The 68,092-nt window shown below is 64.3% G+C and overlaps 4 protein-coding genes across 9 annotated transcripts; 1 reads left to right on the forward strand and 3 right to left on the reverse strand.

Moving 5' to 3' along the window:
- Positions 1-968: 968 nt before the first annotated feature.
- LOC115602946 (helicase SRCAP-like) lies at positions 969-10,808 on the reverse strand. Its single transcript, XM_030474397.1, has 7 exons — positions 10,611-10,808; positions 8,366-8,438; positions 8,116-8,279; positions 6,410-6,595; positions 2,876-3,061; positions 1,204-1,344; positions 969-977 (listed from the first exon to the last, which is right to left on the reverse strand). The coding sequence occupies exons 1-7, from the start codon at positions 10,806-10,808 to the stop codon at positions 969-971; spliced, it is 957 nt and encodes a 318-aa protein (XP_030330257.1).
- Positions 10,809-11,318: 510 nt separating this feature from the next.
- Positions 11,319-21,126, reverse strand: PPP4C (protein phosphatase 4 catalytic subunit). Of its 4 annotated transcripts, XM_030474427.1 has the most exons (9): positions 21,012-21,112; positions 19,199-19,298; positions 18,873-18,924; positions 17,818-17,868; positions 17,633-17,734; positions 16,333-16,506; positions 15,288-15,414; positions 13,127-13,316; positions 11,319-11,771 (listed from the first exon to the last, which is right to left on the reverse strand). In XM_030474427.1, exons 2-9 carry the CDS (start codon positions 19,294-19,296, stop codon positions 11,642-11,644), a joined length of 924 nt encoding a protein of 307 aa, XP_030330287.1. In that variant the 5' UTR covers positions 19,297-19,298; positions 21,012-21,112; the 3' UTR covers positions 11,319-11,641. The 4 variants fall into 4 exon arrangements, with proteins under 4 accessions (XP_030330287.1, XP_030330289.1, XP_030330288.1 ...); XM_030474429.1 differs by lacking the exon at positions 17,633-17,734 and having other exon boundaries at positions 21,012-21,109; XM_030474428.1 differs by lacking the exons at positions 11,319-11,771; positions 13,127-13,316 and adding an exon at positions 13,435-13,775 and having other exon boundaries at positions 21,012-21,126.
- A 724-nt stretch (positions 21,127-21,850) lies between these two features.
- On the reverse strand, positions 21,851-32,231 carry ALDOA (aldolase, fructose-bisphosphate A). 3 transcript variants are annotated; one of them, XM_030474426.1, is made up of 9 exons: positions 31,870-32,231; positions 29,417-29,535; positions 28,628-28,839; positions 28,078-28,132; positions 26,440-26,600; positions 26,013-26,096; positions 25,660-25,834; positions 23,965-24,164; positions 21,851-22,068 (listed from the first exon to the last, which is right to left on the reverse strand). In XM_030474426.1, exons 2-9 carry the CDS (start codon positions 29,526-29,528, stop codon positions 21,973-21,975), a joined length of 1,095 nt encoding a protein of 364 aa, XP_030330286.1. In that variant the 5' UTR covers positions 29,529-29,535; positions 31,870-32,231; the 3' UTR covers positions 21,851-21,972. The 3 variants fall into 3 exon arrangements, with proteins under 3 accessions (XP_030330286.1, XP_030330285.1, XP_030330283.1); XM_030474425.1 differs by lacking the exon at positions 31,870-32,231 and adding an exon at positions 31,403-31,456; XM_030474423.1 differs by lacking the exon at positions 31,870-32,231 and adding an exon at positions 30,277-30,914.
- Positions 32,232-33,110: 879 nt separating this feature from the next.
- Positions 33,111-41,427, forward strand: TLCD3B (TLC domain containing 3B). The gene is made up of 5 exons (XM_030474431.1): positions 33,111-33,291; positions 34,163-34,246; positions 38,038-38,257; positions 39,061-39,156; positions 40,240-41,427. Exons 2-5 carry the CDS (start codon positions 34,188-34,190, stop codon positions 40,567-40,569), a joined length of 705 nt encoding a protein of 234 aa, XP_030330291.1. The 5' UTR covers positions 33,111-33,291; positions 34,163-34,187; the 3' UTR covers positions 40,570-41,427.
- Positions 41,428-68,092: the final 26,665 nt, after the last annotated feature.

A 68,092-nucleotide genomic window follows, 5' to 3' on the forward strand; every position in this document is an offset into this window, starting at 1 on the left:
CCAACAGCACCCAGTGGGCACCCAGTGCCACTGCAGGCCATCTATGGCCCCCCAGAGGTCACCAACGGCAACCCAACAGCACCCAATGGGCACCCAACAGCACCCAACGGGCACGCAATGGGCACCCACAGGTCATCAATGGGCACCCAGTGGTCACCAATTGGGCACCCAACAGCCACCCAATTGAGCAAGGGCCGCTCAGTGATGACCATGGGGCCACCCAATGGGCACCCAGCAATGACCATGGGGCCACCCAATGGGCACCCAGTGACGACAATAGGGCACCACCAGCCACCCAATGGGCACCCAGCAGTGACCATACGGCACTACCAGCACCCAATGGGCAGCCAGCAATGACCACACGACCACCCAGTGGGCACCCAGTGATCACCATGGGGCCACCCAATGGGCACCCAGTGATGACCATGGGACACCATCAGCCACCCAATGGGCACCCAATGATGACCTTCAGACCACCCAATGAGCACCCAGCGATGACCATGGGGCCACCCAATGGGCACCCAGTGATGACCATAGGGCACCACCAGCCACCTGATGGGCACCCAGCGATGACCACGGGGCACCACCAGCCACCCAATGGGCACCCAGCAATGACCATGGGGCCACCCAATGGGCACCCAGTGATGACCATAGGGCACCACCAGCCACCCAATGGGCACCCAGCGATGGCCATAGGGCACTACCAGCACCCAATGGGCACCCAGCAATGACCACAGGGCCACCCAATGGGCACCCAGCGATGACCACGGGGCCACCCAACGAGCACCCAGCGATAACCATGAGGCCATCCAATGGGCACCCAACAATGACCACGGGGCTACCCAATGGGCACCCAACAATGACCACGGGGCCACCCAATGGGCACCCAACAACGACCAGGGGGCCACCCAATGGGCACTCAGCGATGACCATACCCCACCAAGCACCCAGTGGGCACCCAACAGCCACTATACGGGCTTGGAAGCCACCAAGCACCACCATTGGTCTTCAGAGCCCTTGGTGCCCACCAGCACCCATGGGTGCCCTGGGGGTGGCGGCCACCCAAGGAACCTCCAAACCCCTTGATGAGCCCATAAACCACACGGAGACTCCCAACAACCACCCAGAGAGGGGTGAGGCACGGGGTGGGGGGCACCCATGGGTGATGGGGGGGGCACCCATGGGTGGGGGGGGGGGTCCCACCTTCTCCACGTTGCTCCAGAACTGCTTGACCTCCTTGGCGATGGCGGCGGCCACGCGGCGCAGCTTGGCCTGCTCCTCCCGCTTGGCGCGTTCCTCCTTCTGCCGCTGCTCCTCGTGGTGCCGCATCACCATCCGCACCACCTGCGCCGGCACCCATGGGTGCTGTCAGTGCCGGCCGGCTCCTCCGGCTGCGGATGGGCCCCAGAGGCCCTCCCAACCCCGCCTGAGCTACCACCATGGGCTCTACAATGGGTGGAACCTTCTCCAAGGGCTCTTGGAACCCCCCTGAGATGCCTTCAAGGGGGTTGGATGGCACCCAAAGACCCTCAGAACCCCCCTGAGATGCCTCCAAGGGGGTTGAACGGCACCCAAAGACCCTCAGAACCCCCCTGAGATGCCTTCAAGGGGGTTGGATGGCACCCAAAGATCCTCGGAACCCCCCTTGAGATGTCTCCAAGGGGGTTGAACGGCACCCAAAGATCCTCGGAACCCCCCTTGAGATGTCTCCAAGGGGGTTGAACGGCACCCAAAGACCCTCGGAACCCCCCTAAGATGGCTCCAGCCCTTCTCCATGACACTGAATCTGCCCCAAACGCTCCCCAAACCCCCCTGAGGTGCCACCATGGGCTCTGCAATGAGTGGAACCTCCTCCAAAGTCCCTCCAAACCCCCTTGAGATGCCTCCAGAGGTTCTCCAATGGGTGGAACCTTCCCAAGTGCCCTCCAACCCCCACTGAGATGCCTCCAAGGGGGTTGAACGTCACCCAAACCCCCTCCAAACTCCCTTGAGATGCCTCCAGAGGTTCTCCAGGGGGTTGACCAGCCCTTGACTCTCTTCCAAACCCCCCTGAGATGCCTCCAGCCCTTCTCCATGACATTCAATCCACCCCAAACCCCCTCCAAACCCCCCTGAGATGCCTCCAGGGAGCTCCAATGCCCCCCAACCCCCCTCCAAACCCCCTTGAGATGCCTCCAGGGAGCTCCAATGCCCCCCAACCCCCCTCCAAACCCCCCTGAGATGCCTCCAGGGAGCTCCAATGCCCCCCAAACCCCCTCCAAACCCCCTTGAGATGCCTCCAGGGAGCTCCAATGCCCCCCAACCCCCCTCCAAACCCCCTTGAGATGCCTCCAGTGAGCTCCAATGCCCCCCAAACCCCATCCAAACCCCCCTGAGATGCCTCCAGCCCTTTTCCATAAGCTTTAATCCACCCCAAACCCCCTCCAAATGCCCCTGACATGCCTCCAGGGAGGTCCAATGTCCCCCAAACCCCCTCCAAACCCCCCCAAGATGCCTCCGGGGAGCTCCAATGTCCCCCAAGGTCCCTCCAAACCCCCCTGAGATACCTCCAGGGAGCTCCAATGTCCCCCAAGGTCCCTCCAAAGCCCCCTGAGATGCCTCCAGGGAGCTCCAATATCCCCCAAACCCCCTCCGAACCCCCCCTGAGATACCACCAGACGTTCTCCAGGGGGTTGAACCTTCTCCAAGTGGGGCTGGGTGTCCCCAAAACCCCCCCCAAACCCCCCTGAGATGCCTCCAGGGACGTTCAATGCCCCCCAAACCCCATCCAAACCCCCCTGAGATGCCTCCAGGGACGTTCAATGCCCCCCCACCCCCCCCCGGAACGCCCCCCGCGATGCCCCCGGCCCTTCCCCGCCCCCCAGCCCCCCCTGACCTTGCGGGCGACCCCCCTCTTCCAGCGGCGCTCCTGGGCGAAGTCGGCGGCGAGCCACTGCATCTCCTCGCACAGGTAGTCCCAGTGCACCTTGGGCCGCGGCGGCTCCGGCACCTTGGGCAGGCGCCGCAGCGACCAGAAGCCCTCGCGCTTCATCTCGGCCACGCGGTGCTCCACTTCCGCCTCCTGGGGGCGCCAGCGCTGCGCTCAGCACCCAAAACAGCCCGAAACACCCCAAAACCAGCCCAAAACGCCCCAAAACAGCCCAAAAACCACCCCGAAATACCCCAAAACCAGCCCAAACTCCACTTCCGCCTCCTGGGGGCGCCAGCGCTGCGCTCAGCACCCAAAACCAGCCCAAAACAGCCCAAAACCAGCCCGAAATACCCCAAAACCCAGCCCAAACTCCACTTCCGCCTCCTGGGGTTGCCAGCGCTGTGATCAGCACCCAAAAACAGCCCGAAACAGCCCAAAACCAGCCCAAAACCCAGCCCAAACTCCACTTCCGCCTCCTGGGGGCGCCAGCGCTGCGCTCAGCACCCAAAAACAGCCCAAAACACCCCAAAACCAGCCCAAAACGCCCCAAAACAGCCCAAAAACGCAGCCCAAACTCCACTTCCGCCTCCTGGGGGCGCCAGCGCTGCGATCAGCACCCAAAACCAGCCCAAAACAGCCCAAAACCAGCCCGAAATACCCAAAAACCCAGCCCAAACTCCACTTCCGCCTCCTGGGGTTGCCAGCGCTGTGATCAGCACCCAAAACAGCCCGAAACAGCCCAAAACCAGCCCAAAACCCAGCCCAAACTCCACTTCCACCTCCTGGGGGCGCCAGCGCTGCGCTCAGCACCCAAAACAGCCCAAAACACCCCAAAACCAGCCCAAAACACCCCAAAACAGCCCAAAAACCCCCCCGAAATACCCCAAAACCCAGCCCAAACTCCACTTCCGCCTCCTGGGGGTGCCAGCGCTGTGCTCAGCACCCCAAAACACCCAAAACAGCACAAAAACCAGCCCGAAACACCCCGAAACACCCCAAAACCCAGCCCAAACTCCACTTCCGCCTCCTGGGGGCGCCAGCGCTGCGCTCAGCACCCAAAACCAGCCCGAAACAGCCCAAAACAGCCCAAAACCAGCCCGAAATACCCAAAAACCCAGCCCAAACTCCACTTCCGCCTCCTGGGGGCGCCAGCGCTGCGCTCAGCACCCAAAAACACCCAAAACAGCCCCAAAACCAGCCCAAAACGCCCCGAAACAGCCCAAAAACCCAGCCCAAACTCCACTTCCACCTCCTGGGGGCGCCAGCGCTGCGCTCAGCACCCAAAACAGCCCAAAACAGCCCAAAAACCAGCCCAAAACGCCCCAAAACAGCCCAAAAACCCCCCCGAAATACCCCAAAACCCAGCCCAAACTCCACTTCCGCCTCCTGGGGGCGCCACCGCTGCGCTCAGCACCCAAAACCAGCCCGAAACAGCCCCAAAACCAGCCCAAAACCCAGCCCAAACTCCACTTCCGCCTCCTGGGGGCGCCAGCGCTGCGCTCAGCACCCAAAACACCCAAAACAGCCCAAAACCAGCCCGAAACACCCCAAAACAGCCCAAAAACCAGCCCAAAAACCCACCCCCAACTCCACTTCCACCTCCTGGGGGTGTCACTGCTGCACTCAGCACCCCAAGACACCCCAAAACACCCCAGAAACCAGCCCAAAACACCAAAAAGCACCCAAAACACCCCCAAAACACTCCAAAACACTTCAAAGCCACCCCAAAACCACCCCAAAAACCACCCCAAAACACCCCAAACTCCAGCTTGGGCTCCTGCGGGTGCCACCGCTGTGCTCAGCACCCCAAAACACCCCAAAACCACCCCAAAAACCATGCCTAACTCCACCTCTGCCTCCTGTGGGTGCCACCGCTGTGCTCAGCACCCCAAAAACACCCCAAAATACCCCAAACACCACCCCGAAACACCCCAAAATCCACCTCCACCTCCTGGAGGCTCCACTGCTGTGCTCAGCACCCCAAATCACCCCCAAAACCACCCCCAACCCCCCCAGAACACCCCAAACTGTACCCAAACCCCCTCAGGACCCCCCAAACCCATCCCAGGACCCCCCAAAACTGCCCCAGGACACCCTCAAAATCACCCCAAACCCCACAGGGACCCCCCAAGCCCCCCCCAAGCCCTATGGGGTGGATCAGAAATTCTCCAGGGGCTAATATAGGGTTGGGCCACCCCGGAATGACCCCAAAAACCCTCCCAGCCCCCCCATAAAACCTGCCCTATACGAACAGAGATTCTCTGGTGGCTGCTATAGGGTTGGGGGAACCCCAGTGGTGCCTAAAGCCCCCCCTTGTCCCCACCCTATATGAGCACAGAGATTCTCTAGTGGCTGATACGGGGTTGTGCGAGCCCCCATAGCCCCCCAAACCCCCTAATCCATGGGGTATGTGAGCACAGAGATTCTCTAGTGGCTGATATGGGGTCGTGCGAGCGCCCACAGCCCCCCAAAAACCCCTAATCCATGGGCTATATGAGCACAGAGATTCTCCAGTGGCTAATACAAGGTTGTGCAAACCCCCATAGCCCCCAAATCCATGCGCTATATGAGCCCAGAGATTCTCTAGTGGCTGATATGGGGTTGTGCGAGCCCCCAAAACCCCCAAATCCATGGGCTATATAAGCACAGAGATTCTCTAGTGGCTAATATGGCGTTGTGCGAGCCATATGGGGTTGTGCGAGCCCCAATAGCCCCCCAAAACCCCCTAATCCATGGGGTATGTGAGCACAGAGATTCTCTAGTGGCTAATATGGGGTTGTGCAAACCCCCATAGCCCCCAAATCCACAGGCTATATGACCACAGAGATTCTCTAGTGGCTGATATGGGGTTGTGCAAGCCCCCATAGCCCCCTCAAACCCCCTAATCCATGGTCTATATGACCACAGAGATTCTCCACTGGCTAATATAAGGTTGTGTGAGCCCCCCATAATCCCCTAATCCATGGGCTATATGAGCACAAAGATTCTCTGGTGGCTAATACGGGGTTGTGCAAGCCCCCATAGCCCCCCAAACCCCCTAATCCATGGTCTATATGAGCACAGAGATTCTCCAGTGGCTAATATGGGGTTGTGCGAGCCCCCATAGCCCCCCAAACCCCCTAATCCATGGCCTATATGAGCACAGAGATTCTCTAGTGGCTAATACGACGTTGTGCAAGTGCCCAAAACCCCCTAATCCATGCGCTATATGAGCACAGAGACTCTCCAGTGGCTAATATGGGGTTGTGCAAGCCCCCATAGCCCCCAAATCCATGGGCTATATGAGCACAGAGAGTCTCCAGTGGCTAATATAGGGCTGGGTGAGCCCTAATTGCCCCCAAAACTCCTCCAACCCCGTCCAAAACCCATCCTATATAAGCACGGAGATTCTCTAATGGCTGATACAGGGTTGTGCACCCCCCCCTTGCCCCCAAACCCCCCCCCAACCCGAGCCTCGAGATTCCCCGCTGGCTGCTATAGGGCTGTGCCCCAACTCACGTGCTTGGCCTGCTCGGCGATCTCGGCGTGGGTCTTATCCCAGAGGCTGGGGGGGTCCGGGGGGCCGGGGGGGCCATCGGGCCGGGGGGGGCCGGCGGGGGAGGAGGCCGGGGGGGACACGCTGCCGGGGGAGCCCGACGAGGCCGGGGACACGGGGCTGCTGCCCGTCATTCTGCCCGCGGGGACCTGCGCGACACCGCTCAGGGGGGGCACAAAGGGGGGGCACAAAGGGGGTGCTGGGGGGGCCCGGGTGGGCTTGGGGGGGGGGAAGGGGTTGGAGATGAGGTTTGGGGGGGGGGTTATGGGGCTGAGAGTGGGTTTGGGGGGATATAATAGGGGGAGGGGTGCTTATGGGGGGGCCCGGGGGGGGGGGGGCATGAGAGGTTTGGGGGGGATATAATGGGGTGAGGAGTGGGTTTGGGGGGGTCTATGGGGCTGAGAGTGAGTTTGGGGGGGATATAACAGGGTGAGGGGTGGGTTGGGGGGGTCCCATGAGAGGTTTGGGGGGGTCTATGGGGCTGAGAGTGGGTTTGGGGGGGATATAACAGGGTGAGGGGTGGGTTCGGGGGGTCTATGGGGCTGAGAGTGGGTTTCGGGGGGCTATAATGGGGTGATGAATGGTTTGGGGGGGGCCAAAATGAGTTTTGGGGGGTCCTGAACAATCTGGGGGGGCACGGGGCTCACTTTGGGGGCGCAGGGCTTGTGGGGCTCACTTTGGGGGCGCAGGGTCTGTGGGGCTCCCTTTGGGGGCGCAGGGTCTGTGGGGGTGCCTTTGGGGGCGCAGGCGCTGTGGGGCTCACTTTGGGGGTGCAGGGCCTGTAAGACTCACTTTGGGGGTGCAGGGTCTGGGGGGCTCACTTTGGGGGTGCAGGGTCTGGGGGGGTCCCTTTGGGGGCACAGGGCCTGTGGGGCTCACTTTGGGGGCGCAGGGTCTGTGGGGGGCTCACTTTGGGGGCGCAGGGTCTGTGGGGGGCTCACTTTGGGGGCACAGGGCCTGTGGGGGTCCCTTTGGGGGTGCAGGCTCTGTGGGGCTCACTTTGGGGGCGCAGGGCCTGTGGGGCTCACTTTGGGGGTGCAGGGTCTGGGGGGGTCCCTTTGGGGGCACAAGGCCTGTGGGGCTCCCTTTGGAGGTGCACGGTCTGTGGGGGTCCCTTTGGGGGTGCACGGTCTGTGGGATTCCCTTTGGGGGTGCAGAGTCCGTGGGGCTCACTTTGGGGGTGCAGGGCCTGAGGGGCTCCCTTTGAGGGTGCAGGGTTTGTGGGGGTGCCTTTGGGGGCGCAGGCGCTGTGGGGCTCACTTTGGGGGCGCAGGGCCTGTGGGGCTCACTTTGGGGGCGCAGGGCCTGTGCGGCTCACTTTGGGGGCGCAGGATCTGTGGGGGTCCCTTTGGGGGTGCAGGGTCTGTGGGGCTCACTTTGGGGGTGTGGGGTCTGTGAGGGTCCCTTTGGGGGTGCAGGGTCTGTGGGACTCCCTTTGGGGGTGCAAGGTCTGTGGGGCTCACTTTGGGGGTGCGGGGTCTGTGGGGGTCCCTTTGGGGGTGCGGGGCCTGTGGGGCTCACTTTGGGGGTGCAGGGTCTGTGGGGCTCACTTTGGGGGCGCAGGGTCTGTGGGGGTCACTTTGGGGGCGCAAGGTCTGGGGGGGTCCCTTTGGGGGTGCGGCCCCCCCAGGCCCACACTTTGGGGGTGTTTGGGGTTCCCCCCCCTCACCTGGGGGTGCAGCGGCGGGTGCGGGGGGGGCAGGCCGCGGGGGGGGGCCCCCGGGCCGTGCTGGGCTGGGGGGGCCTCATCCTGCGCCGGCGGCCGCGGCCGGGCCGAGCCCTGGTCCAGCTCCTGGGCGCCCGGGCGGCCCAGCCTGCGCTCCCCAGAGCCGCCTGCGGAGGGACATGGGGGTCAGGGTGGGGGGCACCCATGGGTGCTGCACCCCCCCCCCCCATAGCACCCATGGGTGCTGCCCCACCTGTGTGCGCGGGGCCCTCCTCCTCCTCCTCACACTCCACTTCCACGGTGTCGGTGGCGCGGGGGGGGCGCTCCTGGGGGGGGGGGGAAGGATGAGGAGGGGGGTGGGGGGTGACCCCCACCCATGGGTGCTGCCCCCCCCCCCAAGCTTGAATGAGACCCCCCCACCTTTGAGTTGTGCTTGGGGGGGGCTGCCCCATAGCGGGGACTACAAGCACCTTGGGGGGGGGGTGTCACATTGGGTGCCCCATGGGGAGCTCTCACCCCACATTGGGCTCTGCTGCCCCACAGCGGGGTCCCTCGCCCCACAGCACAGTCATGGGGGGGGTGGGTCCCTTCCCCACTGAAAGGACCCCATGGGTGCCCTATAGGGGGGACCTCTGCTCCATGGCGGGACCCAATGGGTGCCCCATGGCGGGGGCATCCTCTGCCCCACACCAGGACCCAATGGGTGCCCCATGGTGGGGGCATCCTCTGCCCTACAGCAGGGCCCAATGGGTGCCCCCATTTACCCCACACCAGGGTTATCTGCCCCACAGCAAGACCCACTGGGTGCCCCTCAGCAGGACCCCAATGGGTGCCCACAGGGAAAGGGTTCCCTGCCCCACATCAGGACCCAGCGGGTGCGCAGCGGGAAGGCTGCCTGCCCCACTGAAGGGACCCAATGGGTGCCCCACAGCAGGGGTCCCCTGCCCCACTGAAGGGGCCCAATGGCTGCCCCATCAGGAAGGGTCCCCTACCCCACAGCAGGGCCCAATGGGTGCCGCATGGGGGGGCGATCCCGTGCCCCACAGCAGGACCCAATGGGTGCACCATGGGGGGGGGGATCCCCTGCCCCACACCAGGGCCCAGTGGGTGCCCCATGGGGGGGATCCCCTGCCCCATAGCAGGACTCAATGGGTGCCCCACACTGGGGGTCCCCTGCCCCACTGAAGGGACCCAAAGGGTGGTCCATGAGGGGGGTCCCTTGCTCCACACCGAGATCATATGGGTGCCCCATGCGGGGGTTCCCCTGCCCCACTGAAGGCACCAATGGGTGCCCCATGGGGGGGATCCCCTGCTCCACACCAGGACCCAATGGGTGCCCTATGGGGGTCCCCTGCCCCATAGCAGGACCCAATGGAGCGTGCTCTGCCCCACTGAAGGGGCCCAATGGGTGCCCCACAGCAGGGCCCAATGGGTGCACCATGGGGGGGGGGGATCCGCTGCCCCACAGCAAGGCCCAATGGGTGCCCTATTGGGGGGGGGATCCCCTGCCCCACAGCAGGGCCCAATGGGGGGTGCCCTGACCCACTGAAGGCCCCAATAGGTGCCCCATGCAGTGTATCCCCTGCCCCACAGCAGGACCCAATGGGAGCCCCATAGCAGGGGTCCCTTGCCCCACACCGAGACCCAATGGGTGCCCCATAAGGGGGGTGCCGTGCTCCATTGAAGGGACGCAAAGGGTGCTCCATGAGGGGGATCCCCTGCCCCACACCAGGCCCCAACGGGGGGTGCCCCCCCACTGAAGGCCCCAATGGGTGCCCCATGCAGTGGATCCCCAGCCCCACAGCAGGGCCCAATGGAGAGTGCTCTGCCCCACTGAAGGGACCCAATAGCTGCCCCATGGGGGGATGCCCCCACAGCAGGGCCCAATGGGTGCCCCATGGGGGGGATCCCCTGCCCCACACCAGGGCCTAATGGGGGGTCCCCTGCCCCACTGAAGGCCCCAGTGGGTGCCCCATGGGAGGGATCCCATGCTCCACAACAGGTCCCAAAAGGGGGTGCCCTGCCCCACTGAAGGGACCCAATGGGTGCCCCATGGAGGGGGGGATCCCCTGCCACACAGCAGGGCTCAATGGGTGCCGCGTCGCGAAGGGTTCCCTGCCCCACACTGGGACCCAATGGGTGCTCCATGGGGGGGACCCCCTGCCCCACAGGAGCGGTCCCTTGCCCCACTGAAGGGACCCAATGGCTGCCCCATGCGGGGGGACCCCCAGCCCCACACCCACCCCCAACATCTGCCCCACGCGGAGGCCCCCGAGCCCCCCCCCCCCCGTTACCGCTCCCGCTGCCTCAGGCCGCTGCCGCCGGGGGGGGGAGGGGGGGAGCCGCCTCCCGCTCCGCCTCCCTCCGCTGCCGCAAAATGGCGCCCGCTCCCCCCCCCCCCCGCCACCCCCCCTCGGTCCGGTGCCGGTGCCCCCGCGCCCCCCCCCCGCCCCCCGGTGCCGGTCTCGGTGCCCCCCCCCCGCGCCCCCGGGGCTCACGGGAAATGCAGTTCCGAGGCTCGGGCCCGGCGGCAAAATGGCGGCGGCGCGCGGCCGGCCTGAGGGGACGGGGCGGGCGGGCGGGCGGGCGGGAGGAGGGGGCGTGGCCAAGGCAGATCTCGCGAGACTTCCAGCCCGCCGCCGCTGCGGCCGCGGCAGGATCTCGCGAGAGTTCACACACTCTTCCCCCCCCCCCATACTGGGTCCAATGGGGTTCGCGCTCCTCCCCGTCGACCCGCCCACTGGCCGGGCGCGCGCGTCTCGCGAGAGCTGGCGGCGGGAGCGCGGGAGGCAGAGACAAGATGGTGGAGGGGGAGAGGCCAAGCGGAGGGGGCGGGGCCTTGGGGAGGGGGCGTGGCTTCACGGAGCGGGCGTGGCTTCGCGGAAGGGGCGTGGCTTGGATGATGCGACGCGGCTTCAGTGAGAGGGCGTGGCTTCGCCTTGGGGGCGTGGCCCAGGGAAGGCCGCGTGATGTCGGTGGCCCCGCCCCCAACGCTCCGGATTGGAGGAACGGGGGATGACGCACTACCCCCCCCGCCCCGCAGCCCCAACACCAATCCCCCCGCGGCGCCGTGGTTACGTCACGGCTGGCGCACGTGGCGGCTGCGCGGGATGGCGGCGGCCATGGCGGCTGAGAGGAGGCCGCCATGATGGTTTGCCCACGTGACTCCCCCCCACCCCCCCACCATCCTTTTCCGACACTTTGGAGCCTTTTGGACGTTTTTTTATCTAAAAGGAGCAGAAACGGCCTCAAAAAACCCGTTTGCGGCGAAACGGGGGGGGGACGGGGAGGTGGAGGGGAGGGGTCACCTCAAAGGTCATGGTGGGGGGGGTGGAGGGGTCCCGAAAGGTCACAGCGGGTCAGGAGGGCACAAGGGCACGTGGGGGCAGGCGGTGACCCCGGTTGACCTCATTGACCTCAGGTGACCCCTGTTGACCCCATTGGACCTGGGTGACCGCAGTGTGCCCATTGGGTCCGGTGGAGCCTGGGTGACCTCAGGTGACCCCAGGTGACCCCGGCTGACCCCGTGTCACAGGAAGTAGTCGGCCACGGGCTTCTTGGCGGGGATCCCGCGCGTCTCCTGCGGCGCCGCCTCGAAGATGATGAATTCCTTCTGCAGGTGCTCGTCCAGCTCCAGGATGGCCGCCACGTTCCCGCACCTGCCACGCACACACCCCATAGCGACCCACAGGGACCCCACAGGGACCCATAGAGACCCAGAGATACACACTGACAACCCATAGGGACCCTATAGATACATAGTGACACCATAGACAGACCCACAGCGACCCATAGAGACCCAGAGATACACTGTGACACCCCAGAGAGACCCATAGAGAGACCCAGAGACACCCCAGAGATCCTATAGACACACAGTGACACCCCATAGAGACCCATAGCACCCCCTAGAGACCCACAGACACCCCATAGAGCTCCACAGATATACAGTGACACCCCATGACGCCATATGGATACACAGTGACACCCTAGAGACACCCCCTAGACACCACACAAACCCGACAGACACCCCATAGACCCCAATAGACACCCCACAGACCCCCAGAGACACCCCATAGACACCCCACAGACCCCCAGACACCCCTCAGACCTCCAGAGACACCCATAGACACCCCATAGAGCCCCAGACACCCCACAGACACCCCACAGACCCCCATAGACATCCCACAGACCCCCACGGACACCCCATAGACACCCCACAGACCCCTAGACTCCCCACAGACACCCCATAGATCCCCACAGACATCCCACAGACCCCCATAGACCCCCATAGACACCCCACAGACCCCCAGAGACACCCCACAGACCCCCAGACTCCCCATAGACCCCCATAGACACACACAGACCCCCACAGACACCTCACAGACACCCCATAGCCCCTCATAGCCCCCACTGACCCCAGTGACACCCACAAACCCCCTATAAACCCCCCCAGAGACCCCATAGACACCCCATAGACCCCCACAGACATGTCACAGACACCCCACAGACCCCCATAGAGCCCCATAAACACCCCACAGACACCCCATAGACATCCCACAGACACCCCATAGCCCCTCATAGCCCCCACTGACCCCAGTGACACCCACAAACCCCCTATAAACCCCCCCAGAGACCCCACAGACCCCCATAAACACCCCACAGACCCCCATAGACACCCCATAGACCCCCCCAGACACCTCATAGACACCCCACAGACCCCCATAGTCCCCCATAAACACCCCACAGACACCCCATAGCCCCTCATAGCCCCCACTGACCCCAGTGACACCCACAAACCCCCTATAAACCCCCGCAGAGACCCCCCAGACCCCCATAGACCCCCATAAACACCCCACAGACCCCCATAAACACCCCATAGCCACCCCCAGCCCCCTCCGATCCTACAGACCCCACACCCCACAGGACACCCGTAGCTCCACGGTGCTTTACGGCGGCTCTAGGGCACCACGGGGGGTGTCTATGGGGCGCTCTCGCCCCCCGGCGCGCCCCACACCTGTAGCAGTAGTTGGGGGCGGACCAGACGGTGAGCACGGTCTCGCTGAAGTGCCACTTGTAGCCCTCCATGACGAGCTGGTGCGCGCGGCAGATCATGTCGATGTCGTTGGCGGCGTTGAACTGCGCCACCACGTCGCTGCCGAACAGGTACCCGGCGCCCCGCGGCGACACGCCCCAGCCCGTCGTGTCTGCGAGCACCGGGAGCCATGGGGCGCCATGGGGCAGCAGGGGGGCACCAGCCTGCCTGATGTGGTCTATGGGGTGACATGTCCCAGCCCGTCGTGTCTGCGAGCACCGGGAGCCATGGGGCGCCATGGGGCAGCAGGGGGGCAGCAGCCTGCCTGATGTGGTCTATGGGTCTATGGGGTGACACGTCCCAGCCCATTGTGTCTGCGAGCACCGGGAGCCATGGGGCGCCGTGGGGCAGCAGCCTGCCTGATGTGGTCTATGGGGTGACATGTCCCAGCCCATCGTGTCTGTGTGCCGGGGGCACCATGGGGCACCATGGGGCAGCAGGAGGGCAAGAGCCCACCTAATGTGGTCTATGGGTCTATGGGGTGACATGCCCCAGCTCATCGTGTCTGCGAGCACCAGGAGCCATGGGGCGCCATGGGGCAGCAGGGGGGCACCAGCCTGCCTGATGTGGTCTATGGGTCTATGGGGTGACATGTCCCAGCCCATCGTGGCTACCAGCACCAGAGATACCATGAGGGCACCATGGGGGCATCATGGGGACACGAGGCCCCCTAACATGGTCTATGGGTCTATGGTCTATGGGGTGACATGCCCCAGCCCGTCATGTCTGTGAGCACCAGGGACACCATGGGGCGCCGTGGGGCAGCAGGGGGGCAGGACCCTGCCTAATGTGGTCTATGGGTCTATGGTCTATGGGGCAACACATCCCAGCCCGTTGTATCTGTGAGCACCAGGGATGTCATGAGGCATCAGGGGGGCACCATAGGGCGTCAGGGGGGCGCCATGGGGCAGCAGTGGGGCATGAGCCTGCCTGACGTGCTCTATGGGTCTATGGGGCGGCATGTCCCAGCCCGTTGTGTCTGTGAGCACCAGGAACATCATTGGGGCATCAGTGGGGCAGCAGGGGGGCAGCTTGGGGACATGAGCCTGGCTGACGTGCTCTATGGGTCTATGGTCTATGGATCTCTGGTCTATGGGTCTGTGGTCTATGGGTCTGTGGTCTATGGGTCTGTGGTCTATGGGGCCCATCGTGTCTGTGAGCCCCAGAGACACCACGGGGGCACCACGGGGGCACCATGGGGACACGAGCCGGCCTGACATGGCCCCAGGCAAGATGGCGGCCGCCATAGGGGCTTGACACCCCCCCAAGATGGCGGCCCCCATGGAGCCGCCCTGAGACAACATGGAGGCCGCCACTGGGGACACGAGCCTGCCCAAGATGGCCCCAACCAAGATGGCGGCTGCCACAGAACACCGAGCACACCCAAGATGGCGGCCACCATGGGCACAACCCACCCAAGATGGCGGCCGCCATGGGGATAGAGCCCACAGCCAATCACGGCGCAGCGCGGCAACACGTGACCCACATGCGTGTTACATGTGTCTACACAGGGCACGTTCAGCAGCCCCCAGTGGCAACATGGAACCCACACGTGTGTTACATGTGTCCACAGGGAGCGTGTGGAAGGAGGTAACGTGGCCCCACAGGGACATATGACCCACACGCGTGTCCACACGTGTCACATGGAACAACCCAGCGTGGTTACAGGGTTATATGCGTGTCACACATGTCACATAGAGCCATGTGCATCACACCAACATGGCTGCATGGAACATGTGACCCACACACGTGTTACATGCACCCATAGGTACCGTGTGGAACAGCCAAAGGGGTCACACATGACCCATATGTGTCCACACGTGGCACATGGAGCATCCAACATGGTCACACGTGTGTCACATGGAGCCACATGGGCCCAGATGGGGTGTCTATGAGAGGACATGACCCACGCATTACATGACGTGACCCACGTGTGTCACACGATGACCCACACATGTGACATGACACGACCCACACGTGTCACACATCACGCAGGCACCACATGGGATGCGCTGCCCTCACCCCCCCCGCCTGGGGGCAGAACACGCCCTGACACGTGACGACACGCGTGTGCGGGACCTACCCTCGGGGTCGGACCAGAGCAGGTCGCACATGGGCCCGTCGTGGGGCACCTCCTGCTTCCGGTCGATGGTGCGGATCTGGTCGAGCGTCTGGATGGAGGGCGAGAGGCCGCCGTGCACGCAGAAGATCTGCGGGAACACGCGTGTGCTTAGCGTGTGCTTAGCGTGTGCAGCGCCTGCGAGGCTGGAGGGACCCCAAGGAGGGCACAAACCACCCCGGAGCCATCGCGCCCCCACCATGTGCTTAGTGTGTCCTTACCATGTCCCACCACACCCTTAATGTGTGCTTAGCATGCCCCAACATGCCCTTAACATGTGCTTAGCATGTTCTAACACGCATTAGTCTCTGGGGCAGCGGCGCTGAACAAGGTGAAGCCGCCACCACGTGGCCCCCGACCCCTCCCCCCACCCTCATAGAGGCTTAGTATGTTCTTCATGTGCGCTTAGCATGACCTTAACGTGTCCTAGCATGTCATTACCATGTCCCAGCACCCTCACAGACTACCCCAGGGTGGCACAAGGCTGCAGAAAGCGAAGCCACCGGTGCCTCCCCCCATAGCTCGGCCCCACACACCCACATGTGCTTAGCATGACCTTAGTGTGTCACTAGCATGTCCTTAGCATGTCCTAGCACCCTCACGGGCTCTTCCATGGCGGTGCCAGCGCTGAGCCACCCGCATGACTCATGGGAACAGGCCCTCCTGCACCCACACGTGTGCTTAGCATGACCTTAGCGTGTCCTAGCATGACCATAGCATGTCCTAGCATGACCACTGCATGCCCCGCCATGCTTACAGCCTATTGCACGGCAGCAACGGGCCTGCAGACGGCAAAGCCACCGCCACAGCTCCCCACAGCTCAACCCCGGGGGCCTCCCCTTAGCCCCACATGTGCTTAGCGTGACCTTAACATGTCATTACCATGCCCCAGCACCCTCACAGACTGCCCCATAGCGGCGCCGAGGCTGCAGAGAGCGCAGCCACCGGCACGGGGGGGCGCTCCCCCCCACGCCATGTTCTCGGCACGACGGTGGCGTGCGGGGCGCACCTTGCCGTCGATGATGGCGGAGAGGCTGAGGTAGTCGAAGATCTCGGTGCAGTAGCGCCACACGGTGACGGAGCCGTACTTGCGCAGGCACTCGTCGTAGAAGCCGTAGACCTGCGTGATCTGCCGGCTCTCGTGGTTCCCGCGGATCAGCGTGATCCGGTCGGGGTAACGCACCTGCGGCGCCACACCGCGGGTCCGCCCGGGCTCCAGGGGGCGCCAACGGGACCCGCTGCATCCCCCCCCCGCGGGTCCTCCCACACACCAGGGGGCGCCAACGGGATCCGCTGCACCCCCCCCCGCGGGTCCGCCCGGGCTCCAGGGGGCGCCAACGGGACCCACTGCATCCCCCCCCGCGGGTCCTCCCACACATCAGGGGGCGCCAACGGGACCTGCTGCACCCCCCCCACGGGTCCTCCCGGGCTCCAGGGGGCGCCAACGGGACCCACTGCATCCCCCCCCGCGGGTCCTCCCACACATCAGGGGGCGCCAACGGGACCTGCTGCACCCCCCCCACGGGTCCTCCCGGGCTCCAGGGGGCGCCACCGGGACCCGTTGCACCCCCTCCATGTGTCCTCCCACACACCAGGGGGCGCCAACGGGATCCGCTGCACCCCCCCCCGCGGGTCCGCCCGGGCTCCAGGGGGCGCCACCGGGACCCGCTGCACCCCCCGCGGGTCCTCCCGGGCTCCAGGGGGCGCCAATGGGACCTGCTGTACCCCCCCCACGGGTCCTCCCGGGCTCCAGGGGGCGCCAACGGGATCCACTGCATCCCCCCCCCGCGGGTCCGCCCGGGCTCCAGGGGGCGCCACCGGGATCCACTGCACTGCCCCCATGGGTCCTCCCACACACCAGGGGGCGCCAATGGGATCCAGTGCATCTCCCCACGGGTCCTCTCACACACCAGGGGGCGCCATCGGGATCTACTGCACCCCCCCACGGGTCCTCCCGGGCTCCAGGGGGGCGCCAACGAGATCCAGTGCATCTCCCCACGGGTCCTCCCACACACCAGGGGGCGCCAACGGGATGCACTGCATCCCCCTACGGGTCCTCCCACACACCAGGGGGCGCCACCGGGTTCTTCTGCACCCCTCGGCTCCCTTTGTCTGCCTCATAGGGACACCCCAAACATGTGGGGCTGCCCCATGGGTCACCCCCTTTCTCTTGGCCCCCATTCTCCCCACAGGTCCCCTCATGGGACACCCTCCAATGCCTGAGTTCCACCCTGAGTCCCCCCCATGGGTGCCCCCCATTGGCCGGGCCCCTTCGGGCGCCCCCCAAGTGTGGGTCCCGCCGGCCCCACCTTGAGCGCCAGCAGCAGCAGGAAGGTCTCGACGCTGTAGAAGCCCCGATCCACAAAGTCGCCCATGAACAGGTAGTTGGTCTCGGGGACGTCCCCCCCGACCTGGGGGGCACGGGGGGGGCACTTAGGGGGCAGGTGGGGGGCACTTAGGGGTGCTTGGGGGGCGCGCTTGGGGGGCAGCTCACCCTGAAGAGCTCCTTGAGGTCATAGAACTGCCCGTGGATGTCGCCGCACACCTGGGGGGGGGAAATGGGGGTCAGAGCCCCACAAGTGCCACACGAGGTCTGGCTCTGCCCCACAGCACCCCCCAGCACCCCATAGAGCCGCATAGTTGACCCTTAACCCCCCCCACCTACCCCACAGCCGCCCCGCACACCTTCCCCCCAAGCCCCACATCAACCCCTGAGAATCCCCCAGCCCCACACATCTGCCCCACAGGCCCCCTATATCCACCCTTGCACTCCCCCAGCCCCACATGTTCCCCTCTGCGGGCCCCCCCAATGGCCACACCAACCCCCTAATCCCCCATATCTGTCCCCATAGCCCCATCCTACCCTCCAGCCCCTCCTGTCTGCCCCTAGACACCCCCCAATGCCCCACATCTACCTTCCAGCCCCACATATGTACACCTAGACCCCCTCTCAGCCCCATACATCTGCCCCATAGACCCTCTATATACACCCCTAGACCTCCTCAGCCCCCCATACCCAACTCCCAGCCCCACATATGCACCCCTACAGCTCCCAGCCCCACACATCTGCCCCATAGCTGCCCTATGTCCACCCTTACACTCCCCCAGCCCTCCATACCCACCCCCCAGCCCCACACATCTGCCCCATAGACCCCCCTATATCCACCCCTACGCCTCCCCAGGCCCCCCACCCAACCCCAGCCCCACACATCTGTACCCCAGATCCCCCCCAATAGCCCATATCTACCTCCCAGCCCCACATATCCACACCCCCACACCCCCCAGCCCCACACATCTGCCCCATAGCCCCCCTATATCCACCCTTCCACCCCTCCAGCCCCCCATACCCCCCCCAGCCCCACACATCTGCCCCATAGCCGCCCTACACCCACCCTTCCACCCCTCCCTACCCACCCCGCAGCCCTACACATCTGCCCCTAGACCCCCTATATCCACCCTACACCCCCCCATCCCCACCCCCAACCCCCCATCCCCAACCCTAGACCCCCCCCCCATTGCCCCATAGCCCCCTACATGCCCCCAACTCGCCGTGACGGGGGAGTCGACCCTCTGCACGTTGCTCTCCTCCACCAGGATCTCCCTGCGGGGGCCGGGGGGCAGTTACCGGGGGGGAGGGGGGGTGGTAAGTGCCCCCCGGGGGGCGCTAAGGGGGCCGGGGGGTATTACCGGGGGGGGGCGCTAAGGGGGCCGGGGGGTATTACCGGGGGGGGGGGGTGGTAAGTGCCCCCCGGGGGGCGCTAAGGGGGCCAGGGGGTATTACCGGGGGGGGGGCGCTAAGGGGGCCGGGGGGTATTACCGGGGGGGGGGGTGGTAAGTGCCCCCCGGGGGGCGCTAAGGGGGCCGGGGGGTATTACCGGGCCTTGGCGCAGAGCGCCTTCACCTCGCTCTCCTTGATGAGCTCGCAGCGGCGCAGCTGCTCGATCTGCCGGTCCAGGTCGCTCAGCTCCCCCATGGCTGCGGGCGGAGACCCCCGTCAGCCCCACAGCAACCCCCCAGCGGCCCCACAGCGGCCCCCTTCAGCCCCCCATCGGCCCCCATTAGCCACCATCAGCCCCCCATAGCCTCCCCATCAGCCCCTCATCGGCCCCCTTCAGCCCCCCATAGCCCCCCCATCAGCCCCTCATCGGCCCCCATTAGCCACCATCAGCCCCCCATAGCCCCCCATCAGCCCCCATCAGCCCCCCATCGGCCCCCATTAGCCACCATCAGCCCCCCATAGCCCCCCATCGGCCCCCATCAGCCCCCCATCGGCCCCCATTAGCCACCATCAGCCCCCCATAGCCCCCCATCGGCCCCCATCAGCCCCCCATCGCCCCCCATCAAAGCCCCATCAGCCCCATATCAGCCTCCCATCAACCCCCATCGCCCCCCATCGCCCCCCATCAGCCCCCCATCAGCCACCATTAGCATCCATCACCCCCAATCAGCCCCCATCAACTGCCATCGGACCCCATCAACCTCCTTCAGCCCCCCATCGCCCCCCATCAACCCCCATCAGCCCCCGTAAGCCCCCCATCAGCCCCCCGGCATCTGGGGCTGGAGCCCAGCAGCCCCCCCCTTGCCCCCCACGGGGTTAAAGACCCTACTTGCACCATGGTTGCCCCATAAGTGCCCCACAACCACTCCATGGGAAGCTGACTACCCCATGGAGGTCCTTAACTGCCCCACAACTGCCCCACGGGGGTCCCAAACTGCCCCACAACTGCCCCACGGGGATCCTTCACTGCCCCACAGCTGCCCCATGGGGGTCCCAAACTGCCCCATAGGGGTCCTCAACTGCCCCAAACCCCACAACTGACCCTGGGGCTTCCCCCAGCCCCACAAGTGCCTCCGGCATCCCAACCACCCCCTGCCCCACAACCCCCCCGCCCCATAACTGCCCAAAGCCACTCCCTGCACCCCAAAGAGTCCCTCCAGAGCCCCACAGACCTGCCCCATAGCCCCGCCATAGCCCTCCTCAGCCCCACAGACGAGCCCCATAGCCCCCCATAACCGCCCCAGTCCCCCCAGAGCCCCCCCAGAGCCCTCCTCAGCCCCACAGACGTGCCCCATAGCCCCCCATAGCCCTCCTCAGCCCCACAGATGTGCCCCATAGCCCTCCTCAGCCCCACAGCTGTGCCCCATAGCCTCCCATAACCACCCCATACCCCCCCATAGCCCTCCTCAGCCCCACAGCCGTGCCCCATAGCCTCCCATAACCACCCCATAGGCCCCCCATAGCCCTCCTCAGCCCCACAGCTGTGCCCCATAGCCCCCCCAGAGCCCCCATAGCCCTCCTCAGCCCCACAGACGTGCCCCATAGCCCCCCCAGAGCCCCCATAGCCCTCCTCAGCCCCACAGACGTGCCCCATAGCCCCCCCAGAGCCCCCATAGCCCTCCTCAGCCACACAGCCGTGCCCCATAGCCCCCCATAATCACTCCATAGGCCCCCCATAGCCCCCCCGTCCTGGGCTCCACCCCTACAGCCCCCCATAGCCCCTCGTAGCTGCCCCATAACCCCGCAGCGCTGCCCCATAGCCCCCCATTGCCCCACAGCCCTGCCCCACAGCCGCCTATTGCTCCCTTATACCCCACACAGCCGCTCTGTAGCCACACAGCCATGCCCCATAGCGCCCCATAGCCCCCTATACCCGCCCTATATCGCCCCATAGCGCCCCATAGACCCACCGGCTGCGACCCTCCGCCGCCGCCGCCGCGCGTCACTTCCGGGCCGGCCCCTGCCGGAAGCGGAAGAGCGCGCCCGGCGGCGGGGAGTGACGTTGGCAAGAGGCGGGGCCAGAAGCACCGCGGCCGGATCCATTGACACGGGGGGGGGGGGGTGTCCCCGGGTCCTAGAGCCCCCCCCACCGTGTCCCCCCCCATGTCCTAATGTCCCCCCTTGTCTCAATGTCCCCCCATGTCCAAATGTCCCCCCGTGTCCCAATGTCCCCCCATGTCCCAATGCCTCTCCACATTTCAATGTCCCCCCATGTCCCGGTGTCCCCCCGTGTCCCAGTGTCCCCCCATGTTCTAATGCCCCTCCTTGTCCCAATGTCCCCCCGTGCCCCCCACATCCCAATGTCCCCCCATGCCCTGGTGGCCCCCCCTTGTCTCAATGTCCCCCCATGTCTCAGTGCCCCCCATGTCTCGGTGCTCCCCTGTGTCCCAGTGTCCCCCCCTTGTCTCAATGTCCGCCCATGTCCTGGTGCCCCCCCATGCCCCAATGTCCCCCTTGTCCCAATGCCCCCCCTGTCCCAGTGCCCCCCCACATCCCAATGTCCCCCCATGTCTCAATGTCCCCCCATGTCCCGATGCCCCCCCGTGTCCCGGTGCCCCCCCGTGTCCCAATGTCCCCCCATCTCCCAGTGCTCCCCACGTTCCAGTACCTCCCCATGTCCCAATGTCCCCCCATGTCCCGGTGTCCCCCCCGTGTCCCAATGTCCCCTCGTGTCTCAATGTCCCCCCATGTCCCAGTGCCCCCCCGTGTCCCGGTGCCCCCCCCCGTGCCCCCCGTGTCTCGGTCTCGCTCCATCCGTGTCCATTTTATTCTCGCGCCGCAGCGGGTACAGAGCGGGGGGGAGGGGGGGGGGGACGACTGGAAGGGGGGGAGTGGGGGTGTGGGCGCGTCCCGGCGTGATGACGCACGACGTCAGTAGGCGTGGTTGGACACGAACAGCGACTCGCTGGCGGCGGCGCCCGCGGTGCCCGACGGGGTGTATTGACCGCGGCACGCCTGGGAGTTAGCCTGGGACAGAGGGAGAACATGGGATAACATGGGATAACACGGGCTAACGGGGGGTAACGGGGGGTAACGGGGGGTAAGGGACATGGGAGAGACCGCGGCACGCCTGGGAGTGAGCCTGGGATAACAGGTAACAGGGGGTAATGGGGGGTAACACGGGAGAGCATGGGTAACATGGGATAACACGGGGTAACGGTGGGTACAGGACATGGGAGAGACTGCGGCACGCCTGGGAGTGAGCCTGGGAGAGCATGGGTAACATGGGATAGCATGGGGTAACATGGGATAACAGGGATAACATGGGGTGACACGGGGTACGGGACATGGGAGAGACTGCGGCACGCCTGGGAGAGCATGGATAACATGGGATAACAGGGATAACATGGGGTAACATGGGATAGCATGGGGTATGGGACATGGGAGAGACCACGGCACGCCTGGGAGTGAGCCTGGGAGAGCATGGATAACATGGGATAACATCAGGTAACATGCGATAGCATGGGATAAGAGGGGGTACAGGACATGGAATAACATGCATAACATGGGATAGCATGGGGTAACACGGATAACATGGGATAGCATAGGGTAACACGGCCTACAGGACATGGGATAACAGGGATAGCATGGGATAGCATAGGGTAACACGGCCTACAGGACATGGGATAACATGGATAACATGGGATAGCATGGGGTAACACGGGGTACAGGACATGGGATAACAGGGATAACACGGGGTAACACGGGGTACGGGACATGGGAGAGCCCGCGGCACGCCTGGCAGTGAGCCTGGGATAACGGGTTGGGATACAGGACGGGGATGTGGGACAGGGCTACCAGAGACACATCTGGCATGGGGGGTGTGGGGACAACAGGGACAATGGGGGGGACACAGGGACAAGGAGGAACACAGGGACAAGGCGGGGACACAGGGACAAGGGGACACAAGGACAATAGGGGGACATAGGGACAAGGGGGGGGCACAGGGAGCCTGGGGCCAGCCCCTGGGTGACGCCCCCCGGGACAAGGCTCTGCCCCAGCACTGACCCTGGTGGTGGCACCAGCACGAGGCCACCCCTGGGGACGGGGCTGTCACCCCCCCCCGTGCCCCCCCATGTCCCTGTGCAGGGGACCCACCACCCCCTCCTTGACCTTCCCCATCTCCCTGTCCCCATGGGCCCACCTCAGCCTTGTCCCCCTCCCCACACCAAGATGTTCCTCAACCCCCTGATGTCTCCATGGCCACCTTCACATTGTCCATCTCCACATCCCCTTGTCCCCTCCACCCCCTGGGTGTCCCCATGGGTGCCAAGGACCCACCAGCCCCTCTTCACCATCCTCCACCTTATCCCCGTCCCCCTCCCATGGCCAAGATGTTCCTCAACCCCCTGATGTCCCCATGGGGGAGCCACCAACCCCTCCTCAACCTCCCCCCCGGGCTCCCCTTGTCCCCTCCACCCCCTGGGTGTCCCCATGGGTGCCAAGGACCCACCAGCCCCTCTTCACCATCCTTCACCTTATCCCTGTCCCCAACCCATGGCCAAGACGTTCCTCAACCCCCTGACGTCCCCATGGGTCCTCCACCCCCTGGGTGTCCCATGGGTGCCAAGGACCCACCAGCCCCTCTTCACCATCCTCCACCTTCACCTTATCCCTGTCCCCATCCCATGGCCAAGATGTTCCTCAACCCCCTGACGTCCCCATGGCCACCTTCACATTGTCCATCTCCCCATCCCCATGGGTCCTCCACCCCCTGGGTGTCCCATGGGTGCCAAGGACCCACCAGCCCCTCTTCACCATCCTCCACCTTATCCCCGTCCCCATCCCAAGACGTTCCTCAACCCCCTGACGTCCCCTTGTCCCCTCCACCCCCTGGGTGCCCCATGGGTGGCCGGGACCTACCAGGGCCCTCTTGACGTACTCCTCCTGCGCCGCTTTGGTGTTGTCCTTCTTGCCAGCCCAGGCTTTGAGGGCCGAGGCCTGCAGCGCGCGCCCGTAGGAGAAGGTGAGGGCCCAGGGCCGGGCCAGGGGGCAGCGGTTGATGGCGTTCAGGTTGAGGGACGCCTCCTCCTCGCTCTGGCCCCCCGACAGGAACGTGATGCCTGCGGGGACAGGGGACACCGTCAGCGGGACGGGAGGACGACGTGGGGACACCACGGGGGCACGGGCGTGAGGAGCGGGGCAGCAGCACAAGGATGGAGCTGTGGGGACAGGGACGCTGCGGGGATGTGGGCACGGCCGTGGGGATGGAGATGCTATTGGGAGATGGGCATGGGGCCACCACGAGAACATGGGGATGGATGGAACGCCCCCAAGCCCATGGCCGTGGGGACACCAGGAGAACATGGGATGGGGCCCTCTCAAGCCCATGGCCATGGGGACACCAGAACATGGGATGGAGCCTGCCCATGGCCATGGGGACACCAGAACATGGGATGGGGCCCCCCCAAGCCCATGGCCATGGGGACACCACGAGAACATGGAATGGGGTCCCCACAAGCCCATGGCCATGGGGCCACCAGGAGAACATGGAATGCAGCCTCCCCAAGACCCATGGCCATGGGGCCACCACGAGAACATGGGATGGAGACACCAAAGGAACACAGCCATGGGGCCACCACAAGAACATGGGATGGAGTCCCTACAAGCCCATGGCCATGGGGCCACCATGAGAACATGGGATGGAAACACCAAAGGAACACGGCCATGGGGCCACCACGAGAACATGGGATGGGGCCCCCCCAAGCCCATGGCCATGGGGCTACCATGAGAACATGGGATGGGGCCTCCACAAGCCCATGGCCATGGGGACACCAGAACATGGGATGGAGCCCCCCCAAGCCCATGGCCATGGGGCCACCACGAGAACATGGGATGGAGCCCCCCCAAGCCCATGGCCATGGGGACACCAGAACATGGGATGGAACCCCCCCAAGCCCATGGCCATGGGGCCACCATGAGAACATGGGATGGAGCCCCCCCAAGCCCATGGCCATGGGGCCACCATGAGAACATGGAATGGAGCCCCCCCAAGCCCATGGCCATGGGGACACCAGAACATGGGATGGAGCCCCCCCAAGCCCATGGCCATGGGGCCACCACGAGAACATGGGATGGAGCCCCCCCAAGCCCATGGCCATGGGGACACCAGAACATGGGATGGAGCCCCCCCAAGCCCATGGCCATGGGGCCACCATGAGAACATGGGACGGGGCCTCCCCAAGACCCATGGCCATGGGGACACCATGAGAACATGGGATGGGGCCACCATGAGAACATGGGATGGAGTCCCCACAAGCCCATGGCCATGGGGCCACCACGAGAACATGGGATGGAGCCCCCCCAAGCCCATGGCCATGGGGACACCATGAGAACATGGGATGGAGCCCCCCAAGCCTATGGCCATGGGACCACCATAAGAACATGGGATGGAGACACCACAGGAACACAGCCATGGGGCCACCACAAGAACATGGGATGGAGCCCCCCCAAGCCCATGGCAATGTGGCCACCACGAGAACATGGGATGGGGTCCCCCCAACCCCTTGGCCGTGGGGCCCCCACAAGCGGTGGGGCAGCGTCCTGGGGGGCACTGACCGGGCACGGCGGGGGGCACGGTGCGGCGCAGCGCGGTGACGGTGGCCATGGCGATCTCCTCGGGGCTGTACTTCTTGGTGCAGGCGTGGCCGGGGGTCACCATGTTGGGCTTCAGCAGCGTCCCCTCCAGGTAGACGTGGTGGTCGCTCAGCGCCTTGTAGACGGCTGCCAGCACCTGGGGACGGGGGGGGGGGACACGGTGGGGACACCCCGAGGACACGGGGGGGGGACACGGTGGGGACACCCCGAGGACATGGGGGGGAGCACGGTGGGGACACCCCGAGGACATGGGGGGGGACACGGTGGGGACACCCCGAGGACATGGGGGGGGACACATTGGGGCCACCACCCACCTTCTCGGTGACGTACTGGCAGTGCTTCAGGTCGTGGTCCCCATCCGGGAGGATCTCGGGCTCCACGATGGGGACAATGCCGTTCTGTGGGGACACGGGGGGCGTTGGGGACAGGGACACCCCGGTGAAAGCGGGGGGGGGGGACACCAAGGGATGGGGTTGGGGAGGTGGAGGTGCCACCTCATGGTGCCACCCTGCAGCTCGGAGGCCACCAACCACCACAGGGCACACGGAGGTGACAGAGAGATGGAGTGAGGGCACCACGAGGTGACCCAAGCACACGGAGGTGCCACCACCCCACGTCTAGGTGACATCACGCCACCTCTACATCCCACCGCCCCACTTCTCGGTGGCACCCAGAGGTGCCACCCTGCAGCTCGGGGGCCAGCGAGCCCCGGAGGAGGTGGCGGGGGTGACGAGGAGGGACCTGCTGGCAGATGCTGGCGTAGCGGGCCAGGACGTTGGCGTTCTCCAGGACGGCGAGACGGGTGGGGGTGTGCGCCGAGATCTTGAGCACGCAGCGCCACTTGGCAAAGTCAGCCCCGTCCTTCTTGTACTGGGCACAGCGCTCCATGAGCCCGTCCAGGCCTGGGGACACGCGGCGACGTCAGCGGGGGGGCACAGCAGCGATGGGGACGCCAACGGGGGGTCTCTTGGGAAGGGCACGGATGAGGCCGCCACGGTGGCAGCAGGGATGGGGCCACTGAGGGGGTTTGGGGATGGCAGCGGGGATGGGGACACCAAAGGGGCACGGGGGTGACATGAAGGATGGGGACATCAAAGGGGCACGGGGGTGACATGAAGGATGGGGACATCAGTGGGGTTTGGGGATGGCAGCAGGGATGGGGACACCAAAAGGGCAGGGAGGTGACATGAGGGGTGGGGACACCAAAGGGGCACAGTGGTCACATGAAGGATGGGGACACCAAAGGGGCACGGGGGTGACATGAAGGATGGGGACACCAAAGGGGCATGGGGGTGACATGAAGGATGGGGACACCAAAGGGGCATGGGGGTGACATGAAGCATGGGGACACCAAAGGGGCACAGCGGTCACATGAAGGATGGGGACACCAAAGGGGCACAGCAGTCACATGAAGGATGGGGACACCAAAGGGGCACAGCAGTCACATGAAGGATGGGGACACCAAAGGGGCAGGGGTGACATGAGAGGAGGGGACACCAATGGGGTTTGGGGATGGCATCAGGGATGGGGACACCAAAAGAGCACAGGGGTGACATGAGAGATGCGGACACCAACAGGGCTTGGAGATGGCAGCAGGAATGGGGCCCTGGTGGTGGCGTCAGGGCCAGGGACACCAAAGGGGCACAGGGGTGACATGAGGGGTGGGGACATCAATAGGGTTTAGGGATGGCATCAGGGATGGGGACACCAAAGAGGCAGGGGGGTGACATGAAGGATGGGGACATCAATAGGGTTTGGGGATGGCATCAGGGATGGGGCCCTGGTGGTGGCATCGGGGCCGAGGACACCAAAGGGACAGGGGGGTCACATGAGGGGTGGGGACACCGATGGGGCTTGAGGATGGCAGCAGGGATGGGGACACCAAAAGAGCACAGGGGTGACATGAGGGGAGGGGACACCAATGGGGTTTGGGGATGGCATCACGGATGGGGACACCAAAAGGGCACAGGGGTGACATGAGGGGAAGGGACACCAATGGGATTTGGGGATGGCAGCAGGAATGGGGACACCACCAAAAGAGCACAGGGGTGACATGAGAGATGGGGACACCAACAGGGCTTGGAGATGGCAGCAGGAATGGGGCCCTGGTGGTGGCATTGGGGCCGGGGACACCAAAGGGGCACAGGGGTGACATGAGGGGAGGGGACACCAACGGGGTTTGGGGATGGCAGCAGGGCTGGGGACACCAAAGGGGCAGGGGGGTGACGGGGCTGGGGACACCAAAGGGGCAGGGGGGTGACGGGGCTGGGGACACCAAAGGGGCAGGGGGGTGACGGGGCTGGGGACACCAAAGGCGCAGGGGGGTGACGGGGTTGGGGACACGGGGGTGGCCCCCCTGGGGCCGGGGCTGTCCCTCACCCTGGGTCGTGGTCTCGCCGTTGGTGCCAGCCAGGGGCACGACGCCCTTGTCCACCTGCGCGATGGGGACACGTCACCGGGGCGCTGGGCTGGTCCCCCCCAGTGTCCCCCCAGCCCTTGTGTCACCCCTGAGCCCCATCGATGTCCCTCCAACACCCCCGTGGCCCCCTCAAGGTGACAACACCCTCAATGTCCCCACGACTCCTTTAAGGTCCTCACTTTGGTGCCACCAAAACCCCCTTGAAGAGATTGATGCAGCTCAAGAAGCACCCAATGTCCCCACAACCTCCCCAACACCCCCGATGTCCCCAAGATGTCCCATTGAGGTGGACCCCAACACCAAGGGCACCCAGTGAAGCCACCTTTGATGGGTGCTCCTTGAGCTGGGCCAATGACAACAACCCCAAGACCTCCCCAATGTCCCCACGGCGCCCCATTGAGGTGGACCCCAACACCAAGGGCGCCCAGTGAAGCCACCTTTGACGCGGTTGACCCAGCCCAGGGAGCACCCAAGCCCCCCACGACCACCCCAAGCCCCCGACGTCCCCACCTTGATGCCCACGAGGGCGCCCTTGCTGCGGATGACCTCGGGGAAGGGGCGCCCATCGTCCGTCTTCTGGTAGAGGGTCTCGTGGAAGAGGATGACGCCGCCGATGCAGGCGTCCACGCGGCTGTCGGCCGTGAAGAGCAGCTGCCGGTACCAGCGCCGGTTCTCCTCCGTGTTCTCGGCGCCCACCGAGCTCAGCCGCTTGGCGATGCTGCCTGCGCCGCCCAGCGCCACCAGTCACTCCCAGTACGGACCAGTGCCCCCCGGGAGCTACCCCAGTGCCTCCCAGTAACGCCCAGCTCAGCCCCAGGAGCTCTCAGGTGCCCCTTAGGGCCACCTCGAGGTGTTTTGGCTCTTCCTGATGCTGCCTGCAGCCAGCCCAGTATAAACCAGTTCATCCCAGTATAGCCCAGTAAGGGCCACTGACCTCCTGGAGCTGCCCAGTAGCTCCCAGTTCAAACCCAGTAGATCACAGGGAGCTCCTGGTGCCACTTTAAGGCACCCGGCTGCTTCCACATGCTCCCTGCAGCCAGCCTGGTACAAACCAGTTCATCCCAGTATGAACCAGTAACCCCAGCAGACCACTCAGGCTGCCCCACTGCCTCCCAGTAGCTCCGAGTTCAGCCCCAGCAGCTCTCGTGAGCCCCTGGTGCCACCTCGAGGTGCTCAATGGCCTCGTGATGCTCCCTGGAGCCATCCCAGCACAAACCAGTTCATCCCAGTATAACCCAGTAACGCCCCCGCGCCCTCCCGGTGCTGCCCCCCCGGTCCCGCCGCAGCGCGGGCACCCACCGGTGGACTCATCCGCGGCGAGGATGCCTTTGCCGGGCGCCACGATGCGCTGCGCGATCCCCGCCAGCTCCTTCTTCTGCTCCGGGCTCAGCGCGGCCACCGGCGGCGCCATCGCGGCTCTGCCCGCGTCACCAGTGACGTCACCGCCGGGACGTGCCGGCCCTGCCCGCGCCCCATGGCGGCCCCGCGGGACCCCCCCACCCCACCCCAAGGGCGTTCCAAGGGCACCCCGGGACCGCCCCCCCTCCCCCCCCCCACGGGGGGACCCACGTGTGCTGCGGACCCGCGCTTCCAGCCCCAAAATCGGCCCTTTCCACCCCAAAAGCACCGCTTCCAGCCCCAAAATCGGCCCTTTCCACCCCAAAAGCAGCGCTTCCAGCCCCAAAATCTGCCCTTTTCACCCCAAAAGCAGCGCTTCCAGCCTCAAAATCTGCCCTTTTCACCCCAAAAGCAGCGCTTCCAGCCCCCAAACCGGCCCTTTTCACCCCAAAAGCAGCGCTTCCCGCCCCAAAACCGGCCCTTTTCACCCCAAAAGCAGCGCTTCCAGCCCCAAAACCGGCCCTTTCCACCCCAAAAGCAGCGCTTCCCGCCCCAAAACCGGCCCTTTCCACCCAAAAGCAGCGCTTCCAGCCCCCAAACCGGCCCTTTCCACCCCAAAAGCAGCGCTTCCCGCCCCAAAACCGGCCCTTTTCACCCCAAAAGCAGCGCTTCCAGCCCCAAAACCGGCCCTTTCCACCCCAAAAGCAGCGCTTCCCGCCCCAAAACCGGCCCTTTTCACCCCAAAAGCAGCGCTTCCCGCCCCAAAACCGGCCCTTTCCACCCAAAAGCAGCGCTTCCCGCCCCACATCTGCCGTTCTCACCCCCAAATCAGTGCTTCCATCCCCAAAATCTGTTCTTTTCACCCCAAAATCAGTGCTTCTCACCCCAAAATCTGCTCTTTTCACCCCAAAATCAGTGCTGCTCACCCCAGTATCAGTGTTTTCTACCCCAAAATCTGCCCTTTCCACACCAAAGTGCTTCTCACCCCCAAATCTGCTCTTTTCACCCGAAATCTGCCACTTTCACCCCAAAACTGGCCTTTTCCACCCCAAAATCTGTGTTTCCCACTCCAAAATCGGCCCTTTTCACCCCAAAATCAGCGCTTCTCACCCCAAAATCTGCCACTTTCACACCAAAAATGCCTTTACCCCAAAAACCTGCCACTTTCACCCCAAAACTGGCCTTTTCCACCCCAAAATCTGTGTTTCCCACTCCAAAATCTGCCATTTTACCCCCAAATCCGTGCTTTCCACCCCAAAATCTGCCCTTTCCACCCCAAAATCCCCCTTCAGGCATCAATCTCTGCAATTTTAGCCCCAAATCCGCCCCTTTTCACCCTAAAATTTCTCTCAAAAGTCTGCCTTTTTCACCCAAAACCCGCCCCTCACCCACGGTTTTGGAAATTGGTCTTTTTCACCCCAAAATCTACCCCTCTGCCCCAAAATCTGCTCTTTTCACCCCAAAATCCAACCCCACCCCCCAAAACCTGCACTTTTCACCTCACAATTTCCCTCCACACCCCAAAATCTGCCCCTTTTACCTCAGAATTTGCCCCAAATCTGACCCTTTCACCCCAAAATCCCACCCCCCACCCCAAAATCTGCCTTTTTTACCTCAGAATTTGCCCTCAAATCCCCCTAAAGTTGCCCCTTTTACCTCGGGAATTCCCAACTCCCCAAAATCTGCCCATTTTACCCCAAAATCTGGCCCCACACCCCCAAACCTGCCCCTTTCACCACAGAATTCTCCCCATTTTACCCCAAAATCTGCCCTTTTCACCCCAAAATCTCCTCCCGCCCCCCAAAATCTGCCCCATCTACCGCAACATTTCCCCAAACAGCCCCAAAACCCGCCCCTTTCACCCCAGAACCCGTCTCTCTCCACCCCGCACCCAAAACCGCCGCTTTTCACCCCAAAACCCACCGCCCCCCCCCCCCCGCCCCACACCTGGTCCAGGCAGCGGCGCGCGCGCGGGAAAGAAGGGGGGGGGCGCGCGCCGTGACGTCACGCGCGCTCCGCCCGCGGCTCGTGGGGGGGGGGCGCCCTTAAAAGGGCGACGTCGCGCCCTGAGTCACGGTGGGGCCCACAAACGTTTTGGGGTGCCCCCGGGGTGGGAATGAGGGGTCCCGGGAGGATTTAGGGGTGCAAATGCCGTTGGAAAGGGTTGGGATACCTGGCGAGGAGCTTGGGGTGCAGGGGGGTAGGGGGCGCAGGGGGGTATGGGATGGTTTGGGGGTGCGGGGGGGGTGAAGGAGTGGTTTGGGGGTACCTGGGGGGGGTTTCGGGGGGCAGGAAGGGGGTTGAGCTCCCCATAGGGCGCAGGGGGGTGTTGGGGTGCAGGGGGGTCCATGCTCCGCGGTGGGGAGGGGTATGGGGTGCAGCAGAGTGGGGTGTCCCCCCTCCGCATCACTCACCTTGGGGTGTCCCTGGGCGGCGCTGGGGGTGCGGGGGCTCCCCCTTATATAGGGGCTCCCTTAGGGGGTGGGGGGGCCCCCCTCCTCTGACCTTCTCAGGTGACCTCTGCCCTTTCCACCGCCAAAAATAGCCGCCAGCCCCTCCCCCACCGCTCCCCGCGGGGTGGGGGGAGGGGAAAAGCCCCCCCCCCCCCATTTTGGGGGGGGCCCCCCCTTTGCTTCCAGAGCCCGTCTCACCCTTCCCGCCCCACAAATCACATCGGGGACCCCTCCCCGCTATTCTGGGGCTGCGTTTGTGTCCCCAAAGCACCCCCCCCCGCTTCTTGTCCCTTCACTGTAGCTTCGGGGCTCCCCCCCACCCATTTTGGGGACCCCTCCCCCGTTGCCATAGCAACGTGGTCGCCATGGCAACAGCCGTGGTGTCTCCCGCCCCCCCCCCGGCCATGCGCGCGGCGGCAGGACCCCGGCGTGGGCGGGGGGCGGGGCTTTGGGAGCCTGGCCCCGCCCACTTGGGGGTTTGACGGGGGCGTGACCGCCGTGGACCTCGTTAATATTCATGAACGTGGCCCCGCCTACCTCATACATATGCAATGAGCCCGCCATGGCAACCAGCGCCGCAGGTTCCCCCCCCCCGGCTCCGTCCGCAGGCTCCGACTCTACCCGGCAACGCGCCCGCTCTGCCCATCCCCATTGGCTAGTGCCTCGGCCAATCAGGAGTCGGAGCGGCGCGCATGCGTGGTGCGCACTCCCGTTGCCGTGGAGACGCGGCGGCCTCTGGGGGTGGCAGCGGGTAATTAACGTCTCCTAATGAATGCTAATGAATGCTAATGAGAGGGGCGGGGCCTGCCGGGGGGGTTACACACAGCGGTGGGGAGGGGGGAGGCCCCTTGGGCGGGGCGATGCGAATGGAGGGGGCGGGCCCGAGGGGAGGGGTCTGCCCCTAAGCCCCGCCCCTTAACGCCCCTCCCAAGCCCCGCCCCCTCAGATCCCGCCCCCGCTGGCTCCGCCCCTGAAGCCCCGCCCATTCACCGCCACCCCGAGGCCACGCCCCCTGAGGCCCCGCCGCCTTCTGGCCCCGCCCATTCTCTACCACCTCCGAGGCCACGCCCCTCCCATGCCCCTCCCATTCACACCCCCTGAGGCCCCGCCCCCCGCAGCCCCTCCCATTCACAACCACCCCCTGAGGCCACGCCTCCCCCAGTAGGCCACGCCCCCCCTTCCTGCCCCTCCCATTCACAACCAGCCCTCGCAGGCCCCGCCCCTGAGGCGCCGCCCCGCCCCGCAGCCCCGCTCGCTCCCATGGCCCCCCCCCGGGGCGGCGCTGGCCGCGGGGCTCCTCTTCTTCCCGGGGCTGTTCGTGCTGGCCCGGGCCGCGCTGCGCCGGCGCTGCCCCGAGCCGCACGCGGCCATCCTGGCCGCCAGGTACCGGCGGGAGCGGGGGGGGGAGAGGAAAGGGCAGGGATGGAGCGAGCGGGAGGGTGGGGATGGGGATGGGGAGGAGACAGGGCAAGGGCAGGGATGGGATAGGGCAGGGATGGGGGAAAGGGCAGGGATGGAGAGAGCGGGAGGGTGGGGATGGGAGCGGGATGGGGATGGGAGCGGGATGCGGATGGGACCGGGATGGGGATGGGAGCGGGATGGGGATGGGACCGGGATGCGGATGGGAGCGGGATGGGGATGGGATAAGGCAGGGGCAGGGATGAGGATGGACGTGGCACAAGGACAGGGCTGGAGGGGACAGGGCTGGGATGGGGATGGGGACAGGGCTGGGGACAAGGGCAGCGCAGGGCGAGGGCAGGGCTGGAGGGGACAGGGATGGGATGGGGATGGGGACAGGGCTGGGGACAAGGAGATAGGGATGGGGATGGGGAGGGGATGGGATGGGACAGGGATGGGGATGGGATGGGACGGGGATGGGATGGGGACAGGGCTGGGGACAAGGAGACAGGGATGAGGTTGGGGATGGGACAGGGGTGGGCTGGGGATGGGGACAGGGTTGGGGACCGGCTGGGGACAAGGGCAGCGCAGGGGGAGGACGGGGACAGGATGGGGACAGGGCTGGGGACAAGGGAACTGGGATGGGGACAAGGGGACTGGGATGGGGACAAGGGCAGCGCAGGGATGGGGACAGGAGGAGGTGGCCGGGGGGGTGACAAGGGCAGCGGGGACAGGGATTAGCCCGGCCGGGGATAGGGACGGGACAAGGGCGGCTTAAGGCGGGGGGGGAATGGCGGGGGGGGGGGGTGGGCCCTGATGTCCCCCCGTGTCCCCCCGTGTCCCCCCGCGCCCCCAGGCTGGTGTCCTCGGTGCAGGCGGTGATGGCCTCCACGGCCGGGTACATCATCTCCTCCTCCTGCCAGCACGTCATCGATGACCAGTGAGTGCCACAGAGCCCATGGGTGCCCCAGAGCACCCCACAGCACCCATGGGTGCCCCTCCGGCCCCATAGCACCCCACAGCACTCGTGGGTGCCCCTCCAGCCCTACAGCACCCCACAGCACCCATGGGTGACACAGCACCCTCCCCAGCACCCACATATACCCATGAATGACCCCCAGCCCCATAGCACCCCACAGCGCCAATGGGTGACACAGCACCTTCTCCAGCACCCACATATACCCCATGGCACCAGTGAATGACGCCCGGCCCCATAGCACCCCACAGCACCCATGGGTGACACAGCATCTACAGAGCACCATTATAGCACCACAGAACACCCATGGTTGCTCCTAACCCCTCCAGCCCCACAGCGCTCCTGCCAGCATCTACGTGTGCCCCACAGCGCCCATGGCTGCCCCTCCAGCACCGCAGCACCCCACAGCACCCATGGGTGATAGACCACCCACAGGGCACCCCTATGGCACCCCACAGCATCCATGGTTGCTCCTAACCCCCCGCACCCATAGGCGCCCCTTCAGCCCCACAGCAGCCACGGATGCCCCTCCAACCCCATAGCACCCTACAGCACCCATATATGCCCCACAGCACCCCACAGCACTCATGGGTGCCCCTCCAGCCCCATGGCAGCCCCACAGCAGCCATGGGTGCCCCTCAGCCCCACAGCACCCACGGCTGCCCCACATCAGCCATGGGTGCCCCTCCAACTCCATAGCACCCCACAGCACCCATATATGCCCCACAGCACCCCACAGCACTCATGGGTGCCCCTCCAGCCCCATGGCAGCCCCACAGCACCCATGGGTGCCCCTCAGCCCTGCAGCACCCACGGCTGCCCCACATCAGCCATGGGTGCCCCTCCAACTCCATAGCACCCCACAGCACCCATATATCCCCCACAGCACCCATGGGTGCCCCTCCAGCCCCATGGCAGCCCAGCAGCACCCATGGTGCTCCTCCAGCCCCACAGCACGCCATAGCACCCATGGATGCCCCTCAGCCCCATGGCAGCCCAACAGCACCCATGGGTGGCCCTCCAGCCCCACAGCAACCATGGCTGCCCCTCCAGCCCCATGGCAGCCCAACAGCACCCATGGGTGCCCCTCAGCCCCATGGCAGCCCAACAGCACCCATGGGTGCCCCTCTAGCCCCACAGTACCCACAGCTGCCCCACGTCCCCATAGCACCCCAGAGCACACATGGCTGCCCCCCAGCACCCATGGCTGCACCTCCAGCGCACAGCACCCCATAGCACCCACTGGTGCCCCATAGCACCCCTGTCTGCCCCATAGCACTCCACAGCACCCACTGGTGCCCCATAGCACCCCTGTCTGCCCCATAGCGCCCCATAGCACCCCTGTCGGCCCCATAGCACCCCACAGCACCCACCGGTGTCCCTCCCCCCACGTGTCGCGGGGGGGGGAGGGGCAGCTGCCGCCTGGGCTGAGCCGGGATTAACCCGGGGGGGAGGGGCGGGGGGGGAGGGGCGCGATGCAGCCGCGGGGGGAGGGGCAGCGGGACCCCTGCGGCACCCAAAGGACCCCAATGTGGGGCCCCAGCTCCTGCCCCACAAGTTGGGGGTCCCAAAGGCTCCTGAAGCCCTAAATCGGGGTCCCTCAGGGGTCCCCCCACATCCGGGTCCCTCTTTTGGGGTCCCTGAACTTCTGGGTCCCCCCAAACTGGGGACCTGAGACCACAGGTTGGAGGTCCCAAAGGTCCCCACATGGTGGGTGCCCCCCAAGATGGGGTCTCTCAGGGGTCCCCCCACATGTGGGTCCCTCTTTTGGGGTCCCCAAACTCATGGACCCCACACACTGGTGCCCCCGAGCTCCTGGGGACGTGGTTATGGAGATCCACCACCCCACCATGGGGCTCCTTGGCTTCTCCATGGCCATGGGGAGTGGAGATGGGCCATGGGCGTGGGTCAGTGATGGAGGATAGAGGGACGTCACCTCGGGATGGACGTGGTTATGGAGATCCACCACATCACCATGGCCATGGGGAGTGGAGATGGACCATGGGGTTGGGTCAGGGACATGGATATGGAGATCCACCACATCACCATGGCCATGGGGAGTGGAGATGGGCCATGGAGGTGGGTCAGGGACATGGATATGGAGATCCACCACATCACCATGGCCATAGGGAGTGGAGATGGACCATGGAGTTGAGTCAATGACATGGATATGGAGATCCACCACAATCAACCATGGCCATAGGATGGAGATGGACCTGGAGTTGAGTCAATGACAATGGATATGGAAATCCACCACATCACCAGGCCATGGGAGTGAGATTGGGCCAGGGTGAGTCAATGACATGGATATGGAGATCCACCACATCACCATGGCCATAGGGAGTGGAGATGGACCATGGGGTTGAGTCAATGACATGGATATGGAGATCCACCACATCACCATGGCCATGGGGAGTGGAGATTGGGCCATGGGGTTGAGTCAATGACATGGATATGGAGATCCACCACATCACCATGGCCATGGGGAGTGGAGATGGACCATGGGGTTGAGTCAATGACATGGATATGGAGATCCACCACATCACCATGGCCATGGGGAGTGGAGATGGACCATGGGGTTGAGTCAATGACATGGATATGGAGATCCACCACATCACCATGGCCATGGGGAGTGGAGATGGACCATGGGGTTGAGTCAATGACATGGATATGGAGATCCACCACATCACCATGGCCATGGGGAGTGGAGATGGACCATGGGGTTGAGTCAATGACATGGATATGGAGATCCACCACATCACCATGGCCATGGGGAGTGGAGATGGACCATGGGGTTGAGTCAATGACATGGATATGGAGATCCACCACAACACCATGGCCCATGGGGAGTGGAGATGGACCATGGGGTTGAGTCAATGACATGGATATGGAGATCCACCACATCACCATGGCCATGGGGAGTGGAGATGGACCATGGGGTTGAGTCAATGACATGGATATGGAGATCCACCACATCACCATGGCCATGGGGAGTGGAGATGGACCATGGGGTTGAGTCAATGACATGGATATGGAGATCCACCACATCACCATGGCCATAGGGAGTGGAGATGGGCCATGGGGTTGAGGCAGGGACATGGTTATGGAGATCCACCACCCCACCAAGGGACTCCTTGGCTTCTCTATGGGGACATGGGGTTGGGTCAGGGACATGGATATGGAGATCCACCACATCACCATGGCCATGGGGAGTGGAGATGGGCCATGGGGTTGAGGCAGGGACATGGTTGTGGAGATCCACCACATCACCATGGCCATAGGGAGTGGAGATGGACCATGGAGTTGAGTCAATGACATGGATATGGAGATCCACCACATCACCATGGCCATAGGGAGTGGAGATGGACCATGGGGGTGGGTCAGGGACATGGATATGGAGATCCACCACCCCACCAAGGGGCTCCTTGGCTTTTCTATGGGGACATGGGGTTGGGTCAGGGACATGGTTATGGAGATCCATCACATCACCATGGCCATGGGGAGTGGAGATCGGGCCATGGGGGTGGGTCAGGGACATGGTTATGGAGATCCACCACATCACCATGGCCATGGGGAGTGGAGATGGGCCATGGGGGTGGGTCAGGGACATGGATATGGAGACCCACCACCCCACCAAGGGGCTCCTTGGCTTCTCCATGGCCAGGGATGGAGGATGCAGGATGGAGGGACATCACCTCGGGACAAGGCGGGTTCCCCCCAGCGGGGTCCCCTGATGTCCCTGCTGCCCCGCACAGGCACTGGCTGGCCAAGGCCTACCCCGAGTTCGCCGTGCCCTACTTCATCTACGACGTGTACGCCATGTTCCTGTGCCACCGGCACCGCGCCCGCGTCAAGGGCCACGAGGCGGCTCCTCCCCCGTCGCTGCGCGCGGCCGCCGGCTCCTACCTGCGCAAGGACCTGCTCATGGTGCTGCACCACGCGGCCATGGTGCTCGTCTGCTTCCCCGTGGCCACCGTGAGTGCGGGCGCCGTGGCCGTGGCGGCGGGAGATGGGGCCATGGGCATGGGGCAGGGATGTGGTTATGGAGATCCATCATGTCACCATGGCCATGGGGAGTAGAGGTCGGGCCATGGGTTGGGTCAGGGACATGGTTATGGAGATCCACCAGAGCACCATGGGGCTCCTTGGCTTCTCTACGAGGACATGGGGTTGGGTCTGGGACGTGGTTATGGAGGGCCACCACATCTCCATGGGGCTCCTTTGCTTCTCTATGGGGACATGGGGTTGGGTCAGGGACATGGTCATGGAGGGCCACCACATCATCATGGCCATGGGGAGTGGAGATTGGGCCATGGGCGTGGGGCAGGGCCACGGTTATGGAGATCCATCACACAACCATGGAGCTCCTTGGCTTCCCTACAGGGACATGGGGTTGGGGCAGGGACGTGATTGTGGAGATCCATCACGTCACCGTGGCCATGGGGAGTGGAGATTGGGCCATGGGGATGGGTCAGGGACATGGTTATGGAGGGCCACCATGCCACCATGGGGCTCATTGGCATCTCTATGGCCATGGGGCCATGGGCTGGATCAGGGCCATGGTTATGGAGATCCATCACACCACCATGGGGCTCCTTGGCTTCTCTACGGGGACATGGGGTTGGGTCAGGGACATGGTTATGGAGGGCCACCACATCATCATGGGTCTCCTTGGCACCTCTATGGCCATGGGGGGTGGAGATGGGCCATGGGGTGGCTGGGGACCCCTCGGGCACCCCGGTTCCCATGTCTTCACGTGTCCCCCTCTGTGTCCCCAGCTCTGGCGTCAGGGGAAGGGCGACTTCTTCTTGGGGTGTCTCCTGATGGCCGAGCTCAGCACCCCCTTCGTCTGCCTCGGCAAGGTCCTCATCCTGGTAAGCACCAATGGGGGGCCACGGGGTCCATGGTGGGTCCCTCACCCCTGGGTCTATGGTGGGTCCCTCACCCCTGGGTCTATGGTGGGTCCCTCACCCCTGGGTCCATGGTGGGTCCCTCACCCCTGACCCATGGTGGGTCCCTCATCCCTGGGTCCATGGTGGGTCCCTCACCCCTGCTCCATGGTGGGTCCCTCACCCCTGATCCATGGTGGGTCCCTCACCCCTGACCCATGGTGGGTCCCTCATCCCTGGGTCCATGGTGGGTCCCTCACCCCTGCTCCATGGTGGGTCCCTCACCCCTGCTCCATGGTGGGTCCCTCACCCCTGCTCCATGGTGGGCTCACCCCTGGTCCATGGTCCCTGTTGGTCTGTGCTCTCTGGCAGCAGCTGGGGCTGCAGCACATGGAGCTGCACAGGCCGTGCTCCATGGGCCATGGGCCGTCCTGGGCCATACTGGTCTCTGGTCCATGCCGGTCCATGCCGGTCCATGCTGGTCCCTGGTCCATATTGGTCCCTGCTGGTCCATGCTGGTCCATGCTGGTCTCTGGTCCATGCTGGCCCCTGCTGGTCCCTGCTGGTCCATGCCGGTTCATGCTGGTCCATGCTGGTCCATGCTGGTCTCTGGTCCATGCTGGCCCCTGCTGGTCCCTGCTGGTCCATGCCGGTTCATGCTGGTCCCTGCTGGTCCATGCTGGTCCATGCCGGTCCCTGGTCCACACTGGTCCATACTGGTCCCTACTGGTCCCACACTGGTCCTTGCTGGTCCACGCTGGTCCACACTGGTCCACACTGGTCCCTGCTGGTCCATACTGGTCCACACTGGTCCATACTGGTCCACACTGGTCCACACTGGCCCATAGTGGTCCCTGGTCCACACCGGTCCACACTGGTCCATACTGGTCCCTGATGGTCCCTGCTGGTCCCTGCTGGTCCATGCTGGCCCGTGCCGGTCCATGCTGGTCCATGCTGGTCCATGCTGGTCTCTGGGCCACACTGGTCCGTGCTGGCCCGTGCCGGGCCGTGCCGGCCGGCGCTCCAGGCGGTTCCCTGCGCTCTATGGGCACTGTGCTCTCTCCGCAGCTGGGGCGGCAGCACACGGCTCTGCACCGCCTCAACGGGCTGACGCTGCTGGTGACGTTCCTGCTGTGCCGGGTGCTGCTCTTCCCGTACCTGTACTGGGCCTACGGGCGGCACCGGGGGCTGCCGCTGCTGCGCGTCCCCGCGGCCCTGCCCCCCGCCACCAACCTGGCGGCCGCCGCGCTCCTCGCGCCGCAGCTCTACTGGTTCGGCCTCATCTGCCGCGGGGCCTGGCGCCTGCTGCGCCCCGCGGCCAGACCCACGGAGAGCCCCATAGCGGGGCCCATGGACAGACCCACAGCCGGCAGCGGGCCTCAGCGACACCCTCCCTGAGCCCCACGGCGCCGCCTGTCCCATGGAGAGCCCCATAGCCCCAGGCCCCACTGCCCTCCCCACTCCCACCCTGAGCCCCATGGACATCCTATCTGAGCCCCATGGAGAGCCCTGGAACGCTGGGGTGCTCTATGGGGCAGCCTGGGGTCCCTATGGGGCGGTATGGGGGGGTCCTGGAGTCTCTGTGGGGCACCCTAAGGTGTAAGAGGGTTTCTATGAGGGACCCCAGGATCTCTGTAGGGCACCCTGGTATCAGTATAGGGCACCCTGGGATCTCTATGGGGCACCCTGGGGTCTCTATGGGGCTCCGTATGGTCTCTATGGGGCACTCTGTGGTCTCTATTTTGCAGCTGGGGTCTCTATGGGTCACACTGGGCTCCCTACTGGGCACCTTTGGGTCTCTATGGCGCACCCTGGGGTCTCTATGGGGCAGCATGGGGTCTCTATGGGTTCTCTATGGGTCCCACAGCTTCACCATGGAGAGCCCTGGGCCCCACAGACACCCCCCCTTAGCCCCACGGCGAGCCTTGGCACTCTGGGATGCTCTATGGGGCACTGTGGGGTCTCTATGGGGCGCTGTGGGGTCTCTATGGGCCACTGGGCCCTCTATGGGGCACTGGGCTCTCTACGGGCTCTCTATGGGGCACTGTGGGCTCTACGGGGCACCAGGCTCTCTATGGGGCTCTGGGCTCTCTATGGGGCACTGTGGGCTCTATGGGGCACTAGGCTCTCTATGGGGCTCTGGGCTCTCTATGGGGCACTGTGGTCTCTATGGGGCACTGGGCTCTCTATGGGGCACTGTCCCTCCATGTTGTGTCCCCCCCCAAACCCTATTAAAGGGCTTTGGGAATGACTCGACCTCGTGCTTGGGGGGGCTGCACTGGGGACCCCCATGACGTCATCACCCACCGAAGTGACGTCATCACCCACCGGAGTGACGTCATCACCCACCGGAGTGATGTCATTGCCTGTTGCTGTGACGTCATCGCCTGCCGCTGTGACGTCAGCGCTCCCCAGCTGGGCCTCGGAGCACCCCCAGTGTGACCCGGATCCACCGGGGCCCCCCCAGTCCAGGCTGGAACTGCTGCCCCCCGGCACCCCCAGAGCCCCCAGAGCCCCCAGCACCCACAACACCCCCATAACCCCCATAGCCCCCAGCACCCACAACACCCCCAATACCCCCATAACCCCCAGCGTCCCAGCACCCCAACACACCCAGCGCCCCAGCGCCCCCAGCACCCCCAGCGGCCCCATAGCCCCCAGTACTCCCAGCACCCCCATAGCCCCCAGCGCCCCCATAGCCCCCAGCACCCCCAGTGCCCCCATTACCCCCAGCACCCCCATAGCCCCCATAACCTCCAACACCTCCATAATCCCCAGCACCCCCATAACCCCCAGCTCCCCCAGCACCCAGCGCCCCCATAGCCCCCATAACCCCCATAGCCCCCAGCAACCCCAGACCCCAGCGCCCCAGCACCCCCATAACCCCCAGTGCCTCCAGTACCCCCAGCACCCCCAGCGCCACCATAACCCCCAGCACCCCAGAACCCCTATAGCACCCAGTGCCCCCAGCACCTCCAGCACCCCCATAACCCCCAGCACCCCCAGACCCCCAGCACCCCCATAACTGCCAGCACCCCCAGACTCCCAGCGCCCCAACACCCCCAGTGCCCCCAGCGCCCCCAGCCCCCCAGCACCCCCAGCACCCCCATAAACCCCAGCACCCCCAGCGCCCCCAGCGGCCCCATAACCCCCAGCACCCCAGCACCCCCAGCATCCCCAGACCCCCATAACCCCCAGCACCCCCAGCACCCCTCCCCAGGTGGGTGCCGGGCGAGGCCCGAAGAGGCTGGAGGGGCGCCTGCTGTGGGGTGCCCCTGTTGCAGGCGCTGGGGACGGGAGCGATGCGCGGCCCGGGTGGGACGTGGGGGTGTCCGGCTCCGATGTGGGGCAGAGATCTCCTCCCGGTAGCTGGTGCAATGCTCCCTTTGGGAATTAGTCTGGGAATAGGGCTGGAAACACACCAACGGGTGGGGGGGTTAGGGTTAGGTGAGGGTTGGGGTCAGGGTTAGGGGTAGGATTAGTTAAGGATTGGGGTTAGGATTAGTTTAAGGGTTGGCTTAGGGTTAGGGTTAGGGTTATGTTTGGGTTAGGTTAGGGTTAGGGTAGGGTTAGGGTTAGTTTTAGGATTAGGTTTAGGGTTAGGTTTAGGGCTAGGGTTACAGTTTGGGTTAGTTTAGGGTTAGGGTCTATGTTTAGGGATTAGGGGTAGGGTTTGAAATAGGGTTAGGGTTAGAGTTTGGGTTCGTTTAGGGTGATGGTTAGGGTTAGTGTTAGGGTCTATGTTTAGGGTTATGATTGGGGTTAGGATTAGGGTTTGAAATAGGGTTAGGGTTAGGGTTAGGGTTAGGTTTAGGGTTCGGGTTAGGGTTAGAGTTTGGGTTAGTTTAGGGTTAGGGTCTATGTTTAGGGTTATGATTGGGGTTAGGGGTAGGGTCTAGCGTTAGTGTTTGGGTTAGTGTTAGGGTTAGGGTTTGAGTGAGGGTTAGGGTTTGGGTTTTAGTTAGGGTTAGGGTCAGGATTAGGGTCTATGTTTAGGATTATTGTTGGGGTTGGGGTTAGGGTTAGGGTTTGAAATAGGGTTAGGGTTAGGGTTAGGGTCTATGTTTAGGGTTATGATTGGGGTTAGGGTTAGGGTTAGGGTTAGGGTTAGGGTTTGCGTTAGGGTTAGGTTTAGGGTTTGGGCTTGTTTAGGGTTAGGGTTAGGGTTAGGGTCTATGTTTAGGGTTATGATTGGGTTTAGGGTTAGGTTCTAGCATTAGTGCTAGAGTTAGGGTTCGGTTAGGGTTAGGGTTAGGTTTTTGGTTAGGGTTTGAGTTAGGTTTAGGGTCTATGTTTAGGGTTATGATTGGGGTTAGGGTCTAGCATTAGTGTTTGGGTTAGTGTTAGGGTTAGGGCTTGGGTTTGGGTCTATTTTTAGGGTTATGATTGGGGTTAGGTTTAGGGTTTGAAATAGGGTTAGGGTTAGGGTTTGAGTTGGGCTAGGTTTAGGGTTTTAGTTAGGGTTAGGGTTAGGGTTAGGGTTAGGGTTAGGGTTAGGGTTAGGGTTAGTGTTAGGGTTAGGGTTAGGGTTAGGGTTAGGGTTAGGGATAGGGTTAGGGTTAGGGTTGGGGTTAGGGTTAGCGTTAGGGTTAGGGTTGGGGTTAGGGTTAGGATTAGCGTTAGGGTCAGGGTTAGGGTTTGATTAGGGTTATTTATTCCTATAACAATTATCCCACACAATAACACTGTGCTCACAGGAACTGGGAGTCACTGGAAGTGCCTGGGGCCCCGCTGGGGGTAAGTGGGAACATGCCGGTGCCCACTGGCAGGACCTGGAACCACGCTGGGGGCGCTTGTTGTGACTGTGATGGCGCAGGGGCACTGGGAGCAACTGGGATCCCTCTGAGGGTAACTGGGACACACTGGGATGAAGTGGGAGTGCCTCGGACCATGCTGGGATTATGCTGGAGGTGACTTGGATCACACTGGGGGCAACTGGAGCTTCACTTAAGGTGAATGAGTGTGACTGGGATGTACTGGGACTGCGCTGAGGGTAAGTGGGGCCATTCTGGGGGCAACTATGGATCCCCCTGTGGATGCCTCCAGAGCCCCCCTACAGCCCCCCCCCATGGATCCTCTTATGGACCCCCCAATAGGGACACCCCCACCTCAGACTTTTCATAGAGACACCCCCCTCCCCATGGATTCCTTCCTGTGCCCCCCCTCCCCAACCCTATATATCCCCCCAGGCCCTATAAAACCCTCCCTCCCCACCAGGCCCTACAGACACCACCCCCCCCACCACTCCCATAGATCCTCTCTGGCCCCATAGATCCCACAAACACCCTATAGATCCCTCCCACGTCCCACAGATCCCCCCATCCCCATGTCCACCCCCAGTGCTGGCAGCCCCTGACGTTGTCCCCATGTCCCCTGTGTGTGTCCCCGTCCCCATGTCCCCCATGTCCCCCCATGGCCGTCCCAGCCAGTGGGTGCTCCAGGAGATCCGATGGTACCAGAGCAGCCCCCAAAACACCCTCAAACACGCCTGAAACCTCCCAAGACTCCCCCAAACACCCCAAAATATCCACAAACACCCTCGAAACACCCTGAAACAGCCCAAAACACCCCAACCCACCAAACAAAACATCCCTAAGCACCCAAGCCCAGCCAAGAACACCCCCACACCATCCCCAACTGCCCCCAAACACCCTGAAACACTTCAAGACTCCCCCAAACATCCCCAAAACACCCAAAGCCGCCAAACACTCTCGAAATACCCCTGAACCACCCCTGAAGCACCACGAAGGACCCTCAAAACAGCCCCTGGATAACCCCAACGTCAAAACCCAAAATGAAGCTGCCCCTAAGCGCTCCCAGTCCCCCCCGAAAATGTACCCAAACACCTCCAAGGCCCCCCAAACATCAACAAACACCCCGAAACACCCCAAAAATACCCTCCATCTTCCCCCCAAACAGCAAACCACTCTAAACCACCCCTGAGAACAACCAGAAACAGCCCCGAAACGCCTCAAAAAGCCCCAAACCACGGCTACAACACCCGGTGGACACCCTAAAACATCCCCAGAGCCCCCAAAACACCACCGGGGTCACCCAAACTCCTCATGTCCTTGTCCCCTCCCTGCCGTGATGCTGTGGCCTAAATCAATCCCTAACCCTAAATCCTAAACCCTATCCCTGAATGCAACCACTACTCCTGACCCTAACTCTAACCCTCACTTATTTTTATAAGATGTTATATATAATTAAAATTATTATATATTACAATAATAAATATGATCATATAACATATATATTACTATTATAAATTATACACTCTAATATAAATGCTTTTCAGCCCGGTGGGCCCATGACACCTCAGGCCATAGAAACTGGGGGGAGTCACCCAGAAGGGACGGGTCGCTGCTCAGGTCGGGCTGGGTGTCGCTCAGCGGGTGCTGAGCAATTGTGTTGGGCATCACTGCTGACTATTGGTGCTTTCTTTCCCCTTTTGATTCCATATCTCTGCCCTTATTGTTTCCATTATTCTTAATAACAAGAATACTAATATTACATTGTGTTTGATTTCAGTTCCTGACCTGTTTTCATCTCCACCCGCGGGTTTTACATTGTTCCCATTTTCCTCCCCATCCCACCCGGGTGCTGAGCGAGCGGCTGCTGGTGCTGAGTTCCCGGCTGGGTTCGTGGTGGCGGCAGCATCGTGCCCATGGCCACTGGACACCCAGGGGTGCTGCGGGAGTCGCCGCGGGGGGACCAGCCTCTGCCCAGCCGGCTCGGGGAGGTCCCTCACGGGCTGCTCTTCCTCAGTGCCTTTCATCCGGAGGTGGAGCATGCGAGGGGTCACAGCTCAAACTGGACAATGAACAGGGCGTCACGTCCACCTACGACAAGTGAAGAGTGACCAACATTGGCACATCAGAGGATCATGGAATCCCAGACTGGTTTGAGGTGGAAGGGACCTTAAAGCTCCTCCAGCTCCAACCCCTGCCCCGGGCAGGGACACCTTCCACTAGAGCAGGTTGCTCCAAGCCCCTGTGTCCAACCTGGCCTTGAACACTGCCAGGGATGGGGCAGCCACAGCTTCTCTGGGCACCCTGTGCCAGTGTCCCACCACCCTCACAGGGAAGAACATCTGCTGAATATCTGATCTAATCTCCCCTCTTTCAGCTTGAAGACATTTCCTCATGTTCTGTCACTGCACAAGCTTGTAAAAAACCCCTCTCCAGAATTCTTTTAGGCTCTGTTTAGGTATGGGCAGACTGCTAAGATGTCTCCCTGGAGCCTTCTCTTCTCCAGGCTGAACCAGCCCAGCTCTCTCAGCCTGTCTTCATCAGAGACTTGCTCCAGCCCTTGGAGCATTTTTGTGGCCCTTCATAAGCCCACCATTGTAAGATCATAAGAGAACAGAGGTTGGAAGGGACCCAACGAGGTCTCAAGTCCAACCCCATCAGGTCCCCATCAGGTTGGGGGCAGGAGCTGGGGCAGGGCTCACGCCTTGGTGGGAACTGGGAGCGTCTCTTGGTTGCTGTGAAGAGTGTTGTGATGGGACGGTGCCTGCAAGGATCAAGTGTTGGGTGGGTGGGTGGAAGACTGGGAGGATGGATAGATGGATGGGCGGATGGATGGGGGTACAGGAACATGCAAAGGTGAAGAGATAAAGGGATATCGATGGATGTTTTATTGATTGGATGGAAGGATGGAGGGAGAGAGGGTGGCATACATACATGGATGGATGAATGGATGGATGTTCAGTTGCTTTGTTGAATGGGTGGATAGATTGGAGGGTGATTGGACAGGTGAATGGATGATGTAGGGTTGGGAGGTTGGCTGCATAGACTCATGAAGCCATGGGTAGAGGAATGTGTGGGTAGATAGAAGGACACACGGCTCTGGAGGAGATGCAGTTTGGATGGATGGATGGATGGATGGAGGATGGATGGATTGATGGATGGATGGATGGAGGATGGATGGAGGATGGATGGAGGATGGATGGATGGATGGAAGGAGGATGGATGGAGGATGGATGAATGGAGGATGGATGGATGGAGGATGAATGGATGGATGGAGGATGGATGGATGGATGGATGGATGGATTGAGGATGGATGGATGGAGGATGGATGGATGGATGGATGGATGGATGGATGGATGGAAGATGGATGGATGGAGGATGAATGGATGGATGGAGGATGGATGGATGGATGGATGGATGGATGATGGATGGAGGATGGATGGATGGATGGATGATGGATGGATGGATGGATGATGGTTGGATGGATATATGGAGGATGGATGGAGGATGGATGGAGGATGGATGGATGGATGGATGGATGGATGATGGATGGAGGATGGATGGATGGATGGATGATGGATGGATGGATGGATGATGGTTGGATGGAGGATGGATGGAGGATGGATGGATGGAGGATGGATGGATGGAGGATGGATGGATGGATGGATGATGGTTGGATGGAGGATGGATGGAGGATGGATGGATGGAGGATGGATGGATGGAGGATGAATGGATGGATGGATGGTTTGAGGATGGATGGATGGAGGATGGATGGGTGGAGGATGGATGGATGGATGGATGGTTTGAGGATGGATGGATGGAGGATGGATGGAGGGAGGATAGATGGAGGATGGATGGATGGAGGATGGATGGAGGATGGATCGATGGATGGAGGATGGATGGAGGATGGATGGAGGATGGATGGATGGAGGATTGATGGAGGATGGATGGATGGAGGATTGATGGAGGTTGGATGGATGGATGGTTGGAGGATGGATGGATGGAGGATGGATGGAGGATGGATGGATGGAGGATGGATGGATGGAGGATGGATGGATGGAGGATGGATGGAGGATGGATGGATGGAGGATGGATGGATGGAGGATGGATGGAGGATGGATGGATGGAGGATGGATGGAGGATGGATGGATGGAGGATGGATGGATGGAGGATGGATGGATGGAGGATGGATGGAGGATGGATGGATGGAGGATGGATGGATGGAGGATGGATGGATGGAGGATGGATGGAGGATGGATGGATGGAGGATGGATGGAGGATGGATGGAGGATGGATGGATGGATGGATGGATGGATGGAGGATGGATGGATGGAGGATGGATGGAGGATGGATGGATGGAGGATGGATGGAGGATGGATGGATGGAGGATTGATGGAGGTTGGATGGATGGATGGTTGGAGGATGGATGGATGGAGGATGGATGGAGGATGGATGGATGGAGGATGGATGGATGGATGGATGATGGATGGATGCATGGATGGAGGATGGATGGAGGATGGATGGATGGAGGATGGATCGATGGATGGATGATGGATGGATGATGGATGGATGATGGATGGATGGAGGATGCATGGAGGATGGATGGAGGATGGATGGATGGATGGATGGATGGAGGATGGATGGAGGATGGATGGAGGATGGATGGAGGATGGATGGAGGATGGATGCATGGAGGATGGATGGAGGATGGATGGAGGATGGATGGATGGATGGATGGAGGATGGATGGAGGATGGATGGATGGATGGATGGAGGATGGATGGATGGAGGATGGATGGATGGATGGAGGATGGATGGATGGAGAGATGGATGGATGGATGGATGGAGGATGGATGGAGGATGGATGGATGGATGGAGGATGGATGGATGGAGAGATGGATGGATGGATGGATGGATGGAGGATGGATGGATGGATGGATGGAGGATGGATGGATGGAGAGATGGATGGATGGATGGAGGATGTATGGATGGTTGGATTGTGGATGGTTGGAGGATGGATGGAGGATGGATGGAGGATGGACGGATGGACGGCTTTTATGGCTGGCTTTATGGTTGGAATGGTGGGTGGGTGTTTTTATGGATGGCGGGATGATTGGCTGGTTGCACCTTTTGACGGGTGCGCGGATGGGCAGGTGAGAGGCTGATGGTTGGACTGTTGGGTGCTTGGACAGTTGAAGGTTGAACACCCGGACAGTTCAATCGGGGTGACGTTGTCTTGGGTCCGATTCGGGGTGTCCCTGGTGGGTCTGTGCTTGGGGGTCCCAAGGGTGCTTGGAGGGCGTCTAGGTTGTCCCTTGGGCACAGTCACCTCCAGCCCCCTCCCACAGGCACCCCGGGGCCCCTCTGGGTGGGAACCGTGTGGCCCCGCAGCACCCGCCTGCACTGGGACCCCCCCGGAGGCTGTGACCTCATCTACGGCCCCCCCGGAGGAGCCCAGCAGGGAACACCCCCCCCGAGCACCCCAGAACCCCCCCCAAGGACCCCAGAACCCCCTTCAGGGACCCCAACATTCCTTGTGTGAAAACAACAACCTCCGTAGACCCCAGTGATCCCTTGGGGGCCCTAATATTCCTTGTGCAGCCCCAATAAGCCCTCAGGAACCCCAATAGCCCCCAGTTGCACCCCAATATGCCTTGTGGGACCTCCAATACTCATTTAGGGCACCCCAGTGCCCCCCAAACCTAAATAAGCCCCTGGGGACCCCAGTAATGACTGGGAGACCCCAACAATTGCTTGTGGGACCCCAATAACCCCTCAGGGACCTCGTAATTCCTTGTGGGACACCAATATCCCCTCTGCCCCCAATAAGCCCTTGGGGACCCCGAAATTCCCTGTGGGACACCATCAACCCTTTGCGGACCCCAACGTTCCTTGTGGGATCCCAGCAATCCCTTGGGTCACCAATATCTCCCCATGCACCCCAATACCCCTTGTGGGACCCCCTAGTACTCTCTTGGGATGCCCCAATCCCTCCTAGGGGCACCCCAATCCTCCCGTGTGCCCCCCTCAGACACTGCAGCTGCCCCCTGAGGTAACGTCCCATCAGCTGTGGGGCCTGCAGCCTGTGGGGCGCTATGGGGTGCAGCTATGGGGCCGGGGAGAAGACACCCCCCCCACCCTCCTGGAGACCACCTTTGACACCCGTGAGCTGGACCCCTGAGTCCTGGGGGGGGGGGGGGGGGGGGCACCCAGAACCATGGTCATTGGGTGATGGGGGGATGAACCCCTGGGTGGGGGCACCCAAATCATTGGGTTCTTGGGGGGGGGGATGTTGGGTCATTGGGTGATGGGGCTGAGTCCCTGGGGGGGAGTCCCTGATCACCCAGGTCCTTGGGTGGGGGCACCTGGTCCCCTGGATCCTTGGGTGATGGGGGTATATTGGGTCCTTTGCTAGGGGGGGCACCAGGACACCCAAGTCCTTGGGTGGGAGGTGTTGGGTTCCTGGGGGGGGGGGGGGGGCGCACCTGAATGACCAGGTCCTTGCACGGGGGGATGCTGGGTTCTTGTTGGGTTCTTGTTGGGTGTTGGGGGGCTGAGTCCTTGAGTGGGGGTCCCCGGTCCCACACCCCCTGTTCCCCCCCCCTCCCCGTGTCCCCCCCAGCTCCCCTTCCCCACCTGCACCCCCGGGACTGCGCCGAGGAGCAGCTCAATGGGCCGGGGCCTTCGCGCGAGACCCTCATCTTCCTCAGGGGAGACCCCGCGAGGCCCCTGCGACATGGACACCGGCGGCGGCGGGTGGCTGGTGGGCAATGGGGGCACGGGGGGGATGCCAGCGGGTGTAGGGGGGGCTATGGGGGGTTATGGGGAGGGCATTTGGTTTGGGGGGACAATAGGGGGTCCTGGAGGGCATTGGGGGGTGGTCTGGTGGGGAGCCGGGGGGTGCTGGGAGAGGCTGGGGGCTTCTATAGGGAGTTATGGTGGGGTTATGGGGGAAATGGGGGGTTTGGGGGAGCATTGGAGGGGTCTTGAGGGCAACGGGAGGGCTGGGAGCACTGGGAGGGCACCAGGAGGGGCTGGGGGGCTTCTCGAGGGGGTTATGGGGGAAAATAGGAAGTTTATGGGCGATAAATGGGGTCTTGAGCGGGTAATAGGGAGTCTTGGGGGGCACTAGGGGGTCTGGTGGGGAGCTGGGGGGCACTGGGAGGGGTTGAGGGGTCATATGAGGGGTTTGCTGGGGGGGGACTGGAGGAGTCTTGGGGGTCAGTGGTGGGGTCTGGGGAGAAGTGGGGGTGGCCCTGAGGATCCCTCTGGGGTCCGGGTGTCTCTATGGGGCTGGGGGGTGTCGGGGTGCCCCTGACCCCCCCCAAGGTGTTCCAGTGGCGCCGGGACGGGGGCTCTGATTTCTGGCGCGGGTGGGACGAGTACGTGAGGGGCTTCGGGAATGCCAGCGGCGAGTTCTGGCTGGGTGAGAGCCGGGGACACGGGGCCTGGGGGACCCCGAGTGCTGGGGGGGTCCTTGAGGGCACCCCAGGGTTGGGGGGGGCTCCAGGAAGGGGACCCCGATGTGCTGCTGGGTCTGAGGTGGGCTCCAAGGAGGGACCCACCAAGGGGCACCCAGGCATCGGGTGGGTGACCAGGGAAGGGACCCCAATGCCCTGGTGGTCCCAGGTGGGTCCCACCCCCATGGCCGTGTGTCCGTTGGGTCCCTGTGCTCACCCCAATGTCCGTGTGTCCATTGGGTCCCCGTGCTCACCCCAGTGTCCATGTGTCCAATGGGTCCCCATGCTCACCCCAATGTCCGTGTGTCCGATGGGTCCCTGTGCTCACCCCAATGTCCGTGTGTCCCCGTGCTCACCCCAATGTCCGTGTGTCTGATGGGTCCCCGTGCTCACCCCAATGTCCCTGTGTCCATTGGGTCTCTGTGCTCACCCCAATGTCCGTGTGCCCGATGGGTCCCTGTGGTCACCCCAATGTCCGTGTGTCCGATGGGTCCCTGTGCTCACCCCAATGTCCGTGTGTCCCCGTGCTCACCCCAATGTCCGTGTGTCTGATGGGTCCCCGTGCTCACCCCAATGTCCCTGTGTCCATTGGGTCTCTGTGCTCACCCCAATGTCCGTGTGCCCGATGGGTCCCGTTGCTCACCCCAATGTCCGTGTGTCCATTGGGTCTCTGTGCTCACCCCAATGTCCGTGTGTCCCCGTGCTCACCCCAATGTCCGTGTGCCCAATGGGTCCCTGTGCTCACTCCAATGTCCGTGTGTCTGATGGGTCCCTGTGCTCACCCCAATGTCCGTGTGTCTGATGGGTCCCTGTGCTCACCCCAATGTCCGTGTGTCCGATGGGTCCCTGTGCTCACCCCAATCCCCATGCTCACCCCAATGTCCGTGCTCACCCCAATGTCCGTGTGTCCCCGTGCTCACCCGGTGTCCGTGTGTCGGTGCCAGGGAACAAGCCTCTGCACGCTCTGACCCGCGCCCCCCCTGCGACGCCGCCTTCGCCCGGTACCGGGACTTCCGCGTGGCCGGAGCCGAGGAGCGCTTCGGGCTGCGCCTGGGGGCCTACAGCGGCACCGCCGGTGCGCGGGGGGGCCCGCGCGGGGCTGCGAGGGGCCTTGGGGGTCCTGGTGGGGTCTAAGAGGCTTCCGGGAGAGCGGTCCTGGAGGGGCCTTGGGGGTCCTGGAGTGGTCGTGGGGTCTCTTGGGCCATTGAAAGAGGTTCCTCTGGGATGTTGGGAGGTCTTGAGGGGTCCAAGGGCGTCCTGGGGGATCCCAAGAGGACCTGGAGGGGTCCGGGAGGTGTCTTAAAGGAGTCTTGGAGGGATCTCGGGGGGTCTAAGGGGGTCTTGGGGTGTCCCCGAGGCTACTGGAGGTGTCTTGGAGGGGTCCTGGGGGGTCTGGAAGGGTCTGGGGGGGTCCAAAGGAGTCTTGGATGGGTCCTTGGGGGGTCTCTGGAGGTCTAAGGGTGTCCTGGAGGATCCTGATGGGGGCATGTTGGTGACTGGGGGATCTTTGAGCTCCTTTGACTCCTGGGGGACCCTGTGGGGGTCTTGGGATTCTCCAGCTCATGTGGGGGTTCCTGGGGGGGGGGTCCCTAGGAGGGTTTTAGGGGTCTCTGGACTTTGGGGAGGGTCTTGCGGGGTTCCTCAGGGGGGGCTTTGGAGCGTCCTGGGGGTCCCTTGACCCTGGGGGGGGGTCTGAGGGGAGGTCCCTGTGGGGTCCATGGGGGTGTCCCATGGGCGCGCTGGCTCCCGCAGGGGACGCTCTCTCCTACCACGCCGGGAGTCCCTTCTCCCCGCGGGACTGGGACCCCCGGGGCCGCCCGCACCCCTGCGCCGTCACCTGCACCGGGGCCTGGTGGTGCCACAACTGCCACTACGCCAACCTCAACGGCTGCTACGGGACCCCTCCCACCACCAGGCACGGGCCAGAGCACCCACAGGGGCCATGGGGGCTATGGGTGGCTATGGGGGCCATGGGGGGCGATGGGTGGCTATGGGGGCCATGGAGGCTATGGAGGCTATGGGGGCTTTGGGGGTTTTGGGGGCTATGGAGGGCTATGGGGCGCTATGGGGGCCATGGCGCCCATGGAGACTATGGGGGGCTATGGGTGCTATGGGGCAATGGCAGCCATGGGGGCTATGGGGGGATATGGGAGCTATAGGGGCTATGGGGGTCTATGGGGGGGTCTATGGGGGGAATATGGGGATCTATGGGGGGCTATGGAGGGGCTATGGGGTCTGTGGGGGCCATGGGGGCCTTTGCAGGGCTGGGGGGTGATGGGACCCGCGGTGCAGTTGATGGGAGCTGTAGGGGCCACAGTGTGACCTATAGAGGCCATGGGGGGCCTAGAGAGAGCCCCTGGGGAGAGCTGGAGCTATGGGGGTCTATAGAGGCCTATGGGTGACTACGGGGGCCTATGAGGGGATGTATAGGGGAGGCCTATGGGGTGTTTGTGGGGGTCAGTGGGGTCTATAGGGCTCTGTGGGGCCTGACGGCCCCCCCGGTCTCCCCCAGGGCATCACCTGGTTCCCCTGGAAAGGTTTTGGCTTCTCCATCCCCTTCACAGAGATGAAGCTGCGGCCGCAGCGCGACTGAGGGGCCCCACACGTGGAGGGCACCCCATGGACCCAGGCACCCCATGGACCCAGGCACCCCATGGAGACGGTCACCCCATGGATCCGGGCACCCCATGGATCCAGGGGCGCCCCATGGACCTGGGCACCCCACAGATCTGGGCACCCCATGGACCTGGGCACCCCATGGAACCGGGGCACCCCATGGATCCAGGGGCATACCATGGACCCGGGCACCCCATGGATCCGGGCACCCCATGGACACTGGGCCACCCCGTAGATCCGGGCACCCCATGGACCTGGGCACCCCATAGATCCGGGCACCCCATGGATCCGGGGTACCCAGAAGGGGGCAGGACTTGGGGGGGGGAAGAAACTTTTCCATGGGGAGGGGGGTAATAAACGTTGCCTGTAACCCCCTTGTGCTGTGCAGCTGCGGGGAGGGGGGGCAGGCAGGGGGCAGGGTAGTGGGACCTGCGGGGGGTGCCGGGATTCGGGGGGTGCGGGGGGCAGGGGGGTGCGCATGGTCCCACCGGCCTCCAGCGCTTGAGGCTGTTTTGCACTAGGACGCGCTCGCTCACGTTGTCTCTACTTGTCCACACTGGCCCATACCGGTCCATACTGGTCCATACAGGTCCATACCGGTCCATACCGGTCCATACTGGTCCATACCAGTCTGTACCGGTCCATACCGGTCCACGCCAGTCCATACTGGTCCATACCAGTCCATACTGGTCCATACCGGTCCACGCCAGTCCACAGCAGTCCATACTGGCCCAAATAGCCCCAAAACAGCCCCAAGACAGCCCAAAACAGCCCCAAGACAGCCCAAACCAGCCCAAATCCAGCCCAGAACAGCCCAAGACTGCCAAAACCAGGTCAAAACCAGCCCAAACCAGCCCAAAACCAGCCCTGTGGCAGCATTTACCTGACAGGGAAGGATTCTGGGCTTTGATGTTTTTCACTCTTGGTTGGCAGGTTGGGCAGTGGGAGCTGGGAATTTACTTCTCTGCTAAGGAGAAGGCACCAAGAGTCTTGTCAGGACTTGTCTGAGCTGCTCCTGAGCCCCTGCACAGGCAGAGATGCCCCTGGGCAGAGCCCTGCTGCCGGGAGGGGTGTGCAGGGCAGAGCTGAGCACACAGCCCATGGGATGGGCTCTGGGAGCACTGAGAGGGAGCAGAGCTGGGCACAGAGCAGCAGCTCCTGGCAGGGACAGCTCCAGGCAGCAGAGCCATGGGCAGGGAGTGGGGGGAAAGTGCAGCCCAGGCCTGGGGAGGGTGCGTTCAGGCAGCTCTCTTGGTGTCTGGCACTGGAGGTGGCTGCTGGCCATGCTCTGCTGGGCAAGGAGCTGACTGTCTCTGTAGAAAGTGCAGGCAGCTGAGAACCAGACTGATGGACTCGGCAGCAATATTGAGTAGGCGCTAACCCACAGGCAGCTGAGCCCTTTTGTCTGTCCCATGCTGAGACTCTTCACAGTTGCCTTCAAACCATTAGGAATTTTATACATAAAAATGTCACTTGTCAGATGTGACACCGGGAAAACAAATAAACCAACCAACCTCAGAGACAATCATGAGCATTCACTCTGAGCCTGTCGTCTGCAGCCCGAAAGTGTTCAGTTTCATGTGTAAATTGGAGTGGTATATCTGACATCCCTCCTGTCCTAACCTGACACTGCCTTTTTCACCTATGACAATGCCTCATGCCCAGAGGCAGCAGATGTCCAACGGCAGCTCCATCACCCACTTCCTCCTCCTGCCATTCGCAGACACGCGGGAGCTGCAGCTCTGGCACTTCTGGCTCTTCCTGGGCATCTCCCTGGCTGCGCTCCTGGGCAACGGCCTCATCATCACCAGCACAGCCTGCGACCAGCACCTCCACACCCCCATGTACTTCTTCCTCCTCAACCTCTCTGTTCTTGACCTTGGCTCTATCTCCACCACTGTCCCCAAATCCATGGCCAATTCCCTCTGGGACACCAGGGCCATCTCCTACACAGGTTGCGCTGCACAGGACTTTTTCTTTCTTTTTTTTATCTTAGCTGAGTTTTCTCTTCTCACCATCATGTCCTACGACGGCTACGTGGCACTCGTCTCGCCTTGCCCTCCTCTCCTCGCCTCGCCTTGCCCTGCCTTGCCTTGAACCGCCCTGACCCGCCCTGTCTCGCCTGGCCCGGCCCTGCCTTGCCTCGCCCTGCCCTACCCTGCCCTGCTGGGCCTTGCCTTGCCTTGCCTTAGATCTCGTCGCCTCGCCTCGCCTTGCCTCACCTCGACTCGCCTTGCCCTGTCTCGCCCCGACCTGCCCTGACCCGCCCTGTCTCGCCCGGCCCGGCCCTGCCTCTCCTCGCCCTGCCCTGACCTGCCCTTCTGGGCCTCTCCTTGCCTCGCATCGCCTCATGTCCCCTCGCCACGCCTTGATCTGCCTCGCCCTGCCTCGCCCCGACCCCCTCCGACCTGCCCTGATTCGCCTCTCCCTGCCCTAACCTGCCCTGCCCTGCCCTGCCCTGCTGGGCCTTGCCTTGCCTGGCCTCACCCCGCCTCGACTCGCCTCACCTCGTCTCTCCCTGCCTCGATCCGACCCACCCTGATCCACCCCAACTCGCCCCAACCTGCCCTGTCTCGCCTGGCCCTTCCCTGCCTCGCCTCGCCCTACCCTGCCATGCCCTGCTCGGTCTTGCCTTGCCTTGCCTTGCCTTACCTTGCCTCGCCACGCCTCTCCTTGCCTCTACTCGTCTCGCCTCACCTCACCTCGCCTCGCCTCACCTTGCTTAGCCATGCCTCGACCCGACACGCCACGACCCGCCCCGACCTGCCCTGTCTCACCCTGCCCTGCCCTGCCCTGCTTGGCCTTGCTTGCCTTGCCTCGCCTCGCCTTGCCTCGCCTCCCCTCGCCTCACATCGCCTCGCCTAGCCTCGCCTCGCCTCACCTCACCTCACATCACCTTGCATAGCCTCGCCCTGCCTCGCCTCACCTCGCCTCACATCGCCTCGCCTCGCCTCGCCCTGCCTTGCTTCTCCTTGTCTCGCATTGCCTTGCCCTGCCTCGCCCCAACCACCCCCGACCCGCCCCGACCCACCCTGTCTTGCCTGACCCAGCCCTCCCTCGCCTCTCCCTTCCCTGCCCGCCCTGCTCGCCCTTGCCTTGCCTTGCCTTGCCTCGCCTCGTGTCACCTCACCTCCCCTCGCCTCGCCTCGCCCTGCCTCTCCTCGCCTCACCTTGCCCTGCCTCGCCCCGACCCGCCCCGCCCCGCCCTGACCTGCCCTGTCTCGCCCGGCCCAGCCCTGCCTCACCTCGCCCTGCCCTGCCCTGATCAGCCTTGCCTTGCCTTGCCTTTCCTTGCCTCGCCTTGCCTCGCCTCGCCTCGACTCCCCTTGCTTTGCCTTGCCTTGCTTCGCCTCACCTCGCCTTGCCCTGCCCTGCCCTTCCCTGCCCTGCTCAGCCTTGCCTTGACTCGCCTCACCTCGCCCCGCCTCGCCTAGCATCGCCTTGCCTCGCCTCGCCTTGCCCTGCATCACCCCGACTCACTCCAAACTGCCCCGACCCTCCCGTACCCACCCTGTCTCGCCTGGCCCTTCCCTGCCTCGCTTCGCCGTGATCTGCCCTTCCCTGCTCAGCCTTGCCTTGCTTCACCTCACCTCGCCTTGCCTTGCCCTGCCTCGCCCCGACCCGTCCCGACCGGCCCCGACCTACCCTGTCTCGCCTGGCAGACCCTGCCTTGCCTCGCCCTGCCCTGCCCTGCCCTGCTCGGCCTTGTCTCGCCTCGCCTCGCTTCCCCTTGCCTCGCCTTGGCCTGCCTCGCCCCGGCCCGCCCCGACCCTTCCCGACCTGCCCTGTCTCGCCTGGACCTGCCCTGCCTTGCCTCGCCCTGCCCTGCCCTGCCCTGCCCTGCCCTGCTTGCCCTTGCCTTGCCTCGCCTTGCCTTGCATTTCCTCGCCTCACCTTGCTCTGCCTCGCCCCGACCCACCCTGAACCGCCTCGCCTTGCCCTGTCTCGCCTGGCCCGGTCCTGCCTCGCCTTGCCCTGCCCTGCCCTGCCCTGCCCTGCCCTGCCCTGCTTGGCCTTGCCTCGCCTCGTCTCGCACTGCCTCTCCCTGACTCTCCCTGCCTCGCCTCGCCTCGCCTCGCCCTGGCTCTTCTCGCCTCACCTCCTCTCGCCTTTCCTTGTCTCGCCTCGCCTCTCCTTGCCCCGCCTCGCCCCGACCAGCCCCACCTGCCCCTGCCCGCCCTGTCTCGCCTGGCCCTGCCCTGCCTCGCTTCGCCCTGACCTGCCCTTCCCTGCTCGGCCTTGCCTTGCCTCGCCTCGCTTCGCCTTGCCTCGCCTCCCCTCGCCTCACCTCGCCTTGCCTCACATCGACTCGCATAACCCTGCCTCGCCCTGCCTCGCCTCGCTTCACCCTGCATTGCCTCGCCTTACCTTGCCTTGCCTTGCCTTGCCTCGCCTCGCCTCGCCTCGCCCTGCTCTGCCTCGACCCGTCCGGCACTGACCCACCCCATCCCGCCCCGCCCTGCCCCGCCCCGGCCAGCCCTGTCTCGCCTGGCATGGACCTGCCTGGCCTCGCCATGCCCTGCCCCTCCCTGCTCTGCTCGGCCTTGCCTTGCCTCGCCTCGCCTCGCCTCGCCTCTCCTCGAGTCCCCTTGCCCTGCCTCACCCCGACCCGCCTGGCCCGGCCCTGCCTCACCTCGCTCTGCCCTACCCTACACTGCCCTGCTGGGCCTTGCCTTGCCTTGCCTTGCCTCGCATTGACTCGATTCGCCTGGCCTCACCTCAACTAAACTCGCCTTACTCTGCCTCGACCTGTCCCGCTCTGACCCGCCCTGTCTCGCCTGGCCCTTCCCTGCCTCGCCTAGCCCTGCCCTGTCCTGCTCTGCTTGCATTGCCTTCCCTTGCCTTCCCTTGCCTTACTTTGCCTTGCCTCGCCTCGCCTTGCTTCGCCTCGCCTCGCCTCGCCTCCCCTCACCTCGCCTTGACTCGCCTCGACTTGCCTCGCCTTGCATAGCCTCGCCTCGCCTGGACTTGCCTCGCCTCACCTTGCTCTGCCTCGCCTCGCTTCGCCTTGCCCTGCCTTGCCCTGAACCGCCCCGACCCGCCCTGTCTTGGCTGGCCCGGCCCTGCATTGCCTTTCCCTGCCCTGCCCTGCCGGGCCTTGCCTTGCGTTGCCTTGCCCTGCCTCGCCTCGCCCCGCCCTGACCTGCCCTGTCTCATGTGGCCCGGCCCTGCCTCGCCTCGCCCTGTCCTGCCGTGCAATGCACTGCGGGGCCTTGCCTCTCCTCGCCTCACCTCGCCTCGCCTCGCCTCACCTCGCCTCGCCTCAACTCGCGTCCCCTGGCCCCAACCTGCCTGACCCGCCCTGTCTCGCCTGCCCGGCCCTGCCTGGCCTTGCCCTGCCCTGCCCTGCTCGGCCTTGTCTCGCCCTGCCCTGCCCTGCCCTGCCCTAACCTGCCCTGCCCTGCTCGGCCTCGTCTCGGCTCACCTCGCCTTGCACTCCTCTCCTTGCCTTGCCTCGCCTTGCCTCGCCTTGCCCTGCCTTGCCCTGCCTTGCCTTGACGTGCCCCGACCCGCCCTTTCTTGCCCAGCCCGGCCCTGCCTTGCCTCGCCCTGCACTGCCCTGCCCTGCCCTGCTGGGCGTTGCCTTGCATTGCCTCGTCTTGCCTCGCCTCGCCTCGCCTTGCCCTGCCTCGCCTCACCTCATCTTGCCTCACCTCACCTTGCCCAGCCTCGCCCTGACACGCCTGGCCCGGCCCTGCCTCGCCTCGCCCTACCCTACCCTGCACTGCCCTGCTGGGCCTTGCCTTGCCATGCCTTGCCATGCCTTGCCTCGCCTCGCATTGCCTCGCCTCGCCTGACATCGCCTCGTATCGCCTAACTTCGCCTTGTTCGGCCTCGACCCGTCCTGCCCCGACGCGCCCCGTCGCGCCCTGACCTGCCCCGACCAACTCTGTCTCGCCTCGCCCGGTCCTGCCTCACCTTGCCCTGCCCTGTCCTGCCCTGCCCTGCTGGGCCTTGCCTTGCCTTGCCTCGGCTGGCCTCTCCTCTCCTCGCCTCATCCTGCCTCACCTTGCCTCGCCTCGCCCTTCGTCGCCTCACCTTGCCCTGCCTCACCTCGACCCGCCCCGACCTGCACCGACCCGATCTGCCGCGCCTGGCCTGGCCCTGCCTCTCGTCGCCCTACCCTACCCTGCACTGCCCTGCTGGGCCTTGCCTTGCCATGCCATGCCTTGCCTTGCCTTGCCTTGCCTTGCCTTGCCTTGCCTTGTCTTGCCTTGCCCTGCCTTGCCTTGCCTTGCCTCACCTCGCCTTGCCTTGCCTCGCATCTCCTCTCCTCGACTCGCCTCACCTCGCATCTCCTCTCCTCGTCTCGCCTCACCTTGCCTCGCCTTGCCCTACCTTACCCCGACCTGCCCTGACCCGCCTGTCTTGCCGGGCCTGGCCCTGCCTCGTCTCTCCCTGCCCTGCCCTGCTCGGCCTTGCCTTGCCTTGTCTAGCCTTGCCTTGCCTTGATTTGCCTTGTCTTGCCTCGCCTCGCCTCGCCTCGCCTTGCTCTGCCTAGACCCCTCCTGCCCCGACCCGCCCCGTCCCGGCCCGACCCGCCCCGACCTGCCCTGTCTTGCCTGGCCCGGCCCTGCCTCACCTCGCCCTGCCCTGCCCTGGCCTGCTCAGCCTTGCCTTGCCTCGCCTTGCCGTGCCTCGCCCCGACCCGCTCCGACCCGCCCAGTCTCACCTGGCCCGGCCCTACCTCACCTCACCCTGTCCTGCCCTGCCCTGCCCTGCTGAGCCTTGCCTTGTCTTGCCTTGCCTCTCCTTGCCTCGCCTCGCCTCACCTCGCCTCGCCTTTCCCAGCCTCGCCCCAACCCGCCCCGACACCCCCTATCTCCCATGGCCCGGTCCTGCCTTGCCTCGTCCTGCCCTGCCCTGCTCGGCGTTGCCTCGCCTTGCCTCGCCTCGCGTCGCCTCGCCTCGCCTCACATCGCCTCGTCCCGCCTCGCCTAACTTCGCCTTGCTCTGCCTCGACCTGTCCTGCCCTGACCCGCCCTGTCTCGAATGCCTGACCCTGCCTCGCCTCGCCCTGCCCTGCCATGCCCTGCCCTGCTTGGCCTTGCCTTGCCTTGCCTTGCATTGCATAGCCTCGCCTTGCCTTGACTTGCCTCTCCTCCCCTTGCCTCACCTCGCCTCGCCTCGCCTCGCCTTGCCTCACCTCACCTCTCCTCGCCTCGCCTCACCTCGCCTCGCCTTGCCCTGCCTTGCCCCAACCCGCCCCGACCCACCCCGACCCACTCTGTCTCGCCTCGCTCTACCCTGCCCTGCCCTGCCCTCCTCGGCCTTGCCTTGCCTTCTCTTGCATTGCCTTGCCTTGCCTCGCCTCGCCTCGCCTTGCCTCACATCCCCTCTCCTCGCCTCCCCTTGCCTCACCTCGCCTCGACTTTCCCTGCCTCGCCCGGACCCGGCCCGACCCGCCCTGTCTTGCCTGGCCCGGCCCTGCCTTGCCTCGCCTCGCCCTGCAGTACCATGCCCTACTTGGCCTTGCCTTGCCTTGCCTTGCCTTGCCTTGCCTTGCAGTGCCTTGCTTCACCCCGAACTGCCCCAGACCGCCCTGTCTCACCTGGCCCGGCCCTTCCTCGCCTCGCCCTGCAGTGCCGTGCCCTGCTCAGCCTTGCCTTGCCTCGCCTCGCCTCACCTCTCTTCGCCTCACCTCGTCTTGCCCTGCCTTGCCCTGACCTGCCCCGACCTGCCCTGCCCTGCTGGGCCTTGCCTTGCCTTGCCCTGCCTCGACTCGCCTCGCCTCCCCTCGTCTTGCCCTGCCTCCCCCTGACCCACCCTGACCCACCACGAACAGACCTGTTTAGCGTGGCCCGGCCCTGCCTCACCTCGCCCTGCCCTGCCCTGGTGGACCTTGCCTTGCCTCGCCTCACCTTGACTTGCCTTGCCTCGCCTCGCCTCGCCTTGCCTCACGTCGCCTTGCCTGGACTCGCCTTTCCCTGCCTCGCCCCGACCAGCCCTGACTCGCCCTGTCGCTGCTGGCCCGACCCTGCCTCGCCTCGCCCTGACGTGCCCTGCCCTGCTGGGCCTTGCCTTGCCCTGCCTCACCCCAACCACCCCCGACCCGCCCCGACCCGCCCTGTCTCGCCTGACCCCTCCCTGCCTCGCCTCGCCCTGCCATGCCCTGCACTTCCCTTCCCTGCTCGGCTTTGCCTCGCCTTGCCTTGCCTCACCTCACCTCTCCTCGCCTCTCCTCACCTCGTCTTGTCCTGCCTTGCTGCGCCCTGCCTCGTCCCGAATCGCACAGACCCACCCCAACCTGCCCTGCCCTGCTCTGCCTTGCCTTCTCTTGCCTCGCCTCGCCTTGCCTAGCCTCGCCTTGCCCTGCCTTGCCCCGCCTTGCCCTGCCTCGCCCCGCCTTGCCCTGCCTCGCCCCGCCCCACCCCAACCCGCCCTATATCGCCTGGCCCTGCCCTGCCTTGCCTCGCCCTACCCTACCCTGCACTGCCCTGCTGTGCCTTGCCTTGCCTTGCCTTGCCTTGCCTCGACTCTCCTTGCCTCACCTCGCCTCGCCTAACCTTGCCTTGCTCTGCCTTGACCCGTCCCGCCCCCACCCGCCCCGTCCCGCTCCAACCCACCCCGATCCACCCTGTCTCACCTCTCCTGGCCCTGCCTCACCTCGTCCTGCCCTGCCATGCCCTGGTCGGACTTGCTTTGCCTCGCCTCTCCTCACCTCACCTTGCCCTGCCTCGCCCCGAACCTCCCCGACCCCCCCGTTCTCACCTGGCCCGGACCTGCCTTGCACTGTCCAGCCCTGCCCTGCTGGGCCTTGCCTTGCCTTGCTTTGCCTTGCCTTGCCTCCCCTCGTCTTGTTTCGACTTGCCTCACCTCGCCTCGCCTTGCTTCGTCCTGCCTCGACCCGACCCGCCCTGACCCACCCTGTCTCGCCTGGCCCTTCCTGCCTCTCCTCACCCTGCCCTGCCATGCCCTGCTCATCCTTGCCTTGCCTTTCCTTGCCTTGAATCGCCTTGCCTCGCCTCACCTCACCTTTCCCTGCCTTGCCCTGACCCACCCCGACCCGCCCTGTCTCGCCTGTCCCAGCCCTGCCTCGACTTGCCCTGCCCTGCCCTGCCCTGCTGGGCTTTCCCTTCCCTTGCCTTGCCTCGCCTCGCCCTGCCTCGCCCTGCCTCGCCTCGCCGCGGCTCACCTCGTCTCGCCTCACCTCTCCTTGTCTCACCTTGCCCTGCCTCTCCTCTCCTCACCTTGCCCTGCATCGCCCCGCCCCACCCCACCCACCCACACCCGCCCCGACCCGCCCTGTCTCGCCTGGCCCGGCCCTACCTCGCCTCGCCCTGCCCTGCCCTGCCCTTCTCAGCCTTGCCTTGCCTCGCCTCGCATAGCCTCGCCTTGACCTACCTCGCCCTGCCTCGCCTCACCCTGCCCTGCCCTGCCCTGCTCTGCCCTGCTCAACCTTGCCTTGCCTCGTCTCGCCTTGCCTCGCCTCTCCTTTCCTCGTCTTGCCTTGCCTCGCCCCGACCCACCCTGTCTTGCCTGTCCTGGCTCTGCCTCGCCTCGCCCTACCCTGCCCTGCTCTTCTCAGCCCTGTCTCACCTCGCCTCGCCTCACGTCGCCTTGCCTCGCCGTGCCTCGCCCCGACCCACCCTGTCTCGCCTCGCTCTACCCTGCCCTGCCCTACCCTCCTCGGCCTTGACTTGCCTTCTCTTGCGTTGCCTTGCCTTGCCTCACATCCCCTTGCCTCGCCTCGCCTCGCGTCATCTCGCCTCTCCTCACCTTGTCTTGTCCTGCCTCGCCCCGACCCAGCCAGACCCACACAGACCAGCCCTGAGTTGCCTGTCCCATCCCTGCCTCTCCTCTCCCTGCCCTGCCCTGCCCTGCTCGGCCTCGCCTCGCTTCGCCCTGCGTCGCATCGCCTTGCCCTGGCTCGCCTCGCCTCGGCTCGCCTCGCCTTGCCTTGCCTCGCCTAGCCTCGAATCCCCTTGCCTTATAACGCATCGCCTCGCAACGCATTGCCTTGCATCGCTTAGCCTCACCCTGCCTCACCCTGCTGCGCCTCGCCTCGCCTAGCCTCGCCTCGCCCTGCCTTGACCCGCCCCGACCCACCCTGTCTCGCTGGGCCCGGCCCTGCCTCGCCTAGCCCTGCCCTGCTCAGCCTCGCCTTGCCTTCCATTGCCTTTACTTGCCTTGCCTTGCCTCGCCTCGCCTCGCCTCGCCTTGCCTCACCTCACCTCTCCTCGCCTTGCCTTGCCTTGCCCTGCCTTGCCCCGCCTTGCCCCGACCCGCCTCGACCTGCCCTGACCGTCCCTGACCCGCTCCGACCCGCCCTGTCTCGCCTGGCCCGGCCCTGTCTTGGCTCGCCATGCCCTGCACTGCCCTTTTCGGCCTTGCCTCACCTCGCCTCGCCTCACCTCGCCTCGCCTCACCTCGCCCTGCCTCGCCCTGTCTCGCCTCGCCTTGCCTCATCCTGCCCTGCCCTGCCATGCCCTGCTCGGTCTTGCCTTGCCCTGCCTTGCCTTTCCCTGCCTCGCCCTGCCTCGCCCTGACCCGCAACGACCCGCCCTGTCTCACCTGGCCCTGTCCTTCCTCGCCTGGCCCGGCCCTGACTTGCCTCGGCCTTCCCTGCCCTGCCCTCCCTGCCCTGCCCTGCCCTGCCCTGCCCTTCTGGGCCTTGCCTTGCCTTGCCTCGCCTTGCCTCACCTCGCCTTGCCTCGCGTCGCCTCTCCTCGCCTCGCCTCGCCTTGGCTCGCCTCGCCTCTCCTCCCCTTGCCCTGCATCACACCAACCCGCCCCGACCCGCCCTGTCTCGCCTGGCACAGCCCTACCTCGCCTCGCACTGCCCTGCCCTGCCGTGCTTGTCCTTGCCTTGCCTTGCCTTGCCTTGCCTCGCTTCGCCTCGCCTCGCCTCGCCTCGCCCACCTCGACTTGCCTTGCCTTGCCTTTCCCTGCCTTGCCCCACCCGCCCCCACCTGCACCGCCCCGCCCTGTCTCACCTGGTTTGGTCCAGCCTTGCCTCGCCCTACCTAGCCCTGCCCTGCCCTGCTCGGCCTTGCCTTGCCTTGCCTTGCCTTGCCTCGCCTTGCCTTGCCTTGCCTCGCCTTGCCTTGTCCTGCCTCGCCCTGATGCACCTGGCCTGGCCCTGCCTCGCCTCGCCTCGCCCTACCCTACTCTGCACTGCCCTGCTGGGCCTTGCCTTGCCATGCCTTGCCTTGCCTTGCCTCGCCTCGCATTGCCTTGCCTCGCCTTGCCTGACATAGCCTCGTATCGCCTAACTTCGCCTTGTTTGGCCTCAACCCGTCCCGCCCCGACCCGCCCCGTCGCGCCCTGACCTGCCCCAACCCGCTCTGTCTCGCCTCGCCCGGCCCCGCCTCACCTCACGCTGCCCTGTCCTGCCCTGCTCTGCTGGGCCTTGCCTTGCCTTGCCTCGGCTGGCCTCTCCTCGCCTCGCCCTGCCTCGCCTCGCCTCGCCTCGCCTCGCCCTTCGTCGCCTTGCCTCATCCTGCCTCACCTTGCCCTGCCTAGCCTGGCTTCTCATCGCCTTGCTCTGCCTCATCTTGACCCGCCCCGACCCGGAACGACCCGATCTGTCTCGCCTTGCCTTGCCCTACCTCGCCTCGCCTCGCCCTGCCTTGCCTCGCTTCACCCTGCATTGCCTCGCCTCGCCTTGCCTCGCCTCGCCTAGCTTTGCCTCGCCTCGCCTCGCCTTGCCCTGCCTGGCCCTGACCCACGCCGACCCGCCCCAACCCGCCCTGCCTCGCCTGGCCCGTCCTGCCTCGCCTCGCCCTGCCCTGCCCTGCCCTGCCCTGCTCTGCCCTCTCCTGCTTGGCCTTGCCTTTCCTTGCCTTGCCTTGACTTGCCTTGCCTTGCCTCGCATTGCCTTGCCCCGACCCGCCCCGACCCGCCATGTCTCGCCTGACCCAGCCCTCCCTCGCCTCTCCCTTCCCTGCCCTGCCCTGCTTGCCCTTGCCTTGCCTCGCCTCGCCTTGCCTCGCACTGCCGCTCCATGCGTTGCCCTGCCTCGCCTCGCCTTGCCTCGCCTTGCCCTGCCTTGCCCCGACCCGCCCCGACCGGCCCTGACCCGTCCTGTCTCGCCTGGCCCGGCCCTGCCTTGCCTCGCCCTGCTCTGCCCTGCCCTGCTTGGCCTTGACTTGCCTTGCCTTGCCTTTCCTCACCTCACCTCGCCTCGCCCTGCCTCGCCTAGCCTTGCCTCGCTTCGCCCTGCCTTGCCTCCCTCGCCTTGCCTCGCCTCTCCTCGCCTGGCCTCACATCGCCTCGCCTTGCCCTGCCTGACCCCGACCCACACAGATCTGCCCCGACAGGCCCTATCTCGCCTGGCCCGGCCCTGCCTCGCCTCACTCTGCCCTGCCATGCCCTGCTCAGTCTTGCCTTGCCTTGCCTTGCCTTGCCTTGTCTTGCCTTGCCTCGCCCTGCCTCCCCCGACCCGCCCTGACTCGCCCTGTATCACCTGGCCTGGCCCTCCCTCGCCTCGCCCATGCCTACCCTACCCTACTCGGCCTTTCCTTGCCTTGCCTCTCCTCTCCCTGCTTCGCCTTGCCTCGCATCGCCTTGCCTTGCCTCGCCTCACTCTGCCTCTCCTGCCTCAACTCGCTTCGCCCTGACTCGCCTCGCATCACATTGGCTCGCCACGCCTCGCCTAGCCCTGCCCCGCACTGCCTCTCCATGCCTCGCCCTGCTTCGCCTCGCCTCGCCACACCTCGCCTCGCCCTGCCTCGCCCCGACCCACCCCAACCCTCCCCAACCCGCCCTGTCTCGCCTGGCCCGGCCCTGCCTCGCTTCACCCTTACCTGCCCTTCCCTGCTCGGCCTTGCCTTGCCTTGCCTTGCCTCGCCTTGCCCTGTCTCGCCTCACCTCGCCCCACCCTGTTTTGCCTGGCACGGACCTGCCTGGCCTCGCCATGCCCTGCCCTTCCCTGCTCTGTTCGGCCTTGCCTTGCCTTGCCTTGCCTCGCCTCGCTTTGCCTCACCTTGAGTCCCCTTGCCCTGCCTCACCCCGACCTGCCTGGCCCGGCCCTGCCTCGCCTCACTCTGCCCTACCCTGCGCTGCCTTGCTGGGCCTTGCCTTGCCTTGCCTTGCCTGGCCTGGCCTTGCCTGGCCTCGCATTGCCTCGATTCGCCTCGCCTCACCTCAACTAAACTCGCCTTGCTCTGCCTCGACCTGTCCCGCTCTGACCCGCCCTGTCTCGCCTGGCCCTTCCCTGCCTCGCCTAGCCCTGCCCTGTCCTGCTCTGCTTGCATTGCCTTCCCTTGCCTTCCCTTGCCTTGCCTTGCCTCGCCTTGCTTAGCCTCGCCTCGCATCGCCTCCCCTCACCTCGCCTTGACACGCCTCGCCTCGCCTCGACTTGCATTGACTCGCCTCGCCTTGCATTGCCTCGCCTCGCCTGGACTTGCCTCGCTTCGCCTTGCCCTGCCTCGCCCTAAACCGCCCCGACCCACCCTGTCTCGGCTGGCCCGGCCCTGCATCGCCTCGACCTGCCCTGCCCTGCCCTGCTCGGACTTGCCTTGCCTTGCCTCGCCACGCCTCATCTTGCCTTGCCTCACCTCACCTTGCCTCACCTTGCCTCGTTTCGTCTTGCCTCGCCTCACCTCTCCTCGCCTCGCCCTGCCTCGACCCGACCCACCCCAACCCGCCCTCTATCACCTGGACCTTCCCTGTCTTGCCTCGCCCTGCCCTGCCCTGCTTGCCTCGCCTTGTCCTGCCTCACCCCGACCCACCCCGATCCGCCCTGTTTCACCTGGCCCGGCCCTGACTCGCCTCTCCCTGCCCTGCCCTGCCCTGTCCTGCTGGGCCTTGCCTTGCCTTGCCTTACCTCGCCTCGCCTCGCCTTGCCTTGCCTTGCCTCTCCTCGCCTCGCCTTGCCTCACCTCGCCTTGCCCTGCCTTGGCCTGACCCCACCCGACCCGCCCTGTCTCGCCTGACCTGGTCCTGCCTCGCCTCGCCATGCCCTGCCCTACCCTGCCCTTCTGCACCTTGCCTTGCCTTGGCTTGCCTTGCCTCTCCTCGTCTCGCCTTACCTCTTCACCTCACACCGCCTCGCCTCGCCTCGCCTCACCTCGCCTTGCCTCACCTTGCCCTGCCTTGCCCTGCCCTGCCCTGCCCTGCCGTGCTCGGCCTTGCCTTGCCTTGCCGGGGCT

This window comes from Strigops habroptila, unplaced genomic scaffold (genome assembly GCF_004027225.2).
Source record: "Strigops habroptila isolate Jane unplaced genomic scaffold, bStrHab1.2.pri NW_022045589.1_ctg1, whole genome shotgun sequence".
Taxonomy (NCBI): Eukaryota; Metazoa; Chordata; class Aves; order Psittaciformes; family Psittacidae; genus Strigops; species Strigops habroptila.

Excerpts from the sequence above, each read along its gene's own strand:
- LOC115602946 (XM_030474397.1), bottom strand. The coding sequence starts at position 10,808 with ATGGGGGGGGGGGAAGAGTGTGTGAACTCTCGCGAGATCCTGCCGCGG. Across the intron at positions 6,596-8,115 it reads ACCCGCCGCTGCACCCCCAG|GTCCCCGCGGGCAGAATGAC; the intron begins GTGAGGGGGGGG and ends GGTGTCGCGCAG. Across the intron at positions 3,062-6,409 it reads TCGCCGAGCAGGCCAAGCAC|GAGGCGGAAGTGGAGCACCG; the intron begins GTGAGTTGGGGC and ends TGGCGCCCCCAG.
- ALDOA (XM_030474423.1), bottom strand. The coding sequence starts at position 30,296 with ATGGAAGCACTGATTTGGGG. Across the intron at positions 29,536-30,276 it reads ATGGAAGCACTGATTTGGGG|AGCCGCGATGGCGCCGCCGG; the intron begins GTGAGAACGGCA and ends TGACGCGGGCAG. Across the intron at positions 24,165-25,659 it reads CGTGCCCCCCGCCGTGCCCG|GCATCACGTTCCTGTCGGGG; the intron begins GTCAGTGCCCCC and ends CTGTCCCCGCAG.
- PPP4C (XM_030474427.1), bottom strand. The coding sequence starts at position 19,296 with ATGGGGGAGCTGAGCGACCTGGACCGGCAGATCGAGCAGCTGCGCCGC. Across the intron at positions 13,317-15,287 it reads GCTCTGGTCCGACCCCGAGG|ACACGACGGGCTGGGGCGTG; the intron begins GTAGGTCCCGCA and ends CGGTGCTCGCAG. Across the intron at positions 11,772-13,126 it reads GCCCCCAACTACTGCTACAG|GTGCGGGAACGTGGCGGCCA; the intron begins GTGTGGGGCGCG and ends TGTGCGTGGCAG.
- TLCD3B (XM_030474431.1), top strand. The coding sequence starts at position 34,188 with ATGGCCTCCACGGCCGGGTACATCATCTCCTCCTCCTGCCAGCACGTC. Across the intron at positions 34,247-38,037 it reads CAGCACGTCATCGATGACCA|GCACTGGCTGGCCAAGGCCT; the intron begins GTGAGTGCCACA and ends TGCCCCGCACAG. Across the intron at positions 38,258-39,060 it reads TCTGCTTCCCCGTGGCCACC|CTCTGGCGTCAGGGGAAGGG; the intron begins GTGAGTGCGGGC and ends CTGTGTCCCCAG.